This window comes from Eutrema salsugineum, unplaced genomic scaffold (assembly GCF_000478725.1).
Source record: "Eutrema salsugineum unplaced genomic scaffold, Eutsalg1_0 scaffold_6, whole genome shotgun sequence".
Lineage (NCBI taxonomy): Eukaryota > Viridiplantae > Streptophyta > Magnoliopsida > Brassicales > Brassicaceae > Eutrema > Eutrema salsugineum.
Window position 1 is genome coordinate 11,239,996 of NW_006256547.1, and position 72,089 is coordinate 11,312,084.

The 72,089-nt window shown below is 36.4% G+C and overlaps 3 protein-coding genes and 1 non-coding gene across 5 annotated transcripts in view; 1 reads left to right on the top strand and 3 right to left on the bottom strand.

Moving 5' to 3' along the window:
• LOC18012653 (uncharacterized protein At1g76660) overlaps nt 1-250 on the bottom strand; it is a 2,449-nt gene extending 2,199 nt beyond the window's left edge. The window contains exon 1 of the mRNA XM_024151405.1: nt 1-250. This exon is cut by the window's left edge and continues 89 nt beyond it. The gene's annotated coding sequence lies outside the window, so the exon portion shown is untranslated.
• Nucleotides 251-13,942: 13,692 nt separating this feature from the next.
• Nucleotides 13,943-14,050, top strand: LOC112083745. The gene has a single exon (XR_002897874.1). It is a non-coding gene; the product is annotated as a small nucleolar RNA R71 (small nucleolar RNA).
• Nucleotides 14,051-26,168: 12,118 nt separating this feature from the next.
• LOC18012656 (protein PLASTID MOVEMENT IMPAIRED 1) lies at nt 26,169-28,957 on the bottom strand. Its single transcript, XM_006395941.2, has one exon. It carries the CDS (start codon nt 28,848-28,850, stop codon nt 26,313-26,315), a length of 2,538 nt encoding a protein of 845 aa, XP_006396003.1. The 5' UTR covers nt 28,851-28,957; the 3' UTR covers nt 26,169-26,312.
• Nucleotides 28,958-31,713: 2,756 nt separating this feature from the next.
• Nucleotides 31,714-35,631, bottom strand: LOC18012657 (glutamate receptor 3.3). Of its 2 annotated transcripts, XM_024151198.1 has the most exons (7): nt 35,427-35,631; nt 35,021-35,281; nt 33,576-34,933; nt 33,199-33,476; nt 33,046-33,077; nt 32,540-32,946; nt 31,714-32,394 (listed from the first exon to the last, which is right to left on the bottom strand). In XM_024151198.1, exons 2-7 carry the CDS (start codon nt 35,274-35,276, stop codon nt 31,912-31,914), a joined length of 2,814 nt encoding a protein of 937 aa, XP_024006966.1. In that variant the 5' UTR covers nt 35,277-35,281; nt 35,427-35,631; the 3' UTR covers nt 31,714-31,911. The 2 variants fall into 2 exon arrangements, with proteins under 2 accessions (XP_024006966.1, XP_006396004.1); XM_006395942.2 differs by having other exon boundaries at nt 35,021-35,631.
• Between the last annotated feature and the right edge of the window lie 36,458 nt (nt 35,632-72,089).

The window sequence follows — 72,089 nt, forward strand, 5'->3', positions numbered from 1 at the left end:
GGTGAGAAGGAAATCACCAGATCCAAAGAGACAGAAATCTCGATTCAAATCTCACACAGGTCATCTAGTTGGAAGGAGCGGCACGCATTTCAGAGAGAAAATAGGGTTCAAATCAAAGATTCAGGAGCTGTGATAGGAGGTAAAAAGTAATACACAAAGAAACTAGATTCAGCCGCAATTTAGGGGTTTTTTTCTCTTGTAGATTCGAGGAGCAGCTGCATCTAGAAGAACAAAGCAGAGGCTGACACCATGTAGATTTTGCCGCTGTGAGGCAAGACAAAAGCAAATTTTGGAAAGCAAAAGACATTGTTTGTACTTTGTAACTTTGTATAATAACTAGGCCGAGAAATTTTAATAAAGTAATCCAAAATTTTTGACAATTTAAATTTGTTATTGATAATAGTTTGATACTAAACCGAATACAAATTAGTAATAAATAACTAATAACTAGATTATCTCGTGCGTTTGCAGAAGAATTTTTTTTTAATCTAATTTTATAATATAATTTATATTGTTTATATATATAATATTTTTTCTAATAAATGATATAATTTATTTTTATGTTTAGATATAGTTTTTTTTAAATCTATTTTTACTAACAAATTTTATTATGATTATAAAAATATAATTTTAATCCGTTTATTCGATTAATTCGAAAAGATTATGATTATAAAAACATAATTTTACTCTATCTGTTCATATTATCTATATAATACTTTTTTAATTTTAAGTATTTAAATTTTTTAAATAATTGATTATGAAAAAGCATATGATAATATAACGTTTATTATTTTTGATCATTATGAAAATATTATTTAAATTTTGATATTTAAAAAAAGTAATATCTTATTTACTATTTTGTAAAAATAATAACTAATTTAATAATTTTTATAATTAATCTTAACTATATTTTAGAAAATCTAAACTAATTGAATTAAAATTTAAAATTTTTCGAAATTAATTTTAAGGAAAAAATTTAAATATCTTATTTTATTAATTTTTGTAAATAAATAAAATAGATAAATAAAATTAAAATTTTTGTTTGGCAACAGAAATAATAGATATCCAGAAGTAGAATAGTAGAAAACTAAAAAAAAATCTGTTTGGACACAAAACATGCTTCTATTTTAATAGAAAAGATGCAAAATGTAATTATTATACTTACATATTTACCATTTAAAAAAGAGTCGCTTACACCTAATGACTCTTTTTGAGTTATTAATTACAAATTTAGGCACTTTAAATTTAAGTAGCATTTAATTTATCTGAGTTTATATGTAAGAAATAACATTGATGTCTTTACCAATAAAAAATGAGAATATATCGATTTATATTAAGTAAAATAATCTGGTTCCATCTTTTATCTTTCCCACTCTTTTTCTCTCAGATTTTTCTCTCTCTCAGATCCCTATTCTTCCTCTTCTCTATCTTGTTCTTTTCCTCTTGGATCTCTTTTTTTTTTCTCTCGCTCAGATCTCTCTTCTTCCACTTATCCACTTTGTTATTGATGCGACTGTAAACGGGGTTGGTCGGTTTTACTAAGCTTCAGGTTTTAAATTTATAACCCCTAAATGTCTGCAAGTGCACAGATGTGCGCTGTAGTACTTAGGATATCGATCCACAGAGACTTAGTTGTTTCAGTACGAATTCACACTAATGCTTAAATCAGACTAGAACTAAACAGGTTTAGGTTTTGGTTTTGGGTTTTGGATGTCACTAAATCTAAACTAAAAAGCAAGTAAAAAGCAATTGAAAAACGAAAGCAAATGAAAGCAAGTAAAAGGCGAATGAAAGCAAGGAAAAATCGAATGAAAAAGCAAAGGTTGTAAGCAATAGAAAACGAACGTTGGGCTTAAGGGTATCGCAGGGATTCATGGACTAAACTATGTCGGATTTAAACAAGTGATAAAAGTAATCAACTACATATGTTCTAGAACTCGAGGCACAGAAGTATGAATAACCTACTTTCGCAGCACTAAACAACTATCTCTCGCACCCTGATTAGTTGGTTTTCACTCTGATCCTGGAAGAGAGAAGATGCAATAGCAGAACAAGACTCATCAACATTCACAACTCAACTACAGGTAGGTTTCCACTCCTATAGAATCATTGCTCGTTTCACCCTAGTTCAGACAATCAATTAAAGCTTTTGCAACATATCATATCAGATCGGCTTCTAAGTGGCCAGCATAGAATCACGCGGTAAGATTAAAGGCAAACGAAAAACATCTAGAAGATTAATAATCCTAAACTATCGATTCATAAGCAAAGACACATGAAAAATCCCTATAAACCCAACTGGGAAACTACTCAAACATATTGTAAACAATCATCACAGAGTATAGAAAGTTATAGGAAATTAAAGAAAACAGGGAAGAAGAACGAAGAGCAGAGGCGACGGTGGAGGCGCGATGATGCTCTCCATCGGCGGCTCCTCTTTCTAAAACAGCGGACTCTCTCTCTCTAGGGTTTGTGAGTCTCACACAAAAATCTAAGCACAAAAACGAACACACCCTTTAGAATGACCTAAAGGGGGTATTTATAGCTTCTGGAGTTGTCCTGGAAACTTAGGGCTTCAAAAATAATATAGGGAATCGACTTGGGCTTTAATTAGGTCGTCTGGGAAGTGAATGACTAATGGCCGCGGTCGCGGTTCTTCTACCCGTGGGGAAATAGCCTTTGGCCGCGGTTCCGTCTTGTGCCATCTTCCGAGACTGCATTTTCTGTCTTTATCGCATCGGGTGTATCTGAAGATCTAACCGTTGGATTGTCTCCAAACCAAGTGCATTAGAAATCTGGTTGTATCCTATATGTTTTCACAAATTTTGGGGGTGATCAGACGGTGAGAAGATTTTCATCGCTTGCCATACTTCTGACAATTTGCATTTATCCAAAATTGTTCATTTGTTCCAAATTGCATATCTTTTGTCCAAGTTTCCTGAAAAGTCTTTTGAAACTCTAAAACATTGAAAACACTTTAAAAACCGTTGAAAACAGAGTTAAACACCTGCATAAGACATAATTATGATCTTTAAAAGTGGTCAAAATACGGTGTTATCAACTCCCCTAGACTTATCTTTTTGTTTGTCCTCAAACAAACTTAGATCAAGTCAGGAAAGAATTTTAAAAAAATCGCAGGAACTAAACAATAACTCAGTGACCGTCATTCTAAACCATAACTTATCGTGAAACATCTATTTGGATCTAGTCTAGAAAATTCTCATCAAAATACAAGCAAACTAGTTTGTTAATACGTCATGCGAAAATCTACACACTTAGATCTAACTTCCAGTCAACTAGCTCTCTACATTCATTAGGTGCAATAGTGAATTCTCATCAAAGGCATTATTCAGGGTAAACAGCGTTTGGCATTAAGGGCTGTTTAAGTGGTGGAGTTTAAGTGTTTCGGGTTACCTGAAGATCTGGAGGATGCAAGATATTATGCAAAACCTCAAGAGAGAGAAGGACCTGTTGGTGATCGCTAATTTTCAGTCACTTCTCCTTTGCCAAATGTTGTTGCATAATCTTCCTCCTTTGTTGTAAACAGCTGTTCCCCTAGACTTAGATCTTTTCCGGGAATCATAAAGATGATCTCCAAAACTCCATAGAATCAGATTCAAGCTTGCCTCAAGTAGAAAATTCGATCCTTTTAGACTCTCTAAGGTTTTAAATTTCCTTTCCCTTCTTGTTTTTTTTTCTTTTCTTTTTTTTTCAGATTTTTTTTTTTTTTTTTGAGAAAGGGGAAACACATTTTATAGAGAGGAGTCTAAGGGAAGAAATTGTACCAAGATTTTGAAGTTTTTTCAAGGCAAACTGAATTTTCTCCTTTTGTTGAATCATTCAAATGAAATCGCAAGTCTCCGTCTTCAGTGACTGAAAACCGCGTTGGTCCTCTTTTTCTCCGACGTTTTTGCACATATCTGCATATTGGACAATGAAAAACAAGAGTGCATGTGGTTTGAAAGATGTTAGGTTCGGTGGGGAACTAACTAAAGATAAACTAGCCATTCAGGATCAACAAAGAGTGGTAAAAAGATAAAGGAGTCTTGTATTTATGATTCGTTTCCCTGATCTAATGCTTTAATGAGAAAAGTCAAAATTAAGTCTAGATAAAATGAGCTAGTATATCCTGTCAGAAAGAATCTCCATGAATAGAAGTCCTCTGGTGGGAGTTCGTAGTGCAAGTACTCTAGCTACCGCCTAATCTAGGCCTACATCACAAAGAGAGCAAAAAACAAGAAAATAGCGTAGAAGCACACTGGTCTAAATCATCATAGTAATGTTTTATGTGTTCCTGATTTGAAAGCTTTTTGAAAATTTTTAATGAAAAACGTTTTGAAAAACTTTTTGAAAAATATTTTGAAAAACTTTTTGAAAAATTTTATGTGTCCAAAACAAACTCAAAACAATTCAAATTTTGTTAGTAACAGATGAACATCCTCCCCTAGATTTATTTCACACTGTCCTCAGTGTGATAAATCTTGGAAAGAATGGTAAAGAAAATAGAAAATCGAAGTGTTTAAGTGTACTTATTGTGCTGGAGAATGCTGCTCGTCTTATTGTGCTGGAGAATGCTGCTCATCTTTTGTAATTAAATGAAACAAAAACAAAGCAATAGAAATAGAAAATAAAGGTCAAAGGGAAATAAATAAAATACCAAGTGGGTTGCCTTCCACTAAGCGCTTGTTCAAGTCGTTAGCTTGACATTGTTGTTCGATTAGATTTATCCGGGGTCGTGACACTCCTTGATCTCATCCTTGGCCGATGATGGATCGATTAAAAGCATCACTTCTCTCTTGTCTTCTCTTTCTTCAGCCAGATATGGCTTGACGTGTTGTCCATTCACTGTAAATGAGTTTACGGTTTTGTCCCAAGGACAATGGCTCCGTATGGTTTGCCTTCCTTTATCGTGAAGGGTCCGGACCATCTTGAACGTAATTTTCCTGGAAAAAGCTTAAGACGAGAATTGAAAAGAAGAACTTTATCGTTAGGAGCAAAAGTTCTATGAATAATCTTCTTATCATGATATGCTTTAGTCTTCTCTTTGTAGATCTTCGAGTTTTCGCAAGCATTGTGTCGAATTTCTTCTAACTCGTGAAGTTGAAATAGTCTTCTTTCTCCAGATGTTTTCGTGTTCATGTTCATCTCCTTGATAGCCCGTTGCGCTTTATACTCGAGTTCTACTGGAAGGTGACATGCTTTTCCATAAACTAGGTTGAATGGTGTTGTTCCTAATGGTGTTTTGAAAGCTGTTTGATACGCCCATAATGCGTCGTCAAGCTTTGTAGACCAATCCTTGCGATGAACTGCAGTTGTTTTCTGCAAAATTGACTTGATTTCTCTATTTGAGATTTCTACTTGACCGCTGGTTTGGGGATGGTATGGAGAAGCAACTTTATGCGTAACTCCATTCTTTCTAAGAAGATTTTCGAAATCTGTTGATGAAATACGATCTTCCGTCGCTTATCACAATTCTAGGGACTCCAAAACGCGGGAATATAACAGATTTAAATAGCTTCATGATGACCTTTGCATCGTTGGTGGGACTAGCAACTGCTTCAACCCACTTAGAGACGTAGTTTACTGATACTAAGATGTATTGGTTTCCGAAAGAAGTAGGAAATGGTCCCATAAAATCTATTCCCCAGACATCAAAAATTTTGACTTCGAGAATAAAATTTTGAGGCATCTCATTCGTTTTGCTTATGTTACCCATCCTTTGGCATTTATCGCATCGCGATATGTAAGCTTGAGTATCTTTGAACAAAGTAGGCCACTAAAAACCTGCTTGTAAGATCTTTGAAGCAGTTTTGAAGGTTGCGAAATGTCCTGCGTAAGACGAGCTATGGCATCCAAATAAAATTCCTTCCATCTCTTCTTCAGCCACGCATCTTATGTCTTTCAGAAACTTTTTCTTCCTATAACCGAAAAATGTGGTGGTTCTACATCAGCTGCTAGGTAGTTCGCTATGTGCCTAAACCATGGGGTATTGAAAGCATCTGATTGTCGCATGAGTTGACGTGGTGGTGCGGCACTGGCATTGGTGGGGGTTGTATCTATTGCATAGATGTTTTCTTCCAGCAAACTATCATTTAAAGGCAACCTTTCTTCAACTTGAATTCGTGAAAGATGGTATGCAACTCCATTATCTGCTCCTTTCCGACCCAAATTTCAATGTCGAATTCGCAGTAGGAGGATCCATCTTATCAACCTCGGTTTAGCGTCTTTCTTAGACATTAAATACTTGATTGCAGCATGATCAGTATGAACTATAACCTTAGATCCTACGAGATAAGAACGGAATTTCTCAAATGCAAATACGACAGCTAGTAGTTCCTTCTCTGTTGATACATAATTGCATTGAGCTTTATCAAGAGTTCTGCTTGCGTAGTAGATTACGTGCAGTTTCTTATCTTTTCGTTGGCCAAGCACTGCTCCGACTGCATAGTCACTTGCATCACACATGATTTCGAATGGGAGTTCCCAATCAGGTGCTTGCACGACTGGAGCGGAGACAAGGGCTTCTTTGATCTTATGAAACGCGGCTAAGCACTCATCATCGAACTCGAAGTTCGTTTTCTTGCAAAGCAAATGCGTAAGAGGTCTAGCTATTTGAGAAAAATCTTTTATGAAACGCCTATAGAATCCTGCGTGTCCTAAAAAATTACGAATGTCTTTTACGTTTGTAGGGGGTTGTATGCTTGTCATGACTTCGATTTTTGCTTTGTCAACTTCAATTCCTTTTTTAGAAATCATGTGCCCAAGCACGATTCCGTCTCGTACTATGAAGTGATATTTTTCCTAATTTAATACTAAGTGCTTATCTTCACATCTTTGCAGAACTTTACCAAGGTTGCCTAGGCATTTTTCAAAAGAAGATCCATACACGGGGAAATCATCCATGAATACTTCCATGAAATCTTCAATAAAGTCTGTGAAGATCGACATCATGCACCGCTGGAAGATAGCCGGTGCATTACACAATCCAAAAGGCATTCCTCGGTAAGCGAACCTGCCATATAGACAGGTAAATGTCGTTTTTTCTTGATCCTCCGGTCGAATAAGAATTTGGAAAAATCCGGAGTATCCATCAAGGAAGCAATATTAGGGGTGATTAGCTAACCTTTCTAGCATTTGACCTCGCCCTGGGCTTTCGGGTATCCGGTTCGGTTCCGGATCGGATCCGAAATGTTTCGGGTATTTCGGTTCTCAAGGTTTGGAACCAAATAGGTACCGAAATAATTTCGGTTCGGTTCCGGTTCGGTACCTGTCGGTTCTGGATCGGTTTGGATATCAAAGTTTAGAACCGAAAATTATCCGAAAATTTCGGTTCTCTAAATTTTTGGTTCCTAAACCGGGTAAAATACCCAAAATCAGCAAAATTGTATCTGAAATCACAAAAAAAACCGAATCATCAAAGTTCACATTTTCATAACAAGTTCCAAACTTAAAAGAGAAGTTCATACATAAATAAAAACAAGTTCTGCATCATCCTAAACCAAGTTCATACAACAACAAGTGCCGAATCAATAACCAAACTAAAAACAAGTTCTGAAGAGTATAAGTGCTGAATCAATAACATTGTCTAAATTCAGACTCAATGAAAAATGGAAACAGACATAGAAGAGTAGAAGCGAGAGATGCAACTCCTGAAAGATGACCTGCGACTCCTAAACCCTGTAAAAAAAGAAAAACATGAAACGATCAGATAGTGGAATGACAAGTGAAAAAGAAAAACATCATACTATCTGATCTAAACGTGGACTTCTTACCAGATTTATGTCCTTGTTCATCATTGACTCCTTAGTCTTCAATATTTAATTCTCCAAACTCTGTATGAACATTCCAAAGACAATAAATACTTAAACAAGTCAACAATAAAACAAAAAAATCGAGTAGACAGTTTACCTTTCTGAAGATCATCCTGGTCTTCAACATCATCAAGGAGCTGTTCAATGGTTATAGTCCCTTTGCTATCCATACGAATCTCCCTCTTCAGCCATTGCTCTGTACACATCGACACTTCTAAAGTGTAGTGTGTCAAGCAACTTCTCGAAGGATCCAATATGCGACCACTAGTGCTGAAAGCAGACTCAGATGCAACTGATGAAATTTGCATTGCTAGGACATCTTTAGCGACTTGTGATAGAACTGGAAATTTTAGGCTATTAACTTTCCACCATGATAGAACATCATACTCTGTTCCTTCGAAAATGTGTGGATTCTCCACATTCTCGGGCAGATACAACTCAAGCTCAGTAGTAACTTCTTGAAATCCGGTTTCTTGCACCAGCTCCATGTAAACCTGATCCATTCTCTCATAACGTGTTCGACCAGCTAAGTCCATTCTGCGGTTTCTGCTTCTACCTAACTCTTGAGACCGAGGCTGAGATGATGATCCACTTGCTTGTGTCGGATCAGAAGTAGCAGAAGTTGATGCATTTGAGGTTCTGTTCAAGGAACTACCAATCCTACCATTATACTCTTCAAACAACATCTTCAGAATTTCCATGACCGAATCATACATTTCATTAGCAACCATACTATCTGGTCCATATAGCTTCTCAAAACAAAGCTTAGCAAACTTCATTTTGTTCCTTGGGTCGAACACACTAGCCACTATCAACATCCTATTCATTTCTGTTTCAAACCCAAATGGATTCCAATACTTCCCTAACTTAGCCATCATATCATCGGCTTTCTTCAATTCAGTATCAGGATCAATGGTCAATAAGACTAAGTTTCTTTCTATGGTCACCATCTCATTATAACACTTATGTGCACGAGGTGAATTAGTAGCAGAAAGCACTAACGTAGCATTATAGAAGATGATGAGGAAGTTTAGAAACCTGTCTACCTCGTCCCAATCTTCTTGAACAGGAGGTCCAATCCTCTTCGTCCCATCCACTCTCTCTTTAAAGTAGTCATTATACAGCTTGTCCTCAGCAACCATCTTCTCAAATGCAAGCCTGAAGTCCATAGCCCTACTCAACATTAGATATGTCGAGTTCCACCTGGTCTTGCAATCGAGAGACAGACTCCCCCTTGTCATCTTTGCAGTGTCAACCCGCAGCTCAAAAGACATCTGCCTTGGTGTTGAAGACCTCACAACGCCCACACCATTCCGAATGGCACAGACATGCTTGTCCAGATCGTGCAGTCCATTTCTCACTATGAGATTGATAATGTGAGTACTACACCGTACGTGTAAGTACTCACCACCGAGAACAAGAGAATCTGCTCCAACTTGAGTAAATTGTTGCTTAAATCTTCGAATGGCAGAGGAGTTGGCTGTTGCATTGTCAACTGTGATGCAAAAGACTTTCTTGATCTCCCAATCAGCTAAACAATCTATAAGAGCAGCACAAATTGCTTTTCCTTTGTGATCACAAACATGCTTGAATCCGATGATCAGATGCTTCAACTGCCAATCTCGGTCAATGAAGTGGGCAGTGATTACCATGTAGCTAGAGTTGGTGGTGGGAGCTGTCCATATATCAGTTGTCAGGGACAACCTCTGCTTACTATCGCCAAGCACCTTCTTCATCAGTGTCTTCTTCCTCACAAACATCTCCTAGATGTCCCTTGTAGATGTTCTCCGAGATACAGGCTTGCACAATTTCACTCTGTTGCAAAAATGCCTCCAAGCCAAGCATTCCACGAACGAAAGAGGCAACTCACCTATCATTATCATCTCATTCGTAGCCTCTCTCACCACAGCATCAGATACTCTACACAGCTTCATACCATCAGGATCTATTTGCTCTTGATTCTTCTTCTTTGCTGCAGCCCACGCATGATGCTGCTTACAGAAGAGAAGATGCTTCCTCAGATTGGAGGTGCCGGATGTTGATGCACATGCCATTGACCTCCCACAGTAATGACAATTACACTTGTCATAGTTCGCCTTCGTTCTTGTGTAGTGCTCCCAAACTTTTGATCTTGTTCTTTTCTTTCCCTTAGCAGTAACCTTCTTTTTCCCTTTCCCTTTACTTGTAGAAGTAGGCGGAGGAGTCTCAGCTTCATCCTCTGTCACCTCTAAGTCATCATCCATATCAATATCAGGATCTTCATTCATGTTTGGATCTTCTGGATTTGAATCCATCTGCAGTGTTTTATGTGATTCGAAGAATAAGGTTTCCTTATTCTTACTTAACAATATTTCACTACCAAACCAAGCAAATCATAAATCATACGGATCTTCACATATCCGACATTCACCTAAGCTAACCAGTTTCTACTTGAACATTCACGAATAACAATTCCAAAGATTCACGATAACATTCACCTAAGCTAACCAGAACATTCACGAAATAACAATGCAGAAAGGCTAATGACTATTTCATTTAAGAAGAAAATTTAACACAAACACAAAAAAAACAAAGGCAAATGAACTCTATTTGTTAAATAAAGGTAAAGAAAAGACTAATCCCCAAATCAATTTCATATTTTTGCACCGAAAACCTTAAATCCCCAAATCGATTTCATTTTTTTTTTAAAAATCCTAAATCCGATTTCCAAGAGAGTGATGACAAATTCATAGTATAAACGTCCAAATAGATGATTACATGAACTCAATTTGATATTTTCGCAACCAAAAACCCTAATCCCCAAATCGATTTCATTTAAAAAAAAAACCTAAATCCGATTTCGAGAAGAGTGATGAGAAATTCGTAGTATAGACGTCGAAATAGATGATTAAATGAACTCAATTTCATATTTTCACAACCAAAAACCCAAATCCCCAAATCGATTTCATTTAAAAAAAAAACCCTAAATCGATTTCATCATGATTCAAACGATTTTCAAGTATATGTTGACAATTTCATAGTGGAAACGTAAAAAAAGATGATGAAATGAGTTCATTTCAACATGATAACCCTAAACCCCAAACCGATTTCATTTTTTTTAAAAACCCTAAATTCGATTTGGGAATTACAATAAGAGAAGAGGAAGATACTTACCTCTGGCTGGTTTATGGATGCAAAAGACGGTGGAGCCGGCAACACACGACGGCTGTTCGGATTTGCAGATTCCAGCTTGGTGAATCAGTGGATCGGGTCGTGTTTTAGAGATGAGAGAGATTAGGTTTTTGTGTTTAGTCGATTTCTTTCTCTTTTTGGGTTTAGAAATTTTTTAAGCTTTTGTTATTATTTTTTTTTCTTTCCAATTTTGGATATTGGGTTTGGTTTCATTTAAAGCTCACTCCCTTTATTTCTTTTTAATTTGGTAAAGCCCACAAATTTCCCACAAATTAAAACCCATTCAAAATCGAGAAAGCCCATCAAAATTATGTTTCGGATATTCGGTTCGGATATTCGGTTATCGGGTAAGAACCGGAACCGACCCGATATCCGTGGATCTTCAAACCAGGATCCAATAGGTTTTAATCTCAAATCCGAAACCGAACCGAACCGGTTATTTCGGGTCGGTTCTGGTTCGGGTCTCGATTCCGGTTTTTATGCCCATGGCGAATTTGACCTATGAAAAAGTGGAAAATGATCTTTCCTAGTTGCTGCGTTCAGTTTCCGGTAATCGATGCACATACGATGTCCAGTGACTGTTCTTGTAGCGATCATTTCATCTTTATCGTTTTTAATGACAGTGACTCCTCCATTCTTCGGGACAACATGAACTGGACTAACCCAAGTGCGGTCTGAGATAGAAAATATTATTCCAGCTTCTAAAAGCTTCATAATTTCCTTCTTGACAACATTCATGAGGTTAGGGTTTAGTCTCCTTTGACTCTCAATTGAGTTTTTAGCATTATCCTCTAGATTAATCTTGTGCATACAAAGATCTGGAGAAATTCCAGGTATATCATCAAGTGAATATCCTAAGGCTTTTCTATGTTTTCTCAGTTCAGACAACAGCATTGTGGTTTCTTCTTCTGTCAAACCAGAGTTTATAATGATAGGATAAATAGAATTTGATCCAAGAAAAACGTATTTAAGTTCGACGGGAAGAGGTTTGAGCTCGACTGTAGGGGCTTTAAGCTCGCTCCAAGGATCATTAATTTCTGAAGCAGTGTCTTTAAGAGGTGTACGGATGTTTGTTTGGTCCTTAAGATCTAGATAGTTTAGAGGCTTCCTATAAGTTTCAGACTTATCAAGCATACACGCGCACTCACTTGAAATTTCTTCAAGGAAATTGAGTTCGTCTTTTGTGGGTGAAAGCGTGACACTTAAAGGGTCGTCGAGAAGTAGATCTTCATAGACTTCCTCAATAATTTCATCTAACTCATAAATCCAACAAATTTTGCCATCCAAATTCGGTTTATCGAAACTTTTGTTCATGTCAAATTGCATAACTAGGCCGGCTAAATGAAGGTGATCAATTTTTCTTTCACGAACATTTGATTATGGCTCCGGCTGTAGATAAGAATGGTCGTCCAAGAATAAGAGGATCCTTAAGTTCTCTTTCTAGTTCTAGAACTACAAAATCAGTTGGTATGGAACATTTTTCGATTTTGACGGGAACATCTATTAAGATACCTACGGGTTGTCTAACAGAACGATCAACTAATACTAAGGAAATTTTAGTGGGCTGGAAAGTGTGGTGCCCTAAAATTTTTTTGACTGAAAGAGGCATCATGTTTATTCTCTATCCTAAATCACAGAGAGCAAGCTCAAAAGTCGTATCTTTGATGGTGCAAGAAAGTACGAAGCTTCGAGGATCGTTTTTCTTTTCATGGATTCGGCTTTGCAGGATAGAACTACATTCATGGGTTATCATCATTACGCCTTCTTCAAGAGTTAAAGAATTTGTTAGAATACCCTTCATGTATTTTCTTAAAGCGGGAATCATAGCACAAGCTTCTACGAAAGGTAATCTCACATTTAATTGATCGATTAACTCTTTCAGCTTAGCTTTTTCTTTCTCCTTCTTCGGGGCTCTTAAGGCTCTAAGATATGGTGGTTTAGGTTTATAGACACGAGCTGGTGGAGGTGGAATCGGGTCTTCTCCGAGGGTTTCCCGGGATGTATCTTCTCTTACTTCTTCTCCAACCTTCTCTCCTACCACTTCTTTTTCAATGTCTTCCACCGTGACTCTTTCTTTCTCTTTCCTTTTCCTTACCCTTTTCCTCACCTTCGGGATCTTTAGGAAATTCAGGCTCTTTGTAAGCTAAACCACTCCTAAGTGTGATAGCTTTCACATGATCGGAGGGGTCGGCTTCGCTTGAGCTTTCGAAAGAATTTTCACTTGGCTCCTCCTTGGAATTATCTATGTTTTTAGAATTAGTTTTGATCATCAGGCTGAGGAGGGTGGAAAATTGTTCATTGAAATCTTCTTGCATCGTTTTTAATTCAGATTTAAGATCACTAATTTCTTCAGTCCTAGATTTTTCAAGCTTTAGAATTATTTTGTTTAAATTTTCAGTTTCAGAAGAGGGAAAACTAGGATAGGGATTGGAACTAGCTTGAATAGCCCAGATAGGTTTGGAAGATGGTTTCCCGCGGTCGTATGCCTCGCGACCGTGGCAAATGGGTCTTGGCCGCGGTCCAGTGAAGCACGACCGTGGTGAAAGCATGGTTTCCCGCGGTCCAAAATAATAGACCCGCAGTGATCAGGTACGAAGAGAAAATCTTGAATTTGATAGACTTCTGCAGTGTTCATCATCTCTTGATCATAAGAATCCATAGGGTTGTCCCAACCATCAAAGTTACACGTATTGTGTGCCTTGTTTGGTTGTTGCAATCCAAGTTGGCTCATTATGTGATGGAGACACTTCATAACTTCCGAAATCTCTTCTTTCTTCTCAGGAAGTGCAGAGTTGCCAAAGGTTGCTTGATTACGGATGCTGTTTGAGAGATTGTTGATGAAAACACGAGCATCTTCTACAGATCTAGTTGAGAAGTCTCCATTACTTGCAGTGTCGAAAGAGTGATGTAACTTTGGTGTTATGCCTCGATAGAAGATACCCATCAGGTATTCGTCGGTATATCCATGGTGTGGACAATCTCTTTGGTATTCCCTATATCTCTCCCAAGTATCTAAAAGATCTTCATCTTCTTTTTGTTTAAAAGTTTTTATCTTGTTCCTTAAGAGGTTGGAACGATTTCTAGTGTAAAAACGGTTTAGAAAAGCTGTTCTACACGCTGCCCACGTTTTTAGTGAAGCAGGTTCTAAATATTTTAGCCATTTGCTGGCATTGTCTCTCAAAGAGAATGGGAAAAGATTACACTTGTGGTAATCCCCATTTGCTGTAATGGTTACACATAATTCTTCGAACGCCTCGATATGAACCATCGGGTGTTCAGATGAATAACCATAGAATTGATTTTGTTAAACTAAGTGGATATAGGGTACCTTAATTTCGGTTTTACCATCCTCTTGTAAGGCTGGTTGAATAGCTCTTCGATCTCCGATGAACTTTTCGAGTGAATCGAAACTTCCAATCAGTTCATCATCATCTTCATGTTTTACCGATCTGATTAGCTCATTGTCATCATAGATTGGTTATTCAAACTCATCATTACTCAGGTCATCATCATCGATCGGATCACCATCCACGTGATATGGTGGATCACCAAGAGTTCCGGGAACGTGTTTCCGGTCTCCCATTGCAAACAAATCTGAAAAATTCAAAAGAAAAAGTAAACGTAAACAAGTGTTCTAATGGATTTAAGCTTGGATTCGCAACGAAACAAATCAAAGTCCCTGGCAACGGCGCCAAAAACTTGATGCGATTGTAAACGGGGTTGGTCGGTTTTACTTAGCTTCAAGTTTTAAATTTATAACCCCTAAATGTATGCAAGTGCACAGATGTGCGCTGTAGTACTTAGGGTATCGATCAACATAGACTTAGTTGTTTCAGTACAAATTCACGCTAATGGTTAAATCAGACTAGAACTAAACAAGTTTGGATTTTGGTTTTAGGTTTTGGTTGTCACTAAATCTAAACTAAAAAGCAAGTAAAAAGCAATTGAAAAACGAAAGCAAATGAAAGCAAGTAAAAGGCGAATGAAATTGAAGGCGAATGAAAGCAAGGAAAAATCGAATGAAAAAGCAAAGGTTGTAAGCAATAGAAAACGAACGTTGGGCTTAAGGGTATCGCAGGGATTCATGGACTAAAATATGTCTATTTTAAACAAGTGATAAAGGTAATCAACTACGTATGTTCTAGAACTCGAGGCACAGAAGTATGAATAGCCTACTTTCGCAGCACTAAACAACTATCTCACGTAACTCTGATTAGTAGGTTTCCACTCTGATCCTGGAAGAGAGAAGATGCAATAGCAGAACAAGACTCATCAACATTCACAACTCAACTACAGGTAGGTTTCCACTCCTATAGAATCATTGCTTGTTTCACCCTAGTTCAGACAATCAATGAAAGCTTTTGCAGCATATCATATCAGATCGGTTTCTAAGTGGCCAGCAGAGAATCACGCGGTAAGATTAAAGGCAAACGAAGAACATCTAAAAGATTAATAATCCTAAATCTATCAATTCATAAGTAAAGACTTACAAACTTCCCTTTGAAAAATCCCTTTAAACCCAACTGGGAAACTACTCAAACATATTGTAAACAATCATCACAGAGTATTGAAAGTTGCAGGAAATTAAAGAAAACAGGGAAGAAGAACAAAGAGCAGAGGCGACGGTGGAGGCGCGATGATGCTCACCCTCGGAGGCTCCTACTTCTAAAACGACGGCCTCTCTCTCTCTAGGTGTTGTGAGTCTCAAACGAAAATCTAAGCACAAAAACGAACACACCCTTTAGAATGACCTAAAGGGGGTATTTATAGCTTTTGGAGTTGTCCTAGATATTTAGGGCTTCAAAAATAATAAAGGGAATTGACTTGGGCTTTAATTGGATCGTCTGGGAAGTGAATGACTAATGGCCGCGGTCGCGGTGCTTCTACCCATGGGGAAATAGCCTTTGGCCGCGGTCCCGTCTTGTGCCATCTTGCGAGACTGCATTTTCTGTCTTTATCGCATTGGGTGTATCTGAATATCTAACCGTTAGATTGTATCCAAACCAAGTGCATTAGAAAGCTGGTTGTATCCTCTGTGTTGTCACAAAATTTGGGGGTGATCGGATGGTGAGAAGGTTTTCATCGCTTGCCATACTTCTGACGATCTCCATTTATCCAAAATTGTTATTTGTTCCAAATAGCATATCTTTTGTCCAAGTTTCCTGAAAAATCTTTTGAAACTTTAAAACATTGAAAACACTTTAAAAACCGTTGAAAACTGAGTTAAAACACCTGCATAAGACATAATTATGATCCATAAAAGTGGTCAAAATATGATGTTATCAGTTATCTTCTTCTTCTTTTTTTAATCAGCGGTGGCCACAAATTTTCTCTACTACCACTCTTCATCTTCAGCTATTAAACCCGCTGATACTTTCCTGCGTCACCATAACTCGACAACACCAGATGAGCATGCCAAAATTCGCATTTCTCCAGATCTGAATAGTTGCAGACAATTGAAATTAATTGTCCATGTCAACTTGTATACGACACAATCCTATTTGTTCGTCTCCATGTGTTCTTACTTCAGTAGACATAAATTATATTTTAAAAAACGACCATATGAACTCATGTTTTAAGATAAATGCATAAGTGAGACAATATGAACACTTGTAGAATCTTGTTCAATCTGGTGTGAGAAAAAATTTTGAGTACCTTGTTATGGTTGTTGTGCTTTGTTCGATAAACCATGTACATGTAATGGTGTCCATGTAGACCTGTCCACATCTTATATGTTGAGAATATGGACACATCTACAAATTCATCGAATATCTCCTTTTAGGAAAATTAGCACCGGACTCCACCTAATCGTCTGGATGTATCCACTGACCATGATGGTCACAACCATTTATTGGTCATATTGCATCTCAAATATGGGTATGTATATATAGACACCATCTACGTCCATCTGGTTCTCACCATCCACGTCCTCGACGAATGCTATGATGGCTGTGTCTACTATTTATGGGTCATATTGCATCTCCAATATGGATATGTTTATAGAGTCACCATCCACGTCCATGTGGTTCCCACCATCCACGTCCTCGGCAGATACTATGATGGTGGGGGAAAATACCAAAAAAATTTTGAATTTACAACATTCAGTCAAAAAAAACCCTGAACTACTCGATGAAAAATTGTAATCTTCAACTTTTATTGACTTTCTAATTTAGTCTCCTATTTTTGTTTACCACGCTAATTCAGGCACGTCATAAATTTTCTTAACAGATCAATTAGATGAAGTTAAATTCCAGTCAAAATTATCGTTAACCAAAACGACAGCGTTTTGTTTCTAAACAGAAATCTCCAAATTATAAATTTTTAATTGTGTTCTTCCCCAAATTTTCAGCAGAAGTATCAACTATCTCTTGACACTGCTAGTAATGGAGATTTTGGTTCAAAGACTGTAACACAAGGGAGAGCATTCATCGAGAATCTCGCTGTAGCCAACAACAACAACCACCCTGAATATGGCATATCAAAGAAGACTATCATTAGTCATGAATCAAGAGAGATTGCTGAGCTAAAAAGAATGGTAAGTCAACTTATTAAATCTCAAAATAAGAATACACATGCTTGTGAGACTCCTGCAGGTAATGAAGATGATGTAAGCTATGAGGAAGATGACACATATGCTCAAGAAGAGGAGCTCAATTTCGTTGGAGCACAAGGGTCATACTAAAGTAGAACCAAAGATCGTGCATTGATCCACAATTTAGTCTAGAAAATTCTCACCAATACACAAAAGATACTAGTCCACTTTTTCCGTCATGCAAAACTTAAACAATCTAAATCTTGATTCCAGTCAACTAGCTCTCTACATTCATTAAGTTCAATAGTGAGTTCTCATTAAAGACATCATCCAGGGTAGACGGCGTTTGGCATTAAAGGGCTGTTTAAGTGGTGGAGTTAAAGTGTTTCGGGTTACCTGATGAATCTGGAGGATGCAAGATAATATGCAAAACCGCAAGAGAGATAAGGACCTGTTGATGACCGCAATTTTCAGTCACTTCTTCTTGCCAAATGTTGTTGCATAATTCTTCCTCCTTTGTTGTAAACAGCTATTCCCCCAGAATTAGATTCTTTCCGGGAATCAGAAAATGATCTCCATAACTCCATAAAATCAAACTCCAGTTGTCTTGGGACTTAAAATTCGACCTCTCTAGACTCTCTAAGGCTTTTATTTCCTTTCTTTTCTTATTTTAAGATTTTTTTTTTTTTGAAAAGGAAATGCCTTTTAAAGAGAGAGAGACTAGAGGATGAGATTGTACCAAAATTTGAGATTTTTCTTAGGCAAACTGAGCTTCCACTTGTGTCGAATCCTTCCGGGAATTTTTCCGGCAAATCGCAGGTCTCTGTCCTTGGTGACTGAAAACTGCGTCGTTCCTCTTTCTCTCCAACGTTTTTGCACTTATCTGCATATAAGACAATAGAAAACAAGAGTGCATGTGGTTTGAAAGAGGATTGGTTAAGGTGGGGAACTAGCTAAAGATGAACTAGCCATTCAGGATCAACTGAGAGTGGTAAAAGGATAAAGGAATCCTGAATGTATGATTCGTTTCCCTGGTCTAATGCTTCAATGAGAAAGTTAAGTCCAAATTAAGTCCAAATAAAACAGAGCTAGTGTATTCTTTCATCTAAATCGAAATGATTCAAATTCCTCTGGGGTACTTCGTTTCAAATGAGCATGTCACTAAGAACAGTCTAAAAGCACACAGTCAACTATCATTGATTCATGTTCACCATTCCCTTTAAAACATATTTTGTTTTGAAAACCGGTTTTGAAAAACTTTAAGGAAAATGCAAAAAGTGTAGATAATGCAAGACTCATGAAAAAAAAGTGGTTAGAAAGGGATGAAATCCTCCCCCAGACTTAAATCACACTGTCCTTAGTGTGAAACAAGTCAAGATTGGATGAGAAAAATGCATAGTTAATCGAATTGGTAAGGCCAAAGAGAACTTACCTGGATTTTCGATGCTGGTGGAGATGAACCGGATTCTTTCGAAGAGGTTTGGGAAGGTGATAGGTGGTGATGAAGGTGGTGGAGGGTGATGAATGAGGTGGAGTGGGAATTGGTGAGGTGGAATGAGGTGAAGTGGGTGGTTTGGGGTCGGGTTTGATCTCAACGACCATTTGCCGCGGTCAGAGGTAGCGCGACCGCGGCAAACCGGTGCTCGGCCGCGGTTAGAAAGACGCGGCCGCGGTTAGAAAGACGCGGCCGCGGTCGACCATACGTTTCCCGCTGTCAGAACACCTGCGACCGCGGGGGCTTATCTCGCGGCCTGTTCCTGCTTCTCCTTGGTTCCTGCCGGGCCGAGCAGTCAGGGACCATCCTTCTTTTTGGTTTTTTCGGGTTTTTTGATTTTTTTGGCTTTTTTTTGTTTTATAAGAAACACCTGAAACTAAGAGAAAGAAAAAGAAAAAGATCAATAGAAAAAGAAAGAAAGATCCTAAAGAAAACAATACCTAAATGGGTTGCCTCCCATTAAGCGCTTCTGTTTAGTCGTTTAGCTCGACTTTTGATGTTGGACGTGGCTTAGTCCAATGAAGAAGACCTTGTCCTGAGACAAGTCTTTTTCGACATCTCCTTGCTTTGCCTAGCAGGTTCTTCGTCACTCCAAAGTTCTTTTTCTAATTCTTCTGTTGCAGAACATTTTCCGGCTTTGCTGTTGAAATCCTCCGGTTTGGCCTGTCCATTATAGCTCCGGAAGTTGCTAGAAAAGACCATCCGAGAATCACTGGATATGTTGCGTCTCTCGTCTCGACAATGTAGAAGTCAACAGGCCCTATGCAATCTCCTATTCTCAAAGGAATTTCGTGAGCTGTTCCTTGAGGTATTGCATTGGAATCATCAGCTAGACTAATCTTTGCTCTAGTCATGCGCAGGTGTTTAATACCAAGTCTCAAAGCGATTTACCAACCTTTCTTAGGGTTTTGCGGAAAAGAAAACGTGTGCCTTCCCCGGCAACAGCGCCAAAAACTTGATGTGGTGTGTCGTGAGGGTGTCAAGTTTTACCCTAAATGAAATCAATAGCCGCAAGTGCACACTTAGGGATCGAATCCACAGGGAAGGAGGATCTTTCTTGCAAAAACCTTTGAAAGAAATATAAAGTAAGGAAGTCTAGAACCAAGCGAGTTTTGTGAGGGTTTTGGTGGTGTGTTTAAAATGTAAAAACGAATCCTAAAGAGAAATTATGGGAATTAAAATGACCTAATAACTAAACTTAACGAAAACGGGTAAAAACGAGAAAAACGGCTAAACCTAATTGCTTAAATGAAAATCGATTGAAAGAGTAAATAAACTAGACTAAAGCTTGAATGAAAATTGGTGTAAATCTATAAGAAAGAAATCGCTGGGGTTCAGGGAAGTTTTCTCAGGGGTACGAACGATTCAAAACATTGCTAGAGAGTAAATTTGATAAGATCTTAGCTTAAACTTTTCGAACTGGAGTCATTAACGTATGAATACGCCACTGTCGTGATCATAGACAACTATCTCTCTCAACCCTGACCAGTAGGTTTCCACTCTGGCCCTGGAAAAGAAGAGATGCATTATGTTTAAGACTCGTCATCATTCACAAATCGCCCATAGGTAGGTTTCCACTCCTATGTTTGTTTTGCTCTCCCAAACTAGATCTGACACCGGATGAACACTTTCGTGTCACCAAGCATCGGGATCAGATTGTCGTTCATGACGCTACTCTCATGCAGTAAAAACGAATTCAGAAGAAAAAGTTCTAAGATTCGGCTCAATAGCCAATAGAATCCTCACCGAACATATAAATCCCCATCGAAAATCCCTTAGACCCAACAATAAAACTACTCAGACATGATAAACAAAATCAAAAACATAGTATTAAAAAGTAGAATAGAAACCGAAATTAAAAAAGAAAGAACAAGGGTTCAAGAGACAAATCTCTCTCTCCCTAAAACCTAAAACTTAAAAAGTATTCTAAAACAATAAGAACATATGAGGTCATACGAATTAGGGTTCCTAAAACATGTATTTATAGTGCTCAAGACATCTCTAGGGTCTAGGGTTCCGGAATCAAGGCTGGGAAAATGATATGGGCTTCAGAAATGGGCCTTCGGAGTCGGAATTAGCTGGCCGCGGTCGAGAAGTGCGTGACCGCGGGAAATGGGTGGCTGGCCGCGGTCGGGATGGCTGTGACCGCGGGGATTGGTCTGTTGGCCGCGGGTGGAAACGCTTGTCGGCTGGTTTACGGGACATCTTGCTCTTCGCGTATCTTTTGATTGAACCGTTGGATTGCCAAGCTGTAAAGTGTGCTGGAAAGCTGATACTTCCATCTTTAAGATCTCCAAATTTGAACTGGATCAGACGGTGAGAAGGCCTTCAATCGGGGGTGAACTTCTGACGGTTTGACTCTGAGCTGAAATCTGGTTTTTAATCCATTTTGTTAAGTTTTTCCTTAAGTTACCTGAAAAGAGTCTTGGAACTACAAATACTAGAAAAACGTAATAAAAATAATTAAAAGCAATTAAAAACATAGAAAAAGTATTTCAAAACGATCCAAAAAAGTGGTCAAAATACGGTGTTATCAGTAAGTCTTTATAAACTTTTAAAAATAAAATTTCCTAGAAAAAAACCTTTTTAAAAGAGAAAAGAGGATTTTTAGATCAAAAAGAGTTTTCTCTTCATCTTCCCCAACAAGCTTGGAGATTTTGAGAAAAGAGCAGTTTTCAAATATTCTAATTTCCATTCAAATTTTTAACCCTATCTCACTCTTTTTCAAAGGAGATTCCAAAGCTATCATTATCTTACACTTTCCTCAAGGTATGGATCCAAATTCTTCACTTTTTCACATGAACTCAATTTTAGGATTTCTCTAGATTCACTGGAAATTCACCTTAGGATTATTTAAGATAGTTATTGAGCTTAAAAATAGACTTCTGGGTTGTTTAAATTCATATTTTAACACCTAGATTCTATGAATTTGAGATTTTCTAAATCTAAAATCTGGAACACTTAAAAAAAGTCCATTATGGTGAAGCTCTATTGTCTAGCTTTGTTAAATCTAGAGTGATTAGTTGCTATGACTAGGTAACCTACTTAGATTTCATATAATAATCATCAAACACATCTAATTTTGAAAATTCATATGAAGAACATCATAAACCCGAAAAATAGTCATGAACTCCCTGATTAGCTTGTTTGCCTTTTGAATATGTTTGTAGATGATGTATAACCATCATTGCTCATAAGAATTGATTCAAATTGCAACCTTATTCACTTGGTTTCTCGAGAATTTGTATTTGTTTTGCAGACTATGGAACTTTCGCGAGCACGTCTCATACGCACAAAGAGGAGTGCACATGCGAAAAAGCCTCATTCCTAGGAGACATTGGATGCTTTGAATGAGACACATTTGAGCAGTAGAGCTCCTCTGGCCAACTTCATATCTGCACAAAAGAAGATCATCACAGAATATAAAGGAAGGACCTCTACATCTCGCCGAGTAGCATCACCACCTCGCAGCATCATTTCTTCGTCCAGGACTAGAGTGAAGTTTGTTGGACAGGCTCTTGATCTGAACATAAACTACTTAGAGCAGCTTGAGAAGCTCAAGATCTAGCCTACACCAGAGATTGACTACTCCACTCTAGAAATGCTTGGAATCAGAGAAGATGTGGTATGGTATCTTGATTCACTTGGACTCAGATCTTTTATGGAGCAGAGCTTTCCAACATTTGAGAGCTACACTAAAGAGTTTCTGGCTTCAGTCACCTTGTGCTACAAGAAGAAAGCCAATCCAAGAGCTCTAGACGATACACTTTCCTTCTCTATTAAAGGACTTATTAAAGAACTTTTTCTTCTAAACTTATTTTTAATGCATGGAGTATCGTCATGAACTATAATCTGATTTAGGTTCGTAGTGTTGCGAAAGTTTTCATTAGGGGCTAGATCTAGTTTGAGAAGAGTAATTCTGCCATAGAAGTGGAAATCTACCTATGAGTGAGTTGTGAATATAGATGAGCCTAGTGCAAGATTTCGTACACTCGCTTCCGGAGCCAGAGTGGAAACCTACTGGTCAAGATCGTTTTTGACAGTTGGTTATGATGACGACAGTGACATCGTCATACCTTTGAGCTCAAGTTCTAAAAGTTTTAGGTAGGATCTTTTAAATTACCTTTTAGCAATGTTTTGAATTGTTCATACCCAGAGATAATTTCCCTGGAAACCCAGCATCTCGTATTTATAAGTTTACTTCGATTTTTATTCAAACTTTTTATACTAGGTCATTTTACTTTCCATCCAATTTTCTTAAGTCTATAGATTAGGTCATTTTTAGTTTTAATCGTTTATTCCTTTTTCCGTTTACTTTAGGATTTACGTTTTTAGTGACACCCCAAAACCCCTTTTAAATATTTATTAGTTTTAAACTTCCTTGCTTTAATCTCTTTCAAAGGTTTTTACAGAAAAGATCCTCCTTCTATGTGAATTTGATCCCTAAGTATTACAACCGATTAGATTTGCATTTGCGGCTTTAATTGATTCTATTAAGATAAAACTTGTTCCCGCACTCACACTACATCAGATGACCAAAAATTACCAATAAAATTTACCTAAAATCTCTAAGGAAGACACAAACTTATTAACAAAAATCTGGTCACATTTTACTATGTTAAACATAATTTTATCTAATTTCTCGAATTTATAGATCTACTGTTTTACATCTTATGTGATATTCATTATCAATAGCACCAGACAAATATCTGAGAGCTAGACCAACACAGACAAAACATAGCAATGACTGAAGATACTGGAAAATTCTAATGCGAAGGGGGATTCTATGATGTTTGTTTTCACAATTTGGAAAATCTTTGTCATTTAAGATATGTTTGGAGCGGGGGAGATAACGTGCACTACAAACATGTGTGATTGGTTTTTTAAGAAGAGTATTACGTCATTGTAGTGCAAGTTGAAATTTGTTTTTTTATTCGGCGCTAAAGCTAACAATTTCTATAAGTAGTTGATAACTTTATGTGTCCATGAAAATTTGCTGTTAGCAAAAATAGTATTCTTTTTGGACTTTGGATCCACCACACTATTTTTAAGAATTAATATATTAAAACAAGATGTTAGCTTGCTCTAATTGTCTCTTACAGAAAGTTGAAGTCTTGATTTTTTCTCTCTCTTTGCCATTTGTGGAAGAATATATCTAATTTTGTTACAAAGTCTTTGTATATAGTTTATACAATTCAACCTTAATTAAAAGGAAATTCAGAAATAATTCAATAACTAATGTGCAACTCAATCATAATCATATATCAACAGAATTTTTTTGTATTGAAGTATTAATGTTCTTAGACTGTGCACACAAACAAAACGACTCTTAATCTATTAACAAAAAAAGAGAAGAAGAAAAAAGCTTGTGTGTATATACATATGTTTTACAGGTCAACCTTCGTACAGGTAACAGGCACCTTGAAAATTATCAGTGTCGATTCCATGGGTGATCATCATCATCATCATGAGTCTTAGACAAGGAGAGCATAGTGGTCTCATCGTCATACTTTATCCACTAAGAGAGTTTCCATGGTTACTGCCATTTCCTTTTAAACTGAAGCAGCCATTGATGGTAACTTCTCTAACTAGTTCTCTTCCACTTCCACGGTTTTCCACTCTGTCCCATTTTCTTCATTGCTTCCATCTTTCTCTTCTTTTCTAATAAAGAAGCTGATTCTCTCTCCAAGACATGCACTATACACTGCCGATATAGGAATCAACAGATCCCAAATTGTAACGATGCATTCCAACTTTAAGCTCCCATCTTTTTCTCAAACAATCCAAAACCCAAATTGGCCAAAACACAAAACACACACACAAAAACAAATTTCAAACTCAGGATCGGTTCGTAACAACCAACCATTTTTGTTGACAGATCCAACTGCAAAATCATCTAGAATCCACCGTCATAATTTTGAGATGTACTAAGACCGATCTCGTTTCTCCTCTACTTGTAATTATGTGAAAGATATTAATGGCTATACAAACCGTGAACAAAGAGAAAGAGCGAGAGAATCCGAACCTGAATCCGTAACTGATCTTATCGTAGTCTGGAAGAGATCTCCCACCTGGCTACAGAGTCCACACCTGTTTTAAAAAATCAAACACACAAGAAATCTAATTAGATCTAACTTGCAAGCTTTACAGGTGGAATTGAAACGACATGTTGTGATCAAGATCTAGGCGTATGTAATCTCACATCTCAGGTCTGGGATACATTCATCAGCATCAATAATAGCACAGAATTGAACAGAGATGAATAAATCTTAAACATTTAGATCCAATCAAAATAGGAACATACTTAGGAAGCAGACATATTTATGATCTGCACATGAATTTTATTTTTAAATAGTTATTATTACGAATTATAGAACTGTTAATTCATCATTTTTTTCTTAATTTTCTTCATTCCCATCTTTATATTTTCATAGTTTGTTATCTTCATTTTCTGTTTTTTTTCCTCATCTTTCACGTTTTTGTCGATGTATTTTTCAACATTCCTCTTTATAAGCTTTGTGCTCTTTTTCCTTTTATTCTTTATTTCTTTTTTTTTTTCATCTTCCTCTTTCTCTTTCTCTACGAGTTCTACTTCTTCTTCTTTTTCCTCCTCTTCTTATTCTTCTACTTCTTCTTCCTCCTCTTCTTATTCTTTTACTTCTTCTTTTTCTTTCGATTTTTTTTATCTTTTTTTTTATTATTTTGTTTCCTGTTTTTAATAATCTGGTGTATGTATTCTTCTTCATATACTTCGTCCATCTCTATCGTATTTTTTATGTTTTGATTTTTTCTTCTTCCTTCTACTTTTTATTTTTGTTCATCATCTTTTGCCTTATTTTATATTTATTTTCATTTTATAAATATTCTTCTTATGTCTTTTAATAAAAAAAAATGTATATATATCTATTTAGTATTACTATTTTTTTAGTTATTATAATCTATTTTTCAGGTTTTTATTTACACCAAGATTTTTTGTATTTTATTAACGACGATTTTGATTTTGTCGGAAAATTGACGATAATCCCATTAACAATGTTTTTACAATGAATATGCATGGTCATTGTAAACGGGATATTTTCTTGTAGTGTCATCATTTATTCTCAGTGAGTGAGAGACGAGCTAGCACAGATTTTTTTGTTTTTTAAAATAAAACTAGTACAGAAATTATTCATTGTATCTCTCGTAAGTGTTATTTCTTGTATTATTCTGTTTAATATAATAGTAAAAAGCGGAAAATGGAAAGAACAATATACCAACTTCAGATAACAGATGCATATTATTGTGTAATGTGAATATCTCAACCTTAGCTATGCAACTTAACATCAGGGTTCCGTATCGATTTGAGCCACATATCCGCCATAACTCTGGACGACAAGCTCCACAACAATTCTTCTTCGTCTTCTTCCTTCTCTTTTCTCTTAACAATGCTCTTCTTCTTCCCTTTCTTCCCCATTCCATACTCCACAAGCCACTGTGCTGCTGTCAACCTCCGTTTCTCCGCCGCATTCCTTTTCAGTCCCCCAACATGCAAACTACCAACCTTTAACCCTTTCTCCTCCTCTTCGGCCTGCACTGCCACTACGACAGTCCCTCCCACAGCTTCATATCTCCTTGTCGGATCTCGTAGCTGCACCGTCGCCAGAACCGTCAGCGATTTCTGCATCCGATTCTCCTTGAGCCACTCGTCGAGTGGAATGGTCGATTCAAGTGGATTCCGTTGACCTTTAGCAGCAGACACCTCGAAAGGAGCATCTTCCTCCATCATATCAGCTTGAATCTTTAGTCCTTCAATCACCATTTCCTCTAGCTTCTGTAAAGAAACGGCTAAAACCTCCTCTGCCGAATTCAGTGGATTCTCCTCCACGTTCCAAATTCCTGTCATTATCCTCTCCCTTCTTCCGCTGTTCATTGCATTAGCCATCGTTTTAACAGCTGCGACCGTCCTAGCTGCGCTAGTGTTTGCTCGCTCTTTGTTCCTCCCTTGTATAATCGCTGAAGCTATTCCTTCAAATGCCACTTGCTCCCCTGTTTTCCCCATTAGCTCGTCCATCGCCATAAGTGAAGCTATCTTCGAGTCAAATTCCTTACCCGAACCCGCCATTCTGTGAAACAATTCGAATCCAATCGCTGATCCGGCTTCTGGTAGTACAACAATCTGTTTCGAGATTTGCATCACGAGTTTAGGAGATTCTTTCCTTATGACCAGTGTGTCAAAAGGGTTCATAGAAACTAAGTAACCACCGTCTCTGGTCTGAACAACGCAACCTATGCCTTTTCCGAGATCTGAGAGGTAATTCTCAGATTCTACTTCTACTGATTCGGTAGACCGCAGCTCAGAGATCTCCATTTTGTGCTGGTAGAATTTGAGATTCTCAGTTTCTTCATCTTCAAGCAGCTGAAGGAACTCTTTTGTCACTGTCTGTTCCTCTTCATCTAGTCTTGGTGACTCTGCTTCACCTTCCGTTCCATTACTATCGTCTTTCATCATCGATTCAAGCGCTTTGATTTGCTTTGCAATCGAATCTAACTCAGTTAGTCTCATTATGTGCCGTGGATCATCAATATTAACATGTTGTTCCTTCGGCTCAACGGATCCTTCGCCCATGGTACCATCGGATTTCTCAGTTTCTATGTCGTCATCAAACTCGACTCCTTTGTCCACAACTTCAAAATCATGTTCCTGATCATCTCCTTCATCAATAACTTCTTGATCATCTTTAGCTCTCTGTTCTGTTTCCTCTGTTTTGTGCCCGGGTTTCTCATCGGGTTCATCCAGATTCAAATGCTCAATTCCTTGAAGATCCGATGCAGACTCCGCACCTGTAGCTGGGGTCCAAGCTTCGCTGCGGCTCATCATCTTAGGGCTCGGGACACTAAACGAGGTTTTCGATTGCTTCCGCCCAAAGGAACCAGAGAAATTCTTAGATTTACTGCTCGGTTTTATCCCTAATTCACCTTGCTTACTGTAAATGCCAGCTCCACCGTCTTTCTCCATTATCTGAAACCCTAATCTCAGAACCAATTCACCTCCTTTCGCTTTACCTGAAAGCCCCCAACTCATATCCCATTGCCTAACTCTAGCTCCTTCGATACTCATCTTCTCCACAGACTCTTGAATCAATTCGCTCAAATCCACAAAATGTCTTCCAAACTCCAGCTCTTTAGCGTCCACGGCGAAAAGATAAACTAAAAACGGACGAGCCTCGAACTTGGCCGGAGCACCTTTCCCGTTCGCTGGCGAGTAGTAGACGTGACATTTGATAAACAGGGTCTCCTCGAAATCTGCAGATCCTTGAGAAACCCGACACGGCATCGTCTGGACGGCTCCGTCTTTCGTTTCCTTCTTCCTCACGCAAACCCCTAGTCTTAGGCCGTTCATCGACGCCGGTAGATTCTGCGCCGCCACGACCTCGACCGATAACAAACAGCTCAGCTTCTGCATTCCGATTCGGACCAACCCGCGAATAGGTTTCCAATTCCATATCCCTTTTCTCTCTTCCTTTACATTCGATCCCAATATTGACGACTCCTCTGGTCTCTTGATGCTTCTGTTCTGATTCGTGTTCAGACTCTCTTCCTCCTCTACCTCAAGCTTCGGTCTTGAACGCCATGGAGACAGCGATAAACGCCGAGACCGCGGTTTCGGTACAGTCACATCTTCGGCTCGTCCTTCATCGGCAGACGTCACGAGGGACGGAACGGAACTGCGAGGGAGAGCGAGAGAATTAGTTCTCCGACCAACTGAAGCCTGAGGTTTTTGGTAAAGGTTTTCACTTAGGGTTTCGAGTTCAGCGAGAAGCTGCGTGTTGGAACTCCGGCTACCGGAATATTCAGCTGCCATGAATTTGGGGTTTTTTTGTCCCTAAAAGGATAAGGAGGATGAGGGTTTAATTGGGAAATCAAGAATTCGTTTTTTTTTATTTTGTGAGGTGAGAATTAGTGATAGGTTTTAGTTGTTGGTACAATCCCAAATGGAAAAATTTATTAATTCGTGAAGGGATTGGATGAGGATTGAGAATGTCGTGGCCTTGTGTCTGAGCTCTCAAACACTGAAAGAGACAACATCTGGTCCCAGATAATTTAATTGTCACGGTCTGGTTTCGTTCAACGTTTCAGATCGTTAGCCCTAAGATAGTGTGTGGTTGTTAGAGTTTGTGAGATGTTGGTATTAATTTACTCTTTATTTTTACCGTATAGAACTGGTATAACTACTGAAAATGTTAATTGCGGTTGCAGTATCGCACCCTTCTGGAAATTATCCAGAACATTAATGATCATAATATTAATAATTTTGACCTTTTTTCATTTATTAAAATATGTAATTTCTAATTTAAAGTATGTCAAAAGGTTTTTATTTGTTTTTACATATACAAGAGTGGTATCCAAAGAAATTTAAAACAGCGTATTTTTCAAATTATAAAGAAAATAAACACTAGAATAACTTCACAAATACATCACTTTGTTAAACTAACATAGTTCACATACATTCTAACTAAATTAACCTTATCGAAAGTCTGTTTTTTTTTGTTTACATAATTTCTTAACTATTTTTAATTTCTTAAAAAATAAAATTCTTAAACCTTTTCATTTATATCTTATCGAGATTTAATAACCTAATTCAAAACTTTTCGATTAAAACACAATACCGGACACGCAATTTGTTTGCGATAAGGAACGAAGTCGAGATGTAATTTTTCCACTGAGTTTTTACGAAATCGACCTGTTCTGCATCGTCTTGTTGTTCTTCCGGTCAATACAGAGCCTGAAGCTTGCATCGTTTGGTCAGAATCCTTCGTCTTCTCTGGTAAGAATGTTTCTTTGTTCGTCAATTTGTTCGTCGTTTCGTTTTCTCCCTTTCTGACTGTTTTGCGTTATTAACCGGAGAAGATTGTGTCTGTGTCGGCCTTCCATACATACATTATGAAGAATGTTCCTCAAAACAACAAATTGTCGATTGTGGGGTTTATACGTTGAAGATTAATGAATGTTTGGCTCTTGAATGTGTCATGGAAGTCCTTAATGATGGATCTGTTGTTGGGATTCAGATGAAATATGAAGCTGCGATGATGCAGGAGTTACCGGCGAAATGGTTTACCGACACACTTCAGCTGAGATGATATAACTATACTTTGATAGGACCATATTTTTGTGTTGTTGATGGTCCTTTGATAATTTGGTAGATTGGTCGCATGGACAAACCCTCCCTGCAAACATGATATTAGGCTGATTTTGTAAACTAAATGCAGGTTTAAACCTAATGGTAGATTTATTTAACAATTGGTAGAGTTGTTATATTTTCTAAGAGTAAACTAACGGTAGAGTTGTTTCAATTAATCTCTAACGAATGGTAGAGTTGTTATAATATGAATGTTATGAATTAATGGTAGAGTTGTTATACAATTGGAAACCTGAATGGTAAGTTTTCTGTAACCTATCATTGTAACAAGCCAAATGTTGTATTTATACGCAGAAAGCACAGATTCAAACCGATACAACGGTCAGACAGATACACTGTTTCATAAACATTTAATAATTGTTTCATAAGAATGGTAGACTGATGTACTTGATGTATAGTAGACTTGTATTACCAAACAACTCTATCAACATTTGAGGCTCCCAAATGAGTTATATATATATTGTATTACCAAATAAATTTATTTTTAAAAATAAGTATACCACCCGCAAATATATCTATTACATCTTCCCATAGATCTATCACAAATCACATGTCCCTTCAAGAATTTTTAAATCTAACACAAAGAAAATAAATCTACTAGTACAAAACAAATCTATTATATTTAAATTTTTGAAGAATAATTCTATTTTTTTGTCTAACAAGTCTACCGTTAAATCTAATTAAGTCTACCAATTTTGATCAACCATACCCCATCAAGTCAACTCAACTTCATTATATCTACCAGCTCGTGATAAATTTATTTTGATTACCAAGAAGTCTATCAAATAAATAAAATATCTACCAAGAAAATCAAGTTTACCATCTCGTTAAATATAAGTCTATCACCATAAGTCTACTGATGCTGAACAAATCTATCAACATCTACACAAATCTACTTCCGAAAAATAAGTCTACATACCGAAATTTTTTTAAATTTACCACCAAAATTAAATCTACCATTAAGGATGGTAGACTTTTATTTTTGACGCGTGATTGTTGCTATTGACATAGAAAAAATAATAATAATGATATTATTGTAAATACGTTTTTTCTCAACAAAGCTTGGTGATGGTACAATTGGAGTTTTTATAAGTGTTAGGTTTATTGTACTAATTTCGAGAATGTTAGGTTGTTTTACTAATTTTAGAATTTTGTAAAGCTAAAATGCAATCCTCCTAATTATAAATGGGGTAGTTTTCAAATAACCAGAATAAAAATAACTCCTGGAAGGCTGGAATAAAAAAAAAAAACAAGAGGTCATCAACGAGAAAACCTCTCAGTAAGAACCACCGTTTTGAGTGATTTATAGCAGCAAGAAACTCTAGAACGAAAAGAAGCCTCTCAAGTCGCTCTGACTATTTTAATCCAGATTTTGTAGGGTCAACAGTGAGTTAGAGAATTGTTTTGTAACAACCATAGTAGAGGATTATTTTTGCTGATTGCAAATATACTAGTTGAGTAATAAAATGACCGATTTCCCCATAATGAGCCTTTAAAATAAAAAAAAAAAAATTTGCAAATATAGTGTTAACTCGTCCACACTTCTTTTAAAGGACTCAAAACCTCCTCCTAAGATTAGGATTACAGTTTTGCTCAAAAGAAAGAAAAAAAAAAAGATCAGCATTACAGAATTAGGAAAAACATTATTTGAATATAATTTGAAACTAATCAGTTTTGAATCTTTTGATGTTGTAAAATTATATCTAAGTCTCGGGTAACTACCCTTTCAATCTAATGGGTTTACCGAATTAAAGCTTTTTTCTCTGTCGAATCCTCGTGAATGTCTTGATCCCGAAGTATCGTTCACTGATCCATCGATCTTTCTCTTCTTGCTTCCTGCCTTAGAAACGTCTTCTCTCTCATCCATGAGCGACAAGAATCTCTGCAGACGAGTAGAACGCAAGGAGGAGGAGTCATAATTCTCTCTCCCAATGGCATCATTTTCCTCACTGGGTTTTGCATTATAGAGCTGACGGATGATCTGAACAAAGTAGAGAAAGAGAGCGAGGACACACGCAACTCCGCATATGAGAAACAGCCCCCAGAAGCTTTTCAGGTGAAGCCTGTCTGATTCGAGCTCTGCGTTCTCTAGAGTGCACGCATTCTTCATTAGCCACTTATCGTGGATCCTCTGCAGATCTCCGTTCTCTGCCAGCTCCAAGATCGCTGTTGACAGATCTATTGCTAGAGGAGAGTCTCTAGGAAATGCCTAAGAAAAAACCCATTCATAGTTAGGAGATGATCATAAGAAATTAAACACACCAAACCAAAATCTTTCAAACTGAACAGAATGAACCGAACGTACTCATAATTAACAAGCGCCCACAAAGCAAATGCATTTGGAAGATACTTACAAAGCCCCAGCCACTTTTGGTGAACTCCTGACCGACGATCCTATAGGCGCAATTGCTGGAGAGGAAGAGTTCGACATAGGGACGCTCATCCACAATTGCAGCAACACCTCCTTTGCGTGGTCCATCTTTTAAAGCCTTGGCATAGGCTTCAGGTGATCCAAGCGGAACAAGCCGTGACTCTGATATGTTGAGCTCATCTCTCAAATAACGCTCTGCAAATGAACCCACCTGGTACCCGATCCGTTCATCCATTTCTCTAAGGCTGTCAATGCCCTTGATGGGCGAGGAGAGCTGCTGAACCGTCAAGATCGATGTGAGACTAGCCGTGTAGCTCGAGTTGATTATTAGGACAACGAATAGCCATATGATCAGAACCAACCGCCCAAGTGTACTAACTGTGTTCTCTCCTGCGATAAACCAAGGGAAAAGGCTCGTGTCAGAAAATGCCAGCAATCACCAGTGAGATGGTAAGTTTTCTATTCTCTTTTTTTTTTGTTTCCACGTACTATGCGCGAAAAACATGGTTGAGAAGCTAAACCTGCAGACATCAGAAAAACAGTTAGTGGATCAGCCTAGGAAAACATGAAGTTGATCGACCTCCTACAAGATAAAATGGGGTTTGCGTTTTCTTTGTAACTCTAAAATATAGTAAAACTGACCAGAGGATTGTGACGCATTGTCTCTTAGGTGGGCCTCTGAACTCATCGTTAATCCTATGCTCCAAGATCCAAACAACAATGCCGACAAAGAGAAAGCAGCAACCCGTGACTGCCCACATAAGTCGATTGAAAGGTCGGAGAAAAGCCCAAGCTCCTGAATTCAGTTTCTTAAAGGGAGCAACAACAACTAGTCCAGATGCTGCATACGGTTGTGTAAAATCTACAATCTTTGTCCGGTTTGTTACGATGGCAACATCACCCACTACCCCATCGAAATTCTGCAGTAATTTCATTTTAAAAGTAAGGAGCAATGAAAACGAAACCAAAAACTGTAGCGGAAAAAAACTTATACTAGAAAGAATGTAATGTGCACTCACACCAGTTGTTATCATCTCAACCATATGCGTGTAGCTCGGATTCTCCTTTCCATCTCCATAAGGAAAAAACTTGACAGGGACTGCGTAAGGTAAAAGGTTCACTGCAGCTGTGAAAACATCTATGCAGAACCCTTTGAACATATTTTCGGTTCCACGAATCTGTGACACAAATTCCTTGTAACTGATGCGACGAGGCACGCCAATCTTGAGCTCTTTCCCATTGTTTGAGAAAACCCATCCGCGTGGCTTTTGGAACGTTTCTCCTGGCCAAATAACATGCCTTAGTTTCGGACTTGTTGTACCAAAAGACATATTTGGTTGCTTATTTGTGTAGAGTGACTCAGGTGGCACAATTGATAAACCAGAATGATTCGACCAGTAGCCTATTTGGCGAACACCAGTTCCCGCCACATTTATAATATCATAAACAGGGCGGATCCGAGACCTATCTGGAGTGAACTGAAGCAGTCCTGTTAAACCGACCATATGCGTTCTGAGGATATCTTTAAGCAGAGTTTCTCCACCATCAAAGACGGTCATTGCTTCTAAGTTGAGGTTTCCGCTTTTCCCCACGGCATCAAGCATTGAGTCATTCGAAAAAGATATTTTCCCACCGTGTTTGAAGTACTTATCTAAAGCACGTGCTAAGACCAGAACCGAATCATAAGCATAGAGACCATATGTGTGAAGAGCCAAAGGAGCGCCACGTATCTTACGCCACCTCGAGAAAAACTCCCGCTTCAAATTCGAATCAGGTGTGTGCGGACGTAGAACAAGAACACCTTGAATAGTTTCCAGCCTCTCAGCGGGAAGCGGAGACAAAGAGTCAAGAGTAGTAGAAAGCCAATCCGTAGCAATCCAAACATATCCATTTCCCATCATTCCAAGATACTTGGCCTCCTTAAAAACCGCAAAACCCAATTCCGAGTAGACATGAATCACAATGATTCTAGGCTGAAGCAACATGATCTTAATAAGTATGTTCATGATCTCATTCTTGTTCGCCACATTATCCGGATGTAAACCCGCCTTGTAAGTGATTCTCAATCTCCTACTTGCAAGCTTATCGTTAAGCGCAGCAACACCATTCCTTCCATAATCATCATCCACAAACACAGCTATTACTTCTTTCCAACCGTAGAAGTCTACAATTGAAGCGATAGCATCCATCTGGTATAAATCGCTCTGACTCGTCCTAATGAAATACGGGAATTGGAGTGGCGACATTACAGGATCCGTTACAGCAAATGAGAGAAGAGGCACACGTAGTTGGTTAGCCATATGAGATATCATATGAGCAACTACAGAACATTGAGGCCCTATGATTCCAACTATGTCCTTCTCCATAAACCTCAATGCTACAACAACAAACAAATTCATTTACCAAACAAATCAACAACTGAAACATCCCAAAATAGTGATGACATCTCTCAGACAAAATGTACCTTCAACCATGCCCATAAAACCACTGCAATTGGAGTTCTGCATTGAAACCTGAAGATGTGTTCCTCGAAGGATGTCGGGATTTGAATTCACATCTTTCACTGCCTCATTAATCGCAATCTTAGCAACTTTCCCGATCACCGAATCGAAACTGAATATTGAACCGATTTTAACAACTGTTGGTTTCCCAGAATATCCTTTTCCGAACAATCCAAGATAGAGACAAGACAAGAACAACAAAGAACAGAGCTGTTTCATCTTTGCTACAAAGACAGGAGAGCAACAAAGAAAGATGCTGACTTTTTAGAAGTTAATAAAATTGACCCATCGATCGGAAGATAATTGTGATCAAGTAGGACCAAGGAAACCCAGAAATTGTGCGAATTAAGTGAATCGAACGAATTACACCTTTGATTTTTTGTTGCTTATGAAAGCCAGCTAAAGTTTTCTGCGATTTCTAATGAAATTTTTAAACCAAATATAAGAGAGAAAAGAATTGAAGAAGAAGAAGAAAGGGGCAAGAACAAAGTGACGGAATCAGATTCGCTGATGAAGTGAAGTTAATCCCAACCTCATATTCTTCAAAGAACTATGGAAGCAGACATTCACGTGTCTCTTCGCTTCACTTTTTGCTTGGGACCTTTTTAATCTTGGCTCTCTTTTCTTCCTTTTTTTTTTTGGTTAACCGTTCGGTTCGGTTCGGCGATTATCAGTCAATAATCCGTTATAAATTGCGACAACAATAATGTCACAAATCCATCGCAATTAGTGACTACATTATAACACAATTGTCACATTCTGATTTATATTATGACTTTTTTTCTTACTGAATTCTGTTACCGAATATTTCTATTTTACATTTTTTGTTTGTTGGTAAATTGTCATATTTAAAAAAATGTTACATTTATTTATATTATTTTCACAAATAAAACCATGATATAAAAGACCAATATTACAAAGTAAAAGTACATAATTAAAAAATAAGTTCATAGAACTGTTATATTTAAACTTGTGAATTAATAGCATGTCCATTAGGGGTTGGAGAAAGAACTCGGCTCGAGTTCATAAGCACTTTTGATTAAAAAAAAAGAAATAATGCTTTTATGGGAAGGATTGGTTCATCAGGACAACCCTGATGAACTCAGGTTCGCCAGATGGCAAGATATCATTGGACGAAGGTTTTTTTTAATTTTTGAATAAAAAAAAAGAAAAAAAAATTTAATATCTGATGAACCCCTGATGTACATGCTCTAAGAATAGGTTGCTCAGCATCGTCCTCCGAACCCAAGTTTGACCTTTAACGTCTTGCAGGAAATCAACATTAGCTTGACTAATGTTGCTGTTGTCTTGTCCCGAAGAAGCTTTTATCTGGTCAAAATCTTGCAAATCTGGCTCAATACCCATCTCGTAATTCAAGATTGAAGCATCTTCCCACTTGTGCTGTGATGTGAAACTTGCGAAGGTCCTGCTCACGAAACTTTGAATAATAAGAAGAGCTTCCCCAAATTTTCTAGCATATATTGTCTTCTGTTTCCACTTTTCCCAAGATCTTGTGTTCACCTATGACCATAAGGATCAAATTAGCAAAGCTAAGAACTTGAACAGAAAAAGTTTCTCACATCATAGAAAACGCATCAAAACCAAAATCTGGAATGAGATTTAAATGTGATTTACCTTCCAACATAGCACCGATATGTAAAGAAAAGGGGACCTTTAGTTCACGAATATGTTCACCCAATTGGTCATCTACCTTGATAATGTCGTTTGCCATTGAGATAGATCTTGTGGCAAGTTTAATCCTGGGTTCAAACAGTTGTAATTCAAACGAAATTAAGAGATTGAAACAATATTTTTCAAATCGAAAAAAACTTAAAAAGAATTCACTATCGTGACGACACTAACTGTTACCTTTAGTGGAAAATTTGAACCGATATCCTCTTTGTCCTTAGGGTAAGTATTTGGTCCAAACTTCTGAACCTCTCAAAGTTTCACATGTATTCAAAACAGTTTGTTTTTCTGTTTTCACCGAGAATCATCTATTCATGTTGACAATATGCAAAATCGAAAGGTGAAGAAATGGAATCAACCTTATATAGAAAATTCTTAGATAATAGAGCACCTTCCAGTTCGTTTATCCGGGAACCCAACGATTCCTCCACCTCACGAACCGTGGCCTCCTTCAGTAACGTCTGAGCTATAGAAGCGGATTCAAACGAGAGAAAGAGAGAGGGATCGAAATAATATAGTAAATCGGATATCAAAAGAACAGATAGAAAACAGAGCACCAATGTTCATAAAACACGGGTACCCGTCTCACCGGCAAAAGAATCCTCGGATGAAGAAGGGATTCTTCGGCTTGGGATGAGCAGCACACACACACAGAGAATAAGAGAGAGAAATAGTTTTTTAGCAAATATTCTTGATGATCCCCAAAAAGGTTTCTACACACCAACATATAGCAAGGACGTGTACTCTGTTATGAAAAACGACAAACAACTTTTCCGAAATATTTAAAAATGATAAAAGAAATGAAATGACGTGGCTTTCGCGATCCATTTCCCCGCATCTCAAACCCTCTCCCTGACGTAGAAGCTTTCCCTGCATCAAATCTTCCCTCCTTAGAAAACCTTGTCCTCAAGGTTTAAACTGAGGATACTTCCGCTCCAGATCAAAGAGATACTCCCACGTTGCTTCTTCTCCGGTTGATTAGACCATTTCACCAAAACCACGGGAAGAAGAGTAATCTATGATTGGGAGAGAAAAAAGAGGAATGAAGGAGTGAGATTTTGCCATGTCATCGATCCGCATGATCTCTTTACATTGGTTCTTCACTTTTATTTAGTTTTTAATTAATATTTTTTATATTTTGGACTTTATGAATTATTTATTTTCCAACTAAATTAAATTTCTGCATTTCATTTTTTTAAAAGATTTACAATGATTAAATATTTTGTATTTGGAAAATCGTTAAAAACCTAAATCTACCTAAATCCTATGCCTTATACCAATATATGTTAAACCATCAGACCCTATATATACCATATACTAAGTACCTTATACTATTAAACCATAAACTCTAAATAAAAGACTCATCAACTTTTTTTTCTATTCTATTTTGTGCTCTTATTATGAAACAATCATTTGTTGTATTTTTTTTTCTTAAGGTGAGAAATAGAAAATGATATCTTACAAGTGTGAATCCTATACCCTAAATCAAACATTTATTAATCAATCAAAAATTTATATATCCATTGTTAATAAAACTAAAAAAAATATATATTTCAAACCATATACCCTTATATCCTAAACCCCAAATCATATGCCCTATATAAATCATAGACTCACTAACTTTTTCCTCTTATTTTGTATATTGTAAAAGTTTTTCTATTCTATTTATGTTCTTATTATGAAACAATAATTTGTAATTTTTTTAATTGAGAAAATAAAAAATATCTTAAAAGTGTGAATCCCTAAACTCTAAATCAACCTATTAATAAAAAATTAGTATATTGTTTTAATAAAACTAAAAAATTAAATTTAAAATCCTATACCCTTATATCCTAAACCCCAAATTATAGATTCGTTAACTTTTTTTTTGTTCTTTTGTATATTTTAATAGTTTTTTCTATTCTATTATATGTTCTTAGTATAAAGCAATAATTTGTTATATTTTCTTATTTCAACTGAGATATAGAAAAAAAGAAAAAATGTATACCCTAAATCACACACATTAATCAATAAAATTTATTATATGTTTATTGAAAATAGAACTAAAAACAATTGATTGATTCGTTGGTTATTTCACATTTGTTAGTTTTCTGTTCATAAATGTTTACCTAAAAACTTTATTAGTTAATTATATTAGTAATGTTAATGATCCAAGATGTTCAACATACAACATCATCTTCGACTTCTCAAAATCAGCATATACACAATTGTTTAATTTTTCCAGCAACAAATCATCACAAACAAATGTTTACGAAAAAAATAAATAAATCAGAATAATCAATTCATTCAATTGGGTTTTTGGGTTTTTTTTTTCAGAAGCTACTTTTTATTTATTTTTAACTAATGTGTGATTTTCATCTTGTCACAAATGGTAACAATTGTGTCATAATTTATGACCAAAATTAAAGGTCACTAAAACAGTAATTAATTGTGATGGCGTACTTACAAATTATTTGTAACTGTAAGTGACTTAAAATTAATCACAAAAATCGTATAATTTAGTTACTAGATTTGATCGTAAATCCGTAACAATATTTGTGACTAAATATTTTGTAACAATTACGTCATGATTAGTGACAAAAATTTATCACCTTCAATTTGGTCATAATATTATAACAAAATGGTAATGCTTTTATGACTAAATAATTTCGTCACATTTTCATATAAAAATCATCACAAAATTGTTACAAAACAATTAGTCACAATTTATTTGTAACAATATTCACTTTTTTTTGTAGTGGATGGTTTACAGAGCATCTTCAATTCAAGTATTTTTGGCACATGCATAAGGCGATGTATATGGATCCAACCCATAAGACTCAAGGCATGTGGATGCTCCTTCTCTGCACAGCAAAGGCGGATAAGATGAAGGAATGTTGGTTTTGTTCTTAATGGCATTCCCATTCGCTATTCTCTTAAGGAACATGGACTCATATCTGGATTAGTCTGTCGTGTGTATCTAGAGAAATATGAGATGATGGGCAATATAAAGTTTAAGTCTAAATATTTTAAGAAAGGAATTGTCCCTTCATTTGATGTTGTTGAAAAAAAAAGCTATATAAGGTATGTGGTAGCTTCGACCAAAAAAAAAGGGGTATGTGGTAGTCCAGATCGGTTAAAAATGTATGTCTTGTTCTTTTTTGCAAGCATAATTAGTGGATTGGCGAAGACTGGAAATGGAGCACCATCGGTAAACCCTTTTTTCTAAGAATTGTAGATGATCTTGATGCGTGTAGAATTTGTAGCAAATGAATTATATATTCACTTTTAATGACTCGAACATTCTAGGGAATATTCATTCTGTTATACATACATGTGTGTATATTTATAAAAAAAACAAAAATGTCAAATTTCTAATAAAACCCTAGAATTCTCAGTTATATATACATGTAGTGTCATGTTGTGGTTTACTCCATTCTGTGCTGCGAGCTTTTTCTTTATACCTCTATAATGAACTCATCAGGTACGATGTATACTATGTATCCAATTTGATATCGTTTTGTGTTTATTAAGTTCCACTTTCTTAGTTATAGTGATTGGTAACTTAGGTCTAATTGTGTTTTGTAGGTGCAAGAACACGTAGAAGTGTTAGTCCAAACGTGTTGCCTTTCCATCTTCCTGAATCGGAGATTGTGATGACTGATGAAGGCGAAAATCCTGGCTCTATTGGAATATCTAAATTCACAGCTTGAATAAACTGCAACAAAGAATGTCCAGAAGCTAGGATGCTTTTGTACTCAGAAAATCCAACTAAATTTGTTTGGGATCGTAAGCAAAAGTTATGGAGACAACGTGTCATTGTTGACCCGGGAGTCAGCGTTAGATCAGATTGTTCGGAGGGATCTAGCGAGGCTTATTATCTCAGGATTTTGCTGGGTGTCATAAAGGGCCCATGTTCTTATGAGGATATTAGGATTGTTGCTGGTATCGTGTACCCTACCTTCAAGGATGCATGTCATACGATTGGACTAGCCAATTGGTAGTTTTCATAAATTAAGCATTAAGGTTTTATGTGTCGTATTTTTTTTTTTTTTTAATTTTATGTTTTTATATGTCGTATTTTAATTACTAAAATATTTTCGTTACAATTAATAAAATTACGATGGTTTTTTAATATTTTATTATTTATCAAAAAATCTACTATAGTTTACTGTCCTTAAAAAATGGAAAAAAAGCTCGGGTTGAGATGATGCTAAATTTATAATGTTTATAAATTGATTACTTGCGGATTATTTTCTCAAGGGATAAAATTTTATATTAAAGTAATATGTTATCATAAAAATGTAAAATAAAAAATAAGGTATCTCAAAAATATAAAATATTCGATATATCCTTTTATTTTAAATTGTATAAATAGGAAAAAAGATTTCGTTTAAATATTGTCTCTGCTGTGTTTATTTAAAGCACCTTTGGAAGAAATCGTTGTAATTGTTTTGAGGCTTTGGGTTTGCGTTTAACTTAAATGACTTATTTCCTATCTGTCGCCTTACATAAAAAAATATGATCAAAATCTGTTTGCAATTTCCGAACTTGATCCTACCAAGCATATATGGAAGACTAAGTTGAAAGTCTTACGGAAATTTAATAGATTTCCTGAATATGACCGCACGTTAGACTTTATAATGGGGGACTGGAAGGTATAATACATCAATTTCATGATTATATTTTAGTTTTTGTAATGATAAATGTTTAAATGTTTGTTTCGTTAGTTATCAGGGACAGAAGATTTATGTAACTGCACATATTGAATTTTATGAAAAATATTCAAGGATATGTAATGAGGGAGATTGGGTTCTTCTAATAAATTTTAATCTATTGTCTCTTACCGGTGAATTCAAGCCAAGTACACATCCTTATATGATCCAGCTTACCAGTGATACAATGTGTGCAAGCTCTTATACTTTAGATATCAATGGTTATTTTTCATTCGTCGTTTTCGAAGATATCATGAATGGCACTATTGATTTTAACTTCTGTGTGGGTAAGTATTCGGTGTATTTTTCATTACTGATTTGGCATTCAATTACTATATTGACTAATTGGTATTTAAAAAAAAAAAACAGATTTAATCGGTAAGGTTGTCAACGTTGGAAACTCTCATGATAGAATTGGATCCTTAGGATGCTCTACACAGCCGATAATAAGATTCGATCTCGAAAACGAAAGATAATCTATTTTATGTTAAGAAAATTCAAAAAATGAAAATTTTAGTTTAACTCAAACTGATTTTTGTTTTATGGGAAACTTTAGGAATCGACGTTTATCATGTTTTTTGAAAGGTGATTATGCTGAAACTTTTCTTCGTGAGTTGGGTGGATGTAAACAAGCTGTCATTATTTGCATCATTCGTTTTGTGAAGATAATTGTTCGACGAGGTATTTTTGAGTTTTTGATATGAGATGATTGTATAGTATGGGTGATAAATATGATTTAATTTTGGTTTGTTCGATAATATAGGGTGTTTCTTGGCAACTACGTCGTATGATTGCACACAAATTATTCTAAATTCACCATTTTTCGAGGTCTATCAATTTCGAGAGTTGATATCCACTCGTTAGATCCTGATGTTACGAGTTCCGTGATAATATTTTTGGAATTATTTTATATCAATTGTTATTTTAAAATTTTATGGTTTGTGTTAGACATCGTATATGATATGAATAAAATTTGACTTTTATCGCAGTGTATGAAATTTATAATTTTTAATTATTATTTCCATGTATGAATTTCGATATTCATAGCTATTCCCAAAACGATTGCGTAACGAAGTATAATATTATTGTCCATGAAAAAAATGTGATATAATTTATTGATTTAATATATTAAATAACCATAGTTTTTTGGGAGAATATTCAAGTTTTAAGAAATATAACGATAAAAGTTTCGGTAACTATTCGTAAAAATATTAGGAGAATATATTTGTTGTAATGTAGAGGTATATTTTTAGGATTAGCTCTACATATTTGGAATAATAAATAATTATTTATAGGTCCGCGTTATTGTAATGTAGAAGTATCTCAATAGTATTTTAACATTATCACGAAAAATGTCAATTTTTCAATATTGGAGTATTATGGTGCATGAGAATATAGACATATTATCGCAAAGAATAAGTAATGTTAACATTATCGTGAGGTTTTCTATTTCAAAATTCTTTCTAATACCAAATTATTAGGAGAAACTAAAATGTATATTTTGCATTATCGCGCAATATAATATTATATATATATTTGTTAATGATTGTGTATATTAGTCACTAGATCACACAATTTTTTGTTTTCTTACTATTCATCAGAAACTATGAAACGTAAGCTTGGACGTCCTCGGAAAAAAAGTTCAGCTTCGTCAATTGCTCCAAATAAAGGTGAGATTTCAATTAAATTACATTTTGAAAACATTCATGTGTTATAAGCTCTGCTTAATATGAACTGGAATTTGTAGGTGGTAATGCTAAGAACGCACGATATGCTCCTACCAATGCAACCGATATTGACCAACTTGGAGGTTTTTTTCGTTACAATATCGAAGAAGTTTCTGATCTAACACCCCAGGGAATTCATAATGCACAACAGAGAAGAATGCATATCATGCGTGAGAGAAGAAAAAAAAAGAAACTATTGGTTTGATCTTCTTTTTGAATAATTACAATGTAAATTAATAATTATATACCTGTTTTATATTTATTATCTTTTCCATGAAAAAAACAAACAGATTTTTTGGCTACTTCTATCAACACGGAAGATTTTGCTTGCTTTATTGCTACTGATTCTGAGTTCGATAGGTATAATGATGAAGATTCTATGTCAGAAAGTGATGATGTGAAAAAACCGACTTCTGGTAATAACAAAAAGGGAAAACACAAAAAACGTGCTAAATTCTCTGATTTTTGTGATGAGGAAGCAATCGAGACCGTTGTTACTAGAACATATTTATTGGAATCAGTTAGTCCTGGTCTGAAAGATGGAGGTTATGATTTTCATTGGACTAATATATTTTATTTAATACATAATATATAAATATAGTATAATTAGTACTAATTAATGGATATTTTCCTAACCACGTTATTACGATGATGGTGATCCTGTATATATATGTGGTAAGTGTAAGGCTTATATGTGGTATGGAGAGATGTTGGGTAAACGATATCGACGTCGAAAGCCTAAATTCTCCATGTGTTGTGGTCAGGGTAAAGTTGTTCTTCCACTTCTTAAAGCCCCTCCGAAATCGCTATTAGCATTGATGTACAATGATGGTGATTTGCGTGATCATTTTCGTGAGTTTATCCGGGCGTATAATATGATGTTTTCCTTCACTTCTCTTGGAGGAAAAATAAATAAAGAAATCAATGACAGTAAAGGTCCTTACATTTTCCAGATGAGTGGGGAGAACTACCATTCTATAGGGGATATGCTACCAGCTCCTGGAAAAGAACCAGCCTTTTTACAGCTGTATATACCACAAATGAAACATCTAACCGAATAGCTGCTTATGGGTATGATTATTATTCCTTTGATTTATATTTAATTTAATCATTAAGATCAATTTTAAAACATATATGTATTGTTATTAAATGTTATGTGGTTCTAACTGTCATAAGACTCTATTTTTAAAATGTTTTAGAAAAACGGGACCGTAAATTGCAAGAGAGAAGGTGGTTGATAAAATAAAAAAGATGCTAGATAAACATAATAAACATGTGGATGCATTACGAAATATACGAGAAAGGTTTGGTCTTAACGGTGATACAAGCGGGTTAAGGTTGATTTTAAGGCATGACAGGAAAAGTGATGGAAGGACTGAGAATCTACCAACTGCTAACGAAGTTGCTGGATTGATACCTAATGATTTCGATATTGAAACAGATTCACGTGATATCATCATCGAGTGTAAAAAGACTGGGAATCTCAAAAGGATCAGTGAACTACATCCTGCATATTTGCCTTTGCAATATCCATTATTGTTTCCCTATGGCGAGGACGGGTTCAGGCTTGGTATCGATATTGGTTTTGTAGATACCGAAGGGAGGAAAAGGTTGCATATTACTATGAGAGAGTTTTTTTCTTTCCGCATACAGAAGAGGATTGGCGAGTCACCAATCATCCCTTTATCTGGAAGATTATTCCAGCAGTTCTTAGTGGATGCGTACACGATGATTGAGACTAATAGACTACGTTTCATTTCAATGAATCAGTCTAAACTTTGTTGCAAAAATTATGATAAGATAAAGAAAATTGTTGATGAAGGTGACACTGATCTCTCTGACAAGGGTAAGCGTATTATTATACCCTCTTCTTATACTGGTGGTACAAGGTATATGGTGCAACATTATCTAGATGCGATGACTACTTGCCAGCATTTTGGTTTTCCGGATCTTTTCATAACCTTTACGTGTAATCCCAAATGGCCTGAGATTACCAGGCATCTAAAAAGACATAACTTGAAGCAAGATGATAGGTCAGATATATGTACGCGGGTGTTCAAGATGAAACTAGATGATCTCATGCACAGACTCACCAAAGAAAATGTGCTAGGTGTCGTAAAAGCCAGTATGTTTTATTAAACTAAGTATATTATTTCGTTTAGCAAGATATTGCCCATACCCCTGCTTGAGGATCATGCTAACTATTTTTTAAAAAACTAACAATTATTCGTTGCAGCGATCTACACGATTGAGTTTAAAAAACGGGGACTCCCTCATGCACACATCGTTCTTTTTTTAGAGGCTGGTCACAAGCTACCAACTGGTGATGACATTGATAAGATAATATGTGCTGAAATTCCTGACAAGGATATTGATCCAGCGCTGTATGAGATAGTAGGAGATGTCATGATGCATAGGCCATGTGGTGCTTTGAATAAGGATAGTGTTTGGATGGCTGAAGGAAAATGTACAAAGTATTTTCCAAAACCATTCAGTCCGATCACTAAAATAGATGATGTTGGATATCCTATATACAGGCGACGTAATGATAAGAAAGTTATTGTTAAAAAAAGTATTGAATGTGATAATGGATATGTGGTTCCTTATAATAGGAGCCTCACAATGCTTTATAGGGCTCATATCAACGTTGAATGGTGTGTACAATCGCGATCAGTAAAGTATCTGTTCAAGTATATTCATAAAGGTGCTGATTACATCCGTGCAACTGTCATGATAAAGAAAACAAGATTAATAAACACTTCAACTGTAGGTATGTTTTAAACATTTTGTTCACATTTTTTATACCTCTGAAATTTCAATTTTCCATTATTTAATAATGTTTTTCTATATAGGTATGTAGCGCCTTCAGAATCTACGTGGAGAATTTTCGGTAATCATACTCACCATTGCATGGTTTCTGTATTTAAGTTACTCTTTCATTTACCGAACCAGCAAATGGTCATATACAACGAGGATGATCCAGGTGATGAGGTTATTAATCGTGTCTCAGTTGGTACGTCAAAATTTATTGCTTGGATGGAGTGCAACAAGGTGTATGAATTGGCGAGGACGTTAACTTATGCACAACTTCCTTCTAGATTTGTATGGAATGGACCAAAGAGGATATGGAAGCCACATGCAAGGAGAATTTCTCTTGGTAGAATTACATACGTACCCATTGAGGCAGGTGAAGCGTATTATTTAAGGCTTCTACTTAATTTAGTCACTGGACCATGTAGTTTTGACGATATAAAAACAGTCAACAAAAGTTCTACATTCTTCGTTCAAAGAAGCTTGCTATGCGTATGGATTATTGAATGATGACAAAGAATATATTGAGGCCATCAATGATGCCGGATTGTGGCTTTCTGCCAATTATCTCCATCGTCTTTTTGTGATCATGCTCACTACTCATAGTATATCCATTCTTTCTAGAGTTTGGGATGCTACATGGCAGGTATTATCATATGACATCATATATAATTACAGAATAACTGCCAGGGATCAAAGTAAGTCATATAGTTATCGTTTACGTTGTTGTTACTATATATCTTTAAGATATTGATAGCTAATTTATCTTTTAAAATTTGTTAACTTTGCTCTGGTCGAAATAGAACTTCTTTTACGTGTTAGTGGGAGATCTTTAAAAGAATTCACACCTATGCCATTTCCTGAAGATATTACTCTGGAGTCACGTGATAATTCTCTTATTCGGGATGAGAGGAACTACAATCGCGAAACTCTTAGAGTTAGAAACGAGCAGATGTTAGCCACTATAACCAGCGAACAGAGAAGTGTTTATGATGAGATCCTAGAAGCAGTAAATAAGAACAAGGGAGGTATGTTCTTTGTTTATGGTTCTGGAGGTACTGGTAAAACTTACTTGTGGAGTCTATTAGGATCTGCTCTACGTTCCAAAGATGATGTTGTTCTTAACGTTGCATCGAGTGTGATTGCTGTGTTGCTATTAGAAGGATGCCGAACTGCACATTCAAGATTTGCAATCCCTATCGTGGTTAATGAGTTTACCTTCTGTTCAATCAAGAAGGAGTCAAATCTTGCCGACCTGATAAGGCTTGCTAAACTCATTATATGGGATGAGGCGTTAATGATGAGTAAAGACTGTTTCGAGACTCTAGATAGAACAATGCATGATATATTAGAATTTGACAAGCCCTTTGGTGACAAGGTCATTATTTTGGGAGGGGATTTCAGGCAATATTGCCAGTGATTCCAAATGCTGGAATACAGAGATACTTATGACCACTTTGAATTCGTCACCTCTATGGTACAAATGTAGAGTATTGAAACTTACACAGAACATGCGACTTATAGCTGGAGATAGTAGCCGTGCGATACTTGAACGAGCTGCCTTTACAAAGTGGATATTAGATATTGGTGATGGAACGATAAATGATGATGAGAGTGGTGAAGCCGTGATTGATATTCCTGATGATCTGTTGATTAAAGACTGTGAAGATCCTATAAAAATGATCCTATTAAAGACTGCTAAGAATTATCGACCCTAAGAATGGGTTGTGTAATGGCACAAGACTCATCATTACTCGGATGGCTAATTATGTTCTTGAGGCTCAGATAATAACAGGTAGCAAAGTTTGTGACAAACTAATCATTCCTAGGATATTCCTCTCTTCTTCGGAGATGAAACTTCCTTTCAGGTTGAGACGTAAGCAGTTTCCTATTACATTAGCTTTTGCAATGACTATAAACAAAAGCCAAGGACAAACACTCGAAAAGGTTGATTTGTATCTTCCAAGGACGGTATTTACTCATGGGAAACTCTATGTTGCTGTGCCGAGGGTTACATCCAGAAAATGTTTGAAGATATTGATCACCAATAAAGACAACAAACCACAAAGAAAACCATTGAATGTTGTCTACAAGGAAGTTTTTGACAAGATATGATTTTTTTTTTGTTGTTTATCTATTCTCCATGGATCTCAAAATATGTTAGTTCTTTTTACTATATTCTAATTTCGTTCGGTTTTATAGGTTTTACTAACAGATTTGATATTTTTCAATTTTTCACTAAGTTGGACCTGATGTAATTCTTTTTCAATTTTTCACTAAATTGGACCTGAAATAATTCTTATATCATGTACTAAGTTTAGATTATCTATTATCGTAAATGGGTTTGTAAAGCCCATATATTATATTGTGTTTGATTGGTTTACCCCAAAAGAATGTTACTAATTGATGTGGTGTGTGTCGTGGGTTGTCAAGTTTTACCCTAAATGAAATCAATAGCTGCAAGTGCACAACTGATCGATTGTAGTACTTAGGGATCGAATCCACAGGGAAGGAGGATCTTTCCTGCAAAAGCCTTCGAAAGAAATATAAAGTAAGGAAGTCTAGAACAAGGCGAGTTTTGTGAGGGATTTGGTGGTGTGTTTAAAATGTAAAAACGAAATCTAAAAATAAACTACGGGAATTAAAATGACCTAATAACTAAACTTAATGAAAACGAGTAAAAATGAGAAAAACGGCTAACCTAATTGCTTGAATGAAAATCGATTGAAAGAGTAAATAAACTAGACTAAAGCTTGAATGAAAATCAGTGTAAATCTATAAGAAAGAAAGCGGTGGGGTTCAGAGAAGTTTTCTCAGGGGTACGAACGATTCAAAACATTGCTAGAGAGTAAATTTGATATGATCTTAGCTTAAACTTTTCGAACTGGAGTCACGGACGTATGAATACGCCACTGTCGTGATCATAGAAAACTATCTCTCTCGACCCTGACCAGTAGGTTTCCACTCTGACCCTGGAAAAGAAGAGATGCATTATGTTTAAGACTCGTCAGCATTCACAAATCGCCTATAGGTAGGTTTCCACTCCTATGTTTTTTTTGCTCTCCCAAACTAGATCTGACACCGGATGAACACTTTTGTGTCACCAAGCATCTGGATCAGATTGTAGTTCATGACGCTACTCTCATGCAGTAAAAACGAATTCAGAAGAAAAAGTTCTAAGATTCGGCTCAAAAGCTCATGGAATCCTCATCGAACATATAAATCCCCATCGAAAATCCCTTAGTCCCAAGAATAAAACTACTCAGACATGATGAACGAAATCAAAAACATAGTATTAAAAAGTAGAATACAAATCAAAATTGAAAAAGAAAGAACAAGGGTTCAAGAGACAAATCTCTCTCTCCCTAAAACCTAAAACTTAAAAAGTATTCTAAAACAATAAGAACATATGAGGGCATACGAATTAGGGTTCCTAAAACATGTATTTATAGTGCTCAAGACATCTCTAGGGTCTAGGGTTCTGAATCAAGGCTGGGAAAATGATATTGGCCTCAGAAATGGGCCTTCGGGGTCGGAGTTAGCTGGCCGCGGTCGGGATGAGTGTGACCGCAGGAAATGGGTGGCTGGCCGCGGTCGGGATGGCTGTGACCACGGGGATTGATCTGTTGGCCGCGGGTGGAAACGCTTGCCGGCTAGTTTATGGGACATCTTGCTCTTCGCGTATCTTTTGATTGAACCGTTGGATTGCCAAGCTGTAGAGTGTGCTGGAAAGCTGATACTTCCATCTTTAAGGTCTCCAAATTTGAGCTGGATCAGACGGTGAGAAGGCCTTCGATCGGGGGTGAACTTCTGACGGTTTGACTCTGAGCTGAAATCTGGTTTTCTATCCATTTTGTTAAGCTTTCCCCTAAGTTACCTGAAAAGAGTCTTGGAACTACAAATACTAGAAAAACGTAATAAAAGTACTTAAAAGCAATTAAAAACATAGAAAAAGTATTTCAAAACGATCCATAAAAGTGGTCAAAATACGGTGTTATCAACTCCCCCAGACTTAAACCTTTGTTTGTCCTCAAACAAAGCAAAAGCCTAAACTGGTTAAGTGAAAACAAAAATAGGAAATGCACAAATCTCAGAGACATGAACTCCTAAACTAGGACCAAAGATAGTGCATCAATCCACAACTTAGTCTAGAAAATTCTCACCAATGCACAAAAGATACTAGTCCACTTTTTCCGTCATGCAAAATTTAAACAATCTAAATCTCGATTCCAGTCAACTAGCTCTCTACATTTATTAAGTTCAATAGTGAGTTCTCATTAAAGACATCATCCAGGGTAGACGGCGTTTGGCATTAAAAGGGCTGTTTAAGTGGTGGAGTTAAAGTGTTTCGGTTTACCTGAAGAATATGGAGGATGCAAGATAATATGCAAAACCGCAAGAGAGATAAGGACCTGTTGATGACCGCAATTTTCAGTCACTTCTTCTTGCCAAATGTTGTTGCAGAATCCTTCTTCCTTTGTTGTAAACAGCTATTCCCCAGACTTAAAATTCGACCTTTCTAGACTCTCTAAGACTTTTATTTCCTTTCTTTTCTTATTTTTGGATTTTTTTTTTTTTTGAGAAGGAAATGCCTTTTAAAAAGAGAGAGACTAGAGGACGAGATTGTACCAAAATTTGAATTCTTCTAAGACCAACTGAGCTTCCTCTTGTGCTGAATCCTTCCGGGAACTTTTCCGGCAAATCGTAGGTCTCTGTCCTTGGTGACTGAAAACTGCGTCGTTCCTCTTTCTCTCCAACGTTGTTGCACTTATCTGCATATAAGACAATAGAAAACAAGAGTGCATGTGGTTTGAAAGAGGATTGGTTGAGGTGGGGAACTAGCTAAAGATGAACTAGCCATTCAGGATCAACTGAGAGTGGTAAAAGGATAAAGGAGTCCTGAATGTATGATTCGTTTCCCTGGTCTAATGCTTCAATGAGAAAATTAAGTCCAAATAAAACAGAGTTAGTGTATTCCTTCATCTAAATCGAAATCATTCAAATTCTTCTGGGGTACTTCGTTTCAAATGTGCTTAGCTACCACCTAGTCTAGTCCTAAATGTCACTAGGAACAGTCTAAAAGCACACAGTCAACTATCATTGATTCATGTTCACCATTCGCTTTAAAACATATTTTGTTTTGAAAACCGATTATGAAAAACTTTAAGGAAAATGCAAAAAGTGTAGATAATGCAAGACTCATGAAAGAAAAGTGGTTAGAAAAGGATGAAATCCTCCCCCAGACACACTGTCCTCAATGTGAAACAAGTCAAAATTGGATGAGAAAAATGCATAGATAATCGAATGGTAAGGCCAAAGAGAACTTACCTGGATTCGGGATGCTGGTGGAAATGAACCGGATTCATTCGAAGAGGTTTGGGAAGGTGATAGGTGGTGATGAAGGTGGTGGAGGGTGTTGAATGAGGTGGAGTTGGGATTGATGAGGTGAAATGAGGTGAAGTGGGTGGTTTGGGGTCGGGTTTGATCTCAACGACCATTTGCCGCGGTCAGGAGCCACGCGACCGCGGCAAACCGGTCCTCAGCCACGGTCAGAAAAACGCCGCCGCGGTCGAACATGTGTTTCCCGCGGTCAGAGCATCTGCGACCACGGGGGCTTATGTCGCGGTCTGTTCCTGCTTCTCCTTGGTTCCTGCCGGGCCGAGCGGTCAGGGACCATCCTTCTTTTTGGTTTTTTTCTGTTTTTTGATTTTTTTGGATTTTTTGTTTTATAAGAAACACCTGAAACTAAGAAAAAGAAAAAGATCAATAGAAAAAGAAAGAAAAATCCTAAAGAAAACAATACCTAAACGGGTTGCCTCCCATTAAGCGTTTCTGTTTTAAGTCGTTTAGCTCGACTTTTGGTGTTGGACGTGGCTTAGTCCAATGAAGAAGACCTTGTCCTGAGACAAGTCTTTTTCGACATCTCCTTGCTTTGCCTAGCAGGTTCTTCGTCACTCCAAAGTTCTTCTTCAAGCTCTTCTGTTGCAGAACGTTTTCCTGCTTTGCTGTTGTATGGGACAGCTTCTGTGAAGACATCTTTGTCGATATTAGCAAATGAAATCCTCCGGTTTGGCCAGTCCATTATAGCTCCGGAAGTTGCTAGAAAAGACCATCCGAGAATCACTGGATATGTTGCGTCTCTCTTCTCGACAATGTAGAAGTCGACAGGCACGATGCAATCTCCTATTCTCAAAGGAATTGCATGAGCTATTCCTTGAGGCATTGCATTGGAATCATCAGCTAGACTAATCTTTGCTCTAGTCCTGCGCAGATGTTTGATGCCAAGTCTCAAAGCAATTGCATTGGACATCATGTTAAGACAAGCTCCAGAATCACAAAGCACGTTTTTAAACATTTCTCCTCTAATAGAACAAGAGATAAGAAACTGACCTACACCTTCGATTTTGTGAAGTGTTCGAACAGATTTACCTCTTCTGGCATGATTGAACAAGTCTTCTATCTCAGGGATTGATTCCTTGCTCTCACAGAAGTAATGGCCTATCATGAAGTCCTTGCAAGCTCTGGCAAAGGTGATTCCTTCAGGCAAATTTCGGATTACATCATTGAATTCGTCGAGCTTTTCTTTGCTGATTTTGTTGGTGTAGTGGCTGCAGTCTTCAGGCTTTTTGAGGTGAATCGCATAAACAGTTGCTTCTGGTGTTGTCATGTATCGAGCTTGCATAAAGTATCTATGGATATCCTCTTTAGACTCCTTGCAGTACCTGAAAAAGACTTGCAAACGACCAAGCTTCCAGATTTCATCAAAGCTTAGGTGAGAAGGGAAGGACCTGACTATGTTGTTGAACTCCATGAGCTTCTCTCTACTGATTTTGTTGGTGATCCATTGAATTTCTCCTGAACTGTCCTCTGAGGAATATCCTGCGTTTGGATCTTCTACAAACAGCCCATACTCTTCATCTTCAGAGTATGGCTCTTCATACTCATCTTCACAAGACAAAGCCATGTTGCAGTGCCATAACTTGTCCTTGTCTTCAGATCTTTGGGTGCTGATGGAGCAAACCAGTTGTTGATGGAGTGGTTTAGTCATCCCAGTTGGTGTATCAGACGCACAGCTGCTTGTATAAGCTGAACGGGACTGTTTTGGAACGTTTTTCCGGTTGGCCTTGACTACAGGGGACGCGACCGCGGGAAAACGACCATGGGCCGCGGGTAGACCTAACATGACCGCGGGAAGGGGCTTCTTGGCCGCGGTCGGAAGCGACGTGACCGCGGGGAAGTGTCTCCGAGTTGATTTGCTGCTGTTGCTTGCTCCTTTGCTTCCTGGATGATCTCCTGGGTCTTCTGGCTTGATGTATTTCCTCTCTGGACTTGAGTCTTTAGTTTTGGTTGCTGGAATCTGCTCTCCAAGTCCTTGTATGATATCCTCAACCTTTTCTTCAACTTCATCAAGAGCATAGACTACTTTGTCCATGGTTGAGTCAAGCTCTTCGGTTTTGTCAATGACTTTGTAAACCTTCTCTGAAACTTCGACTGTGAAGTCATAAGACTCTTTCTTAGCTTCGTTTAGGGCTTTGTCCACATCATCCAGTTTGAAATCCAGGTCCATGACTTTGTTTTTGGTGTTGCGAAGCTCATAGGTGTGCTTTGCTTGCTCTTCCTCCATGCTGTCGAACCCTTTTAGCAAACATAGCTGCATCCTTGGTTGCTTGTTCTTCTATTGAATTGACTTGTGAGGCTAGGTTATCGATCTTCTCATTGAAAAGTTTCGATATCCTGTCAATCCTTTCGTTTAGAGCAGCTGTAGCGGTTGCTTGAGCTTCTATGAACTGTTTGATCACGCCTTCGAGCTGACTAAATCGGTTACTGAGCTGGACGTTCTCATCTTGGTGGAGAACCTGGTGAGGTAGGCGATACATAGGATATCTAGGGTTAGCCATTGGAGGTACGTATGGCTCGTTCTGGAACGTTCTGTAGTCTTCGGTTCGAACTTCTTCGTAGAGATCGCGTAAGTACTGCTTCTCTCTGCATCTGGTGGCTTGAGGAGTGTTATAGAAACCTTCCTCATAGTGAGGATTTAGATGTATAGGATCCATATTTTCTGAAATGGAAACAAAATAACCGAAAAATGGAAATATGCAGAAAAAGAGGTTCTAGAGTCGATTTACCAACCTTTCTTAGGGTTTTGCGGAAAAGAAAACGCGTGCCTTCCCCAGCAACGGTGCCAAAAACTTGATGTGGTGTGTGTCGTGGGTTGTCAAGTTTTACCCTAAATGAAATCAATAGCCGCAAGTGCACAGTTGATCGATTGTAGTACTTAGGGATCGAATCCACAGGGAAGGAGGATCTTTCCTGCAAAAGCTTTCGAAAGAAATATAAAGTAAGGAAGTCTAGAACCATGCGAGTTTTGTGAGGGATTTGGTGGTGTGTTTAAAATGTAAAAACAAAATCTAAAAAGAAACTACAGGAATTAAAATGACCTAATAACTAAACTTAATGAAAACGAGTAAAAATGAGAAAAACGGCTAACCTAATTGCTTGAATGAAAATCAATTGAAAGAGTAAATAAACTAGACTAAAGCTGAATGAAAATTGGTGTAAATCTATAAGAAAGAAAGCGATGGGGTTCAGGGAAGTTTTCTCAGGGGTACGAATGATTCAAAACATTGCTAGAGAGTAAATTTGATATGATCTTAGCTTAAACTTTTCGAACTAGAGTCACAGACGTATAATACGCCACTGTCTTGATCATAGACAACTATCTCTCTCAACCCTGACCAGTAGGTTTCCACTCTGGCCCTGGAAAAGAAGAGATGCATTATGTTTAAGACTCGTCAGCATTCACAAATCGCCCATAGGTAGGTTTCCACTCCTATGTTTGTTTTGCTCTCCCAAACTAGATCTGACACCGGATGAACACTTTCGTGTCACCAAGCATCTGGATCAGATTGTAGTTCATGACGCTACTCTCATGCAGTAAAAACGAATTCAGGAGAAAAAGTTCTAAGATTCGGCTCAAAAGCTCATGGAATCCTCATCGAACATATAAATCCCCATCGAAAATCCCTTAGTCCCAACAATAAAACTACTCAGACATGATGAACGAAATCTAAAACATAGTATTAAAAAGTAGAATACAAACCGAAATTGAAAAAGAAAGAACAAGGGTTCAAGAGACAAATTTCTCTCTCCCTAAACCTAAAACTTAAAAAGTATTCTAAAACAATAAGAACATATGAGGGCATACGAATTAGGGTTACTAGAACATGTATTTACAGTACTCAAGACATCTCTAGGGTCTAGGGTTCCGGAATCAAGGCTGGGAAAATGATATGGGCTTCAGAAATGGGCCTTCGGGGTCGGAGTTAGCTGGCCGCGGTCGGGATGAGTGTGACCGCGGGAAATGGGTGGCTGGCCGCGGTCGGGATGGCTGTGACCGCGGGGATTGGTCTGTTGGCCGCGGGTGGAAACGCTTGCCGGATAGTTTACGGGACATCTTGCTCTTCGCGTATCTTTTGATTGAACCGTTGGATTGCCATGCTGTAAAGTGTGCTGGAAAGCAGATACTTCCATATTTAAGGTCTCCAAATTTGAGCTGGATCAGACGGTGAGAAGGCCTTCAATCGGGGGGTGAACTTCTGACGGTTTGACTCTGAGCTGAAATCTGGTTTTCTATCCATTTTGTTAAGCTTTTCCCTAAGTTACCTGAAAGAGTCTTGGAACTTCAAATACTAGAAAAACGTAATAAAAGTACTTAAAAGCAATTAAAAACATAGAAAAAGTATTTCAAAACGATCCATAAAAGTGGTCAAAATACGGTGTTATCACTAATGGATATTGATATCGACTATTATTTTTATTGAATCCAAATATTGTATATAAATTAGAAGTAGTATAGTTACTCGGTTTAATCAATCTGATTCGTTTTTTCTTCATATATTTATTACTCGACCATGTACAATTCAGCAGCTTTCTTAATGTTTTCTTTTATTAATGGTTTGATCTCTGACGTTTAACTGTAGTCGGATATTCCAATGACAAACTCTATTCGAGAATATATTTTAACGAAACTTAAATTGTAGCATATTATCGGAAATCTATTAACATTTCATGTGATGAACATTGTCACGTAGTTATAAATATCGAAAATGCTCCAAGACCAAATTATCAATGTCATCAAAATAAACTTAATAGTTTTTAGAAATCTAAACGAAGTATCTACTATCTTTAAATTGATCATTGCAAAAAAAAAACATTGGATTTGATATGATTCTTGATCAAACTCCAGACCTCCTCTTTTTACTTTTCTTCACCTCTCACTTCAAGCACAAACACAAATAAACTAATTTAAATTTTTTAAAAATTATATAACTTTAAACTAACTCAATATATATTTAAACATTAATTATTTCTAAAACTGAGAGTTCAATGAGCAACCAATAACAAAATATCATAACTCAATCACATAGATTTTAGACTATTTTTCATTATTAATCTAAATATATTTCTGATTACTTACCCATTCGGTTGTATCCATGTGTCGAATTTCTTTCTTCATAAAACCGCAACGCATGCACGCCAACCCTATCTCCAGATCTAGAATCAGATCGTGTTTTCGTTTTGTGCAACTTGCTTGGGGTGTCTCATTAGAAGGGTTGCCTTTGTCATCCTCCATAAATAGAATATGCAGATTTTACAATTCATTGAGTAAGACATGATTAAAATAACCTTTAGATAAGAGGATATATTACCTGAGGAGTATTCTGTTTGGCTTTCTGATTTGATGCGGTGAGGAAGTGTAATTGTTCCCATAATTCTGCTTGCTCGATCTCGGAATCTGTTGGTGAAGGTGGTGACTTAGGTTCCACGACACCGAATCTCATTACCAATGGTGGGGGATTGATGATCAGTAAGCCATTTTCATCGAATTTTTTTTCATATGTGTTCGCCATTTTCTTATGAATGTTCTCACAAACGATAAGGCTACTTATAAAATCTTTTAAGGTTCTTTGAAATAGAAAATCTCAAGTGAGTATTTATAAGGTGTACAATAATAATCAATTTTCTCATTTTTCAATTTTTATGGGGAAGATTATGCGACTTTATGTTTGCACCTAACCGTTTGACTTTCCAGGTTTCTTGTTTCATATAATTTTAAGGAAAATTGCCCAAGTAAATACATAAACTTATAACATATAAGTCTACAAAAATGTCCTTTTTGTTATGATGTTGTATGAATATATCATTTCCTAAAATATTGAGACATAAAATTGTTTAAATAACATAAGTTACATAGAGAGATCATATTATTTTATGGAAAGTATTATAATTTAGCAAAATGATATATTTACTTATTGAGGTTGCATGTATCCTTGTTGAAACTTAAAAATGGAATATATTCTCTCTGACACGTGAAACGAACAAATCGGTCAATATCAATATGGAAATGTCTTGACATAAATTAGTGGGATTGTTGTTGGTTTTGATAATAAATGGCTTTAAATGGTAACTGTTCAATTTTTTTTAATAATTCAATTGAAAATAAATTTAGAAGAAAGGATAACTGCCTATTCAACTGCATTGTCTGTCTTTTTCATCTTTAACAAACTTTCTCATACTTCGTCACTTTTAGTTTTGCTCTTTATAAATCTCATTCAGAGTTCTCGACCGAAAAAAATAGGTTTCTAAAATGTCTGATGTTGTCGATGTTGCATGCTTGGATACTTACAAAACAAGGTGGTTAATATCTGTCAAGGTGGTCAGGCTCTGAAAGCATTCAACATTCTTCGGAAATACTATCGAGATGGTTCTGTCTGATATCAAAGTATGTGTCCTTTTTTGAAGTTTTTTTTTATGTTTTCTATATATTATTCACTGATTAATTTTGGCTGTGTTATTTTCTTAGGGTACTCGGATCGCTGCAACCGTTATGCCAAACGAGTTTCCCACTCACTGGAAATTAATCAAACAAGGACAGTGGATCCGGATTTTCAACTTTTTCGTTAAGGAAGCAACTGGATCAATGCTTACAACGATCAATAAACATCGTTTGGAGTTAATTTCTATCACTATTATCACCCCTATTTGACGAGGTCGTACAATTTGTATCTCCACTGCTTCCGAATTTATGATATTGTTGATCGAGCCATTCCTTTTGACTATCTGATTGGTAAAAATTGCATCTTTAACTTTTTATAAGAACTAATCAATTTTATCGGTTTGCATGATAATCTCTAAACATATATGTTAAATTTTATAATATATTTAAATTCAATTAATTATTTTGTTTATTATTAGACGTTACGGGAACTATTGTGAAGATGGGTGCACTCTGCAATGCAAGTAATGATGCTTATGAAGAGAATCTCGCTTATCTCCGATTTGAGATAGTAGATGCACGGTATTATGAATCATGTCCATTATTTTATATGTAAAGGACTGTTAACATAAAGTCTTTACCAAATATTTCATTTTTCATATTGTTTTTCTTGTGGCAGAAGAGAAGGCCGGTTAACATGTTACGCCCATGGTTCTTTAGCAATAAATCTCTATGATGTATATCAGAGAAACACATGTGAATCGGTTTTCTGGGTGTTAATGTTCTGGAAGATGACAAATGGCCAAGGTATATACATATTTTCTCGTATATGTCTTAACATCTGAATGTTGAATAATATTTTCGTCTATTGTTGTTTAGGTATCGATAAGAAGTTTGTGGTTCTTCGATCTAATCATCTTTACTCAAATATTTTGTGCAATCCTGTCGATGCGGATGTTGATGCATTTAGAGCGACGTGAGTATTTAAAATTTTTGATTCTATATATTGTTGTTTCAATGTTTATAAAAGCGTTTTGGTAATGATTTTTTATCACTTTCGTAGGCGGACCCAAGTACGGACGAGAGCATCGACTGTTTGATGTTATTTGTAGACCTCCTCTAAATAATTATTGTATCTAATATTTTGTCTCTCTATTTTCACTGTTTCTTCTTTGTATTATCGAACTCATTACTTAGTAATTTTATGCCTACTTTTAAAACTAAGATCAATTATTTTATTTAATACTTTCTTATTGTTTATATATTAATTTTGTGATGTATTATCAAACTATATTCTATGTACTATATGTGTTTTTTATTAATTCATATTGTTAGGTTCGATGTTAGACTATATCCTTTTTATAGGTTTTCTGTGGCTTCTATTATGGAAAGTATTTTGATTATTTTTTGGTATAGTCAGAGTAATTGCCTAAAGTAAACATATTATAAATCAGAATAATTGCCTAAAGTAAACATATTAGGAAACATATATATACTCTGATTATTTGTCACATGAAAAGCTTATTGACTGTCGTCATAAATTTTCAATAGACCTCTAACTATAATTGTCTTTTCCAAGAGCTCATAAAAACTTTAATGATCGTGATAGTAAAGATATTCACCGATATGGACCCAATCATGTTTAGTCTTTATGGTTGTTCATGAAAATCGAAATCAATAATATTTTTGTAGGGATTTAAATTCATTTAATGTTTAGATATTTAATTGCGTAATAATATCCGGTATACCTATATCAATAATATTAAGTCATGATTAATTAATGGGTCTAGTATATCATATTTTTAGATACCTTAATAACCAATTTATATTCGGATATCGAAATTAAAAAAAACTAATACAATCATGAATTCCTTTATTTAAAAATGATTTCTCGGTATGAAAACATATATATACACATATGTTTTGTCTTAGAATTATTTTTTTTAGATTATATAGAAAGAAGATATACATATATAGATTGTATTTTGTTATATTTTTTAAAAATTACAAAGTTATAGATAATTTGTTTTTAGTGGTTGCGATCATATTGTATTTATATTGAATATATATGTATATATATATATATATATATATAAAACGGATAATGAAAACCGTTTTAAAGACTCGGTTCAAGTAAACGGTTTTTTATGAATCGTCACCATTAGGCGTAATCATATTTAAAAGCGTTACGTATATATATAGATGATTTGATAAAGACTTGGTGTAACAGAACATATCTACTTTCTGATATTTTATTTTCTCTTAACTTTTGACAAACATGGGTAGTTATGATTTGGTGCATGAGATGAATGGATGGAGAGATGACTGGACAATTGTGGTTAAAGTTTTGAAAAGGTGGGCATGAACGATCCACAGGGATTACCAGGACTTGGCTTCATTCTGACCGATGAGAACGTTAGTTTTATTATAAACTAAACTTTGTAGTAATAAGTCTCTGATTTTTTATATTTATTTATTGCTTCTATAATTTCTATATTTGTTTTTCTTGTAATGTAGGGATGCCGAATTCAGGTAAAAGTTCACAATCAGATGTTAGAGTATTCGAACGAGTTTGCCATGATGGTCACTAGATTATGTTATCTCGGTTTAGTCTCAATCGATTGCGCAGAAACAATCGCGATAAGATAACTAGACACGATTTTATGATTACGCTGACTGACAACACAAAGATTTCATGTGTAATACCATTATCTAATAAGGCATTTGTCAATTTCGTAGAATTTCCTCAGATTATCAGTAATCCTTCCGCCTATGAATACCCTATCGGTCAGTATAATTATATACTTTTTATTGTTTTTTTAAAAAAAGGAAAATCATAGTGTTACTGATATGAGTATTTATTCAGATTTGATTGGTGTACTTGACATTGTAAGGGATCTCATACCAATTGTGCAGCCAGATGGAAAAACTGTCCTGACACTCCGTTTTCGTCTTAAAGACAATGAGTAAGCGCATTCTTTTTATTTTCTATTGTCTATGATTATGATAATTTAGTTTTAGAATAACTCTATTCTGTAATTTGAAGGGATAAGATATTGGAATGTATCGCACATGGCTCATTAGCATTTGACATAAACGAAAAATGCATAGGATATGATGGTCCATTTGACGTCTGCGTTTTAACCGATTGGTGTGTTACGAGAACTGGAGGTATACACTTCAATTTGATATAACTCTATAAAATCTGAATATATAGGTATCATCATGCGTATTGATTCCTTTTTTTTATTAGAAGAATTGACTATTCAAAATCACGAAGCAGAGGGTCTTTCGCGTTTCATGACTGCTCCTGCAATGGATGAAGTTCGGGCAAAGTAAGATAATTATTATGACATTAACTTTACTCCTTTAATATAGTTTTTTAGTAGTACTGTATTGTTTACACATATTCTTAAATATTAATTTCAGGACTTGGGTGAAGATACGAAACGAAGTGCATGGAAACAGTTCTTTGTTTTAGATATGTATTAGCTATAACTTATATTTTCATTATTATCTTAGTTATTGTTTTTTTGTTGTTAATTTTATCATGTTCTACTAAATACTATATGTTTTATAAATAATATAATTTTATAACATCTACGAAAGAAAAAATAAAAATCTGAAAACAGTTGCTTTTTGTTTGTTCACAGAAAAAATAATTTATTGGTTGAATTTATGCGTTCTTGAAAATCAAAACACGATAATAAGTCACCATCTTTAAAATCTATTGTAGATGTTTATCACTTAGCTAATGTAATTTTTGTTTAAAGTAAATTTATCATTCAAAATATATAGATGGTGTTATGATAATTTTTTTTAAGAATTTGTAACAATGAGGATTGGAATATTAACATTATTTTAAATAGGAAAATCTCAATATATATATATATATATATTAATATATTTTTAATCGAAGATAATATTGTTTACTTATCTATATTGATTCTGAAATGTTAATATTCTTAATTTTTGGTTATAGATTAATATAAAATCATATTTTTTCTTATAAATATACTCTAATTTAATGACCCTAACTAATAGTCATCACGCAATGGCGGATTATGATTTTGTTCGTCAACTGGACTCTCAAAGATTCGATTGGAGAATTATAGTGAAGATACTGAAAAAATGGGTGGTTGATTACTCGGATGATAATCAAAGCTTAAATTTCATTATGGTCGATGAAAGGATAAATTTCAATTACCTATTATGGTATTTGTGATATTAGTGGTTATGCTTATTGTTTTAACATACACTAATCTGTTTTTTGTTGTTTCATTGTTACTGTATAAACTTCTATGGTTGTAGAATACAAGCTCGGGTAAACAATCAGATGATGGAACATTTTAATCAGATATGCGAAGAAGAGCAATGGTTTATGTTGACTGGATTTCTTTTGAATCCTTACAGCTGGACTAATATCCAAAGTATTACAAAACATGATTACGTTATTACTCTGTCAAAGGGAACAACGATTTCACCAGCTTTACCATTAACAAATAATTTGTTCTATAATTTTGTATCATTCCTCTCGATTTATGAATTCCCGAATGATCATTATTATCTAATTGGTAAGAATATTTTGGTATCTTCGTATGATGCAAAATTTATAGTTCTAAATCATGTCTTTATTTTGACTACTTACAATCGCAGATTTCATTGGAATCGTCAAAGATGCTAGATATTTTACTATTACATACCCGGATGGAACGACTTCATCATCAATTCGATTTAAGATAATAGATGACGAGTAAGTATATCTCAAACTATATGTTTGAAGTCTAACTAACTAATTCTTAACTACATTGTTTGTCAAAATATAGGAAATTTATGCTTGAGTGTGTTTCACACGGTGAATTGGCAACTGAAATAAGAGATAAGTGTAGAGAATACGAGGGTCCCTTTGCTATATATATGTGTGTTAACCGATTGGTGTGTAGCAATTGACGGTGGTATGTTTTCTGATGATATATCAATATGTTATTTATAAAATCGTAGTATGTAATTAATGTAACAATATCTAATATATAAAATTTAGAGAATGTGTCTATCAAGGATCATGATGATGATGGTGTATCCCGTTTTATCACTGATTCACCGATTGCTGAAGTTTTAACCTTGCGCAATAGGTAAGTATGTTTCTCTGTGTTGTCTAAATTGACTTATGAAAAAAAAAACAATATTTAGATCTGTCTAAATTACATAACAGTAATTTGCCAACCTTATGTATATCTGTTTTTTGTTATTGAAATTTCAAGATTAGGGAGAGATTAGATGGGCTTGATACAGATGGTGTCTAATGGATTGGGCGGAGTATAAAGATTCAAAATTGATAATCCAGATGCATTATTAGTTTTGTTAGACACATTTTTTGGTATTTACAAGTGTGTTTTGCAATTATTAATAATTAATAGTTTATTCTAATTTGTGTTTAAATTACTGCCTAAGCTTTACTTTAATTTGGGTTTAAATTACTGCTTATAAATATAATATATACTGTTCTAGGAAATCTACTACTGGAAGATAATTATGTGCTATCATGAGTGGATAATTTACGAAAGTTTGTTAGTCTTTCAATGATAAAGTATAAGTTTATGAAAACTACAACTAATATGTCTTCATAAGTATGTCAAAAAAAAAAAAATATGTCTTCATAAGTCAAAAACGATTTTGCAGTAAAATGCAATATTCAATACATATTAAACTATTAAAGTATCATACAAATAATATTATAGTTTAATAGAATTTGCAATATAGTTCGATAATAGAATATAGTTCATCCTAACCGACGATTCTCATAAAATGGCATGTGCCATCCACTGTACTCATCCTCTATGTGGTTGAAGTCATCTGTGTAATCCAACCTGATTCGAGTGGATAAAGTTATTCGCTTCATACATGATAATTTTTGTTATCAAATATCGAATATAGCATAGAAACTTATTGATAATAGTTTTCCTTACATGAAACGGGCATTTTCGACTTCGGGTATAGGAGGATCAAATTTGATATCTGCGAATTCACCGCTAAAGTAAACACATATCCTATCTGTATCAAATTTAACGTATTTTGTTAGATAAGAATACTATATTGTAACATTTTCATTTACCATATCGTAAAACACTACCTCCGTAAGGTGCCACTTCCCAAAGCCTCAAAACACAGAATACTATTTTTCCTCTAGGAATATTTAGCCAAAGTGCTTCGAAATTAATAGCATCTTTGCCAAATGCCACACATTTGATATCGACACATCTATAATCATAAACAAATGATCACTTTAAAATTTTAATTATTATTCCCTATTAAAAGGTTTGTGTATCTATAAAAAAAATACAAAAATTGACATGTTTACTTACTCAAAGCTCCTAAGAGTGAACTTGATGCATTTCTGTGAATCAACACCGCATCTTCCATATTTTGTCCCGGCATGCTCACTCAGTTTACGAACTTTGACAATTCCTCTGATCAAGTTAACTACAGAATTAAAAAATTAAAACAATGATTATAACTAAAAAAAAAACACAATTAATCGGACTCGAGTCATACCAATCTTAAAGTGTGTAGATGGAATGTTTGGATATTTCACTGAATGATGTGAATGAATATATATGATCTTTGAGAATTAATGGTGTTTCTTGAATTCGAGTATGTCCTTGAAACACAAGTGATATTTGTTGAAGATCGCATCAGATGATCGTAGATCATGTATGACGCCAAAATTATGAATGAAATACCATTTCCCCTCAGATATTTGATCGCTGTACTGATCCATAAAATCACTGTGGATTATTGCTACAATTCTATCACCGTTTGACATAATATATAGACAAGTTAGATAACCATTTCGTAAAAATATACGCTGTTAGAGTTATATACTTACATGTTCATTGGTTAATAGAAGAGTTTTTCTTGGTATACTAGAACCAATGTCTTCGGCGATCATTTTGACAACTTGAATGCATATGCAAGAACTCTCCGAAGTCAAATCCAATTCACAGATACGTTCGCATGGAGCCATTTTTTGTGATAACAAGAAGATGGTTGTTTATTATGAAATTTTGAAGTTTAAAAAAAAACTTCTCTGTTTAATGGAAAATGTTACCGTTTATTTATTTTATAGATGATCACGAACGAGTGTATTATTAAGACACCTGTTAATTATACTCTTAAAAGTTTAACGGTCATAAAAACTAATTGTTATTAATAAGAATGTTAGATCAATATAGCGTTGGATAAAAAATACCATTATTCTGATAAATTAGATTATATAAACGATATTATGACATATTTTGAATAATGTTCTGTAAAAAAATAGCACGTGTTGAATGATTAGAAAGCATGTCAATAACATATATAACTGATTTGATTCTAAATCTGTTTGATGTAAATGGTTTATTATGTTACACTCAAATTATATATCATATGGGCCCAATATTTTTATACATCATATGGGCCAAAACATTTGGTGTTATAACGAAAATTCGACTCTTCCTTTACTAATATAGATAAACCGTGATAACCAATAATCTATCTAAAATATTCATCATAAGTTGCAACTTTTTAAAAATAGAGCATTTTTAGTTTACAAAAATACGTAAAAGGCATTGATTCACGGAACACTTTCCAAACTGTTATTTGAGTGTTATATATCCATCGTTAAAAACAAACACCAAAGCAATCTTTCTCCCTAACCGTTTCTTTGACTTTTTCAAAACATTATCCCCATGGCTACATATAACTTTGTTGATGAGTTACATGCATGGAGGCGAGATTGGAAAATCTGTCTCAAAGTTTTAAAAAGATGGAATAAACCTGATCGACAAGGCTTACCAGGATTAATTTCATTTTAGTCGACGAAAATGTAAATATTATATAATATGAATATATAACTGTTTTGTCTATATTTATTGTTTGTTTGATCTCTTTTCAAAATTCATTGTATATAGGGTTGCAGAATTAATGCTTCATGTGGTAACCTCGCCTTTCCATATTTTTACCATGTTGGGACTGAAAGACAGTGGTTTGAATTGTCTAAATTCGGCTTGATACCATCTGAATGGAAGAATGAGGGAAGGACAACGAGACACAATTATCAGATCGTTCTCACTACTGAGACAGAAGTCTCAAGCCTACGACCATTGACAATGAATCCCTTCATGAAATTTGTCTCTTTTAGTGAGATATACAGAGTTCCCTACGCTCAGTTGTATCCTGTTGGTAAGATTAACTTCTAATATTCATTTTAATGTTTTCATCTATAAATTGTACATATATAGAAAAAAAAATATATGAAGTTCATTTATGATAAAATTTTCTCTCATAATTGATTTGTAGATCTCATTGATGTGATGGAAAATGTTAGCGACATTGAAACAGTGAATAACCCTGATGGAGAGATTGTTTAGAAAATAATTTTCACCATCACAGATCTCGAGTAAGTTATTGTGCCTGCGCGCCGCGGACAGATGCCTAGTTTAAATATAATTTGAAACTAATCAGTTTTGAATCTTTTGATGTTGTAAAATTATATTTAAGTCTCAGGTAACTACCCTTTCAATCTAATGGGTTTACCGAATTAAAGATTTTTTCTGTGTCGAATCCTCGTGAATGTCTTGATCCCGAAGTATCGTTCACTGATCCATCGATCTTTCTCTTCTTGCTTCCTGCCTTAGAAACGTCTTCTCTCTCATCCATGAGAGACAAGAATCTCTGCAGACGAGTAGAACGCAAGGAGGAGGAGTCATGATTCTCTCTCCCAATGGCATCTTTTTCCTCGCTGGGTTTTGCATTATAGAGCTGATGGATGATCTGAAAATAGAGAAAGAGAGCGAGGACACACGTAACTGCGCATATGAGAAACAGCCCCCAAAAGCTTTTCAGGTGAAGCCTGTCTGATTCATGCTCTACGTTCTCTAGAGTGCACACATTCTTCATTAGCCACTTATCGTGGATCCTCTGCAGATCTCTGTTCTCTGCCAGCTCCAAGATCGCTGTTGACAGATCTATTGCTAGAGGAGAGTCTCTAGGAAATGCCTAAGAAAAAACCCATTCATAGTTAGGAGATGATCATAAGAAATTAACCACACCGAACCAAAATCTTTCAAACTGAACAGATTGAACCGAACATACTCATAACTGAACCGAACCAAACAAAAATGCCCAATGTCAAACCCCTTATTCAAATAATTAACAAGCACCCAAAAAGAAAATGCATTCGGAAGATACTTACAAAGCCCCAGCCACTTTTGGTGAACTCCTAACCGACGATCCTATAGGCGCAATTGCTGGAGAGGAAGAGTTCGACATAGGGAGCTCATCCACAAATACACGCTAACGATGTGAAAAACTTTGTCTAGAAGTACATAATCTGCCAACACTGTCTTCCGTACGAGATCGTCACAGATATCAGCCCCCAATTTGTTTCTGAGGATTTCTGCGCTAAGTGGAAAATCAAGCTCAGCAAGTCAACGCCGAGGTACACACAAGGTAACGGCCAAGCTAAAGCGATCAACAAAATGATCCTCGCTAGATGTGCAATCCACAAACACACATTTCTCCACAATGCAATTTCTTTATAAATCCCAAGGAACAAAAACCTTATGCCTATAAGAAAATAAGCCAGGGCCAGTCCCACATTCTGTCTTACATCGTCCGAATAAATACGTCGAACACATCTTCACTATTCGAATACAATCTAGAGAACAAAACAGGATAAGCCAAGTTTTACCTCGCACCTATAATCCTAATCAACCGAGCTCAGACTCGTAAAAGAAAAAAAAATGATATTTTTTAGCTCGCAAGTACGGTTCTGTTATTTGGAATGAAACGTGATGAGTTATGGAACAAGTCGTTACTTGATAAAAAGAGAGAGCGAATAACATTAATAAAAGTGAGACATTACAATCGAGGTCAAAGTATATTAAAAAAAGGAAATAAAAAAGGAAAGTACGATAACAAAGAAAATAAAAAGGGTGATCTACTCCGCAGGCTGGGTACCATCCTCGAGTTTTTCTCGGTTATCAGCCTCATCACGATCCGAGCCGCTACTTGGAGTCTCTGGAAACGGTGGAGGCAAATCACCTTCTTCAAGATCAGTAAGGGTGAGGCTTTCGAGCTCCAGCTCGCATTCACGTTTAGTCGTTTCAAGTTCGGCCCTCAGCTTGTCCTCCATCATTTTTTTTTCCTCAGAAGATCGAGGCACTCAAGAGTACCTCGAGCCTGAACAAGATCGAGTTTCACCTTCTCTATCGTCTCCTGCTCAGCGATGTAGGTCCTTAGCCGATCGATGCGACCTGAGAACTTAGCCTCTGCATCCACCCAAATTTGAGTGGTTTCAGCTTCAATCGTTTCCTCAGCATGTCGTTTCACATGAGAAACCTCGGTGGCCACCAACTTCTCACCTTGAATCTTCGCCTCGTTGACCAAATGGAGATTGTAGATCAAGTCTTGGTTTTCCAATTTCATCTCCTAGATCTTCTCGGTTAATTACTTCATATGTGCCTCCAGTTGCACCGCACGTCTCTTCTCAGTTTGCCAGTTTTCCTCGGTAAACTTCCGCTGAACGATCACAGCATCACGTTCCGCAACAGTTTTCTGGCCGGCAGTCTGAGCATTCTGAAATTTTGTGGTGGCAACTCGAAGCATACTGGTGTACTGACCCCTCACGCGATTGCAACTTGCGATGAACTAAACAAAACAAGGAGAAAGTCTTAAGGCAAAGCTCGCAAATAACCGAACCAGAGCGCAAGTTATAAATTATGATTTTTGACATACCTTGAAGGCGAAGCTTGCCATGTCTTTGAAGACCCATTCTTCGCCAGCAGGGACCTCAGAGGTTGATCCCCTTATGAGGCTGAAGAGCTCGTGCATTTGTCAATGTTGTTGACAAAAGGTTCTCCTGATTCAAGGTAATTGAACTTGAAACTCCAATCGATCTCTTGGACCTTATCACTATTGGAGGGAGCGATCTTCACCTTCTTGCTGGGCTCCTCGCGATCAACTCGATCACCATCATCAACTTCCTCAGCAGATCTCTATTTCTTCTTTCCTTTCGCCTTAGCTTTGGCGACCTCGGCTTCTTCCTGCTGCGCGAGACGAGCAGCTTCGACTTCCTCATTTTTCCTTCTTCTTCTTCTCTTTCTTCTTCTGTCTCTTCTCCTCCCTCATCGCCAACCTCGCGGCCTCATCAACCTCCTCGCTAGTCTGGCGAGCATTCCCTTGGTCAACCATTTCAAGCTCAGCGTTATGTTCTGAAACCTGAGGCTCAACCTCGCCCTCAGCAATCACGGCGAGGTTCTTAGCGCGTTGAGGGACGACCTCCTCATTTTCCTGAGCCACTGCTGTTTGATCCGAACTCCCGGAACGTTCCGGTCGAGAAGCAGAGGGCTGTTGGTCTTTGTTTTCACTATTTTTACGGTTAGCCTTGAGCCTTGCAGCGAGACTAGGAGCGTTCACCTGAATTGGAGCCATCTCGATCGATCTGCCTCTTTGACGAATATCTATTCCCCAGCTAGCTGAAACAAAATGGTCACTAGGTCGATATATAGAGAGAAAAAATGCTAACAGTGGTCTACTCACCGTTTGTAATGCGAGTGATAGCTGCTTGAACCCTCCGGCGATGTATGTCAGGCCAGTTCTGAATCCCGAAAGATCTAAGCTTTATGAGGTCCACGAAATAATTCTCTGGGTATGTGCCGAGATTAAGGTTCTGATTTGCAAAAAAAATTGAAGTGTCAGAAGTAGGGAATAAGGATAAATAAAAATCTCGATCAAACTGACGATATACCAATGCTACTACTCCACTCGTTTCAAAATTTTATAGTCGTGTCAACAACCAATGCCTCGTCAACTTTGACGGGGTAAACCATAGAGAAATAGTTTTTAGACTTAATAATATAAGTGCTAGGAATTGAGTTGTTCTTCTGTACGTTAGACATCTCCTCGAAGAATTGCCAATCAACGTTGACCCCGACCTTGCCCCCAAACACGAGAGCCACGACCATAAACCTAATGCCCGTCGAAAGGAGCTGAGAAAATGTAAAACACCGTCTATAGACGTAATCAGTCAAAAGTCCCGGTAAGGGAACCCAAAGATGACAGAGGCTGAACAAAGCCTTGTAGAGTGTAACCAAGCCCTCTAGAGCTCGCCATGGACAGTCTTCAGGGCCTGGCGACCTAAGAGTAACGCCATGAGGAAAACAGAAGAGAGTCCACATCTCTTTCAAACGATCAACTGTCATCTGAGACGGGATCTTCACTAAACGATTTTCAATCTCCCCTTTTCGTTTGGAGCCCTTCTTGCGAGGTTTGGTTTTTTCGTCTTCCTCCTCCTCGCTACCCTTACTCTCATCGACCTTCCTTGATTTGTGCCGCGGCATCATCTTTGTGTGAATCTCTTTTGAGATCAACCACTTGAGATTCGAACCCTCACCTCATGAAGACGAACCATCATGACAAACTCTATCAGCCAACTCGACCAGTGGCGACGTCTCTCAATCCGATTGGTTTTCAGACCTCGAAGACACTTCAGGAGAGGAATTGCCACTCTCCGAGACCGCCTTTTCAGATTGGGAGACAGATTTTAAGCTCGTTACGTTGTCCCCCCAAAGCCATTGCATGAGGTTTGAATGTGATCGGAAGAACTCGATGATCGGAGAAATCAAGCCGCAGAAAAGAAAGCGGAGATGGCGGAGAAGATGAATTATAGAGAGAGAAAGTAAAAACAAAGAAAAATTCTAGAGAAAAGGGAGAGCAAAGTTACCTTTTATAAACGGAGAAGAAAGTGAGAGGAAGAGAAACTACTTGGAATATATAAAGGAAAAAATAGCAGTTACCGAGGAGATTAACCATCATTCGGACGCATCCCATCAATTTAATAAAATCTGGATTCCACGCGCTACCCGAAAAATCGTGCCACTATGCGCGCCTCTTCAATTTCCAAGCTTACAGTTATATGCGACTCTTTGATTCCACTATCGCGATCCACACACATCTGTGCAGCTTCAAATATCACCTCGTTCCAAAACACCTCGCTGCTGACATCGATCGAGATAAACCTGTCAGGAAGTCGCCAACCCATGACGTCGAATATTGATTTAGCATCTCCATCAACGGAGGGACAATTGTTTTAGGTGGGCTGAGCACAGCCTCCTTTAACTAATTTAACTCGGCCCGTAGCCCATCTCTTAAAACCCAATAAGATTGATGACCACTAAGGACCCGTTAACTGAGTAAAACGAGGTCGTTTTATTTGTGGGCTTCGCAGACATTGGAAGCAACTCTCCACCATGACAATCAAATGAAAAGAAAGCTAAGCAGCTCGCCACCGCGACGTTTAGAAGGACGGTCAGTCAGGTCTACCTGCCCGACCGTTCGACCTACTCTGACCGAAATGTAACCTAATTTCATTACTATATATAGCCTTGTAACTTTATTTATTTCGGCATCGGTAATCAGAAATAAATGCTAAGAACTCGTTACTTTAAACAATAAACTTCTATCTCTTACCTCACTTAAAGACCTCGCTGAATTAAATCTTATCGACCTCAACTCTATTAATCAAGAATCTCCGAGCCACCCCATTGACATTTACCAAATTACCCTCCTGAACATTTACCAAAAAACAGAATTCTCAAGAACCTTATTCTTTGGCAGAGTGTGATATTCACTTCTTTTTTACTTAATATGGGAAGCCAAATGAAAATAACTGATACAAACAGCAATAAATTTTGAATTTATAAAACTTTTGAACACAAATAACAAACATATTTCGTTCGCCCTCGAAATAGCTTCAACCTTCGATGTGTCAGATTTGGTCATCATCAAATTACTTCATTAACAAGAACAATGAAATTCACTTTTGAATCAAAGACTATGCAACAATCCAGTATGAAAAATAGTCTTAAAATTTACCTTAATATGTCTCTTTGATTTCGTTGTCGTTTACTTCTGTGTAGTCTATCAAAGAAGAAAAGTTTAGATGAAACTTATAGTTAAAAAGAAAAGAGAGAAAATAAGTTAAGAAATTTGATAAAGATGAATAGTCATTTTTGGAACAGAGTCGTCATTATGGTTAAAAATTAATTCAATTTGACCTATTAAAGAGAGAAAGAAGAATAATAGTGATATGTTAGTTTTGTAAGAGCAGATGTGACAGAAAAAGGATGTTTAGGTGTCAGCTTTGTGAGACCTCACTCACTCTTTAGATGTTAGATTATATGGTGTAATTTTTATAGGATAAATAAATGATAGATTATTCAAAAGACGTGTGTGCATGGATGATTATATCAGTATTTACGTGCCTTTACATCTGTGATGGTAGTTGTACTAG

Excerpts from the sequence above, each read along its gene's own strand:
- LOC18012656 (XM_006395941.2), bottom strand. The coding sequence starts at position 28,850 with ATGGCAGCTGAATATTCCGGTAGCCGGAGTTCCAACACGCAGCTTCTC.
- LOC18012657 (XM_024151198.1), bottom strand. The coding sequence starts at position 35,276 with ATGAAACAGCTCTGTTCTTTGTTGTTCTTGTCTTGTCTCTATCTTGGA. Across the intron at positions 33,477-33,575 it reads TTGAGATGATAACAACTGGT|AATTTCGATGGGGTAGTGGG; the intron begins GTGAGTGCACAT and ends AAATTACTGCAG. Across the intron at positions 32,947-33,045 it reads AACCATGTTTTTCGCGCATA|GAGAGAACACAGTTAGTACA; the intron begins GTACGTGGAAAC and ends GGTTTATCGCAG.